The sequence below is a fragment of the Callithrix jacchus genome, chromosome 14 (assembly GCF_049354715.1).
Source record: "Callithrix jacchus isolate 240 chromosome 14, calJac240_pri, whole genome shotgun sequence".
Classification (NCBI taxonomy): Eukaryota; Metazoa; Chordata; class Mammalia; order Primates; family Cebidae; genus Callithrix; species Callithrix jacchus.
Genome location: NC_133515.1, coordinates 1,465,615 through 1,537,703, shown reverse-complemented (window position 1 = coordinate 1,537,703; position 72,089 = coordinate 1,465,615). Strand labels below are relative to the sequence as shown.

Sequence of the window (72,089 nt, the reverse complement as noted above, 5' to 3'; positions counted from 1 at the left end):
AAAACCAAAAAGTTTCTAGAACTTGTAGAACAGTGAATGAAACCAAAAAGTTATTGGTCTCATGAAACTTACAATATAAGAAAGAATTTTCTAGTATTTTAATGATAATTAATTTTACAAAGTATTATGTCTTCAATTTATTTAACCATTTCTTTGGAAATACGACTTGTTTTCAAGTTCTGTTATTATAAAGAGCTCTAAAATTGGAAGTCTTGAAAATAAATCTTTTCTTAATTTTAACTTTCTTAGTAAGATCTTGTTATTAAAACTAGAATTATAAGTTTAAAGAACTTAGGCATTTCAATAAGATAACCGGCAAATCAATATTCAAAACATTTTTATGCAGTTATATATCTATAATAGAAGCAGTGTATAAGGGTTAACATAAAGTCTATCTAGGACAAACATCTCATAAAAATAATGAGTTTTTTTAAAAAACTTATGATCTTATTGATATGACAAAAAGTTGTTTAGAATATCTGATGCTGCATTGTAATAAGACTTAAATAGACAGATGAGAGAGAGTGAGAGACAAAGAAATGGAAGGACGAAAGGAGATAAGGAAGCAAGGAGGGGAAAGGGAGGGAGGAAAGAGGGAGGGAAGGAGAGAAAGAAAGACAGAAAAAGAAAGAAAGGAAGGAAGGAAGAAAGAAAGAAAGAAAGAGGAAAGAGGAAAGAAAGAAACAAAAGAAAAAGAAGCAAAGGAAAGAAACATGTGCATGTTCTATAGTTGATCCAGAGATGGGCTTTGTTTATTGGGCCTTATAGTGCTACACTGCAGGCTGAGATTCATTAGTGCACTAACACACTGCACCAAACTCAGATTTATACACATCCAACTATTTTAAAAATAACCAAAAGGAGTACATGTTTAGCCATTTATGCTTTGCATAAAACATAGAACTGCACACCAAATCAGCTAGCTATCTATTTTTAGCTCTGAGGCCATTAAAACTCCAAGCCACAACTGTCCTTCAAAGCTCTTTGACTCAGAGACTCCTGCTATGCTGCTGAACTCTATCACTTTGACACGTAAGTCCCGTCTCTAATGCCTCTCTGCCCTGGACTTTATTTGCCCACCTCCCACCCTGAGCAGCCTCTTTACCGCCTTCTGCAGTGACTTCCCCAGCAAGCAACTCTCAAATTAGCCACGGATGAGGCCTGATTGTGATACTGCCACCTGGTGGTTACAGCTTTTCTCATACTCAGGACCCAGCTCCCTCAAAATTCCTATAGTATGTGTACATGATTATATGTATATGTAAATCGATCTATACAAATTTTGTATATAGCAGTTTGGATATGTATTCAAATGTACATTTGAATTATGTCTGTATGTATACACACACAGACACACACACACGAGAGAATGAAGGAAAGAGACACAGAGATTGTAAAGTACAGCTGAGACAACTCAGCATTCTCTTCACTAAGGAAATCATAATAATTTTAGTTTCTGTTATTTTCTCATATATATTCTTTCTTTGAATTCTGATGTTTTCTTTATTAAATAGAATATGAAAAAGAATGATTCATTTTCCAGAATTACTTTTACAAAAATATTATTGGAGAAATCTTCATCTTTGGTATGTTCTTGCTAAAGGCATTATTTAGCTAACATTGATTTCTAAAGGACATATTTTTTCTCCAATATCTTCTGGAAAAATATGTACTGAACAATTTATTAGATAACAGGACTGACCCTGGGCTACTGTAGCTTTCTATTTATTTCTCTAAACACTGGCATTTTTCTTAATTTTATGGCTATATTATTTTTGCCATTATCAATGTTCTTTGCTAGGCTTGCTTTCTGTGTGTGTGTGTTGGTAAATAGAGGAATATTTGATGCTGCTTCCTATGGCAGAATAAAGAACTTCTTTATAAAGATCCCAGAAAAAAAATAGATTCCTAGTTAAAGTTGTGATACTTCTTATAGAGAAATTATACCAGCAATATTTTCCATTGTTATCTAGAATAGTAAGTTCTTGATGAACTACATATAATAATTGCAACAAATATTATGAAATGTATTAGGCCATTTAAAAACAAATGGCAAACTCCATGCAAGGCATTTTTGTCTGTTTTCCTTCTATTAGTCCTCATATACTTAAGTATTTCTAATGATATATGTGCAGAACAAATCATACTAATTCAAAGAAAACTTAGTATTCTTTGCTATTAAGAAAGTAAAAATAATTCAAATACAATTTACTACTTAAATTACTATATAATTTACTTACATTAAATAGAAAAATCATCAAATAAAAGAGAATTACTGTCTAACCACATTCAAAACATGTAATGTGTATATATTAGTTTGTTTTCATGCTGATGATACAGATATATCTGAGACTGAGCAATTTATGAAAGAAAGAATTTTACTGGACTTACAGTTCCACATGGCTGGGGAGGCCTCAGAATCATGGAAGAAGGTGAAAGACATGTCTCATATGGCAGCAGACAAGAGAAGAGGGCTTGTGCAAGCAAACTCCCCTTTTTAAAACCATCATATCTCATAAGACTTATTCACTATCACGAGAACAACATGAGAAAGACTTGCTCCCATGATTCAATTACCTCCCATATAGTCCCTCCCACAGAACATGGTGATTCAAGATGAGATTTGAGTGGAGACAAAGCCAAAGCATATTATTCCACCCTGTTCTCTCCCAAATCTCAGGTACTCACATTTCAAAATTACTTAATGCCTTCTCAACAGTCCCCCAAAGTCTTAACTTATTTCAATATTAACTCAAAGGTTCACAGTCTAAAGTTTCATTTGAGACAAGGCAATTCCCTTCTGTCTAAGCACCTGTAAAATCAAAAGTAAGTCACTTATTTTCTAGATACAATAAGATACAGGCATTGGGTAAATACAACCATTCCAAATGAGAGATGCTGGCCAGAACAAAGGGGTTACAGGCCCCATACAATTCTAAAATCCAATGAGGCCACCAAATCTTAAGGCTTTAAAATGATCTCTTTTGGCCTCATCTAGTTTATGCTCTTACAAGAGATGAGTATTCATGGTATTGGGCAGATCCATCCCTGTGGCTCTGCAGGTCACAGCCTTTATCCTGGCTGCTTTCACAGGCTGGCATTGAGTGTTTGTGGCTTTTCCAGGTGAACTATGCAAGCAGTCAGTGGGTCTATCATACTGGGGTGTGGAGAATGGTGGCCCTCTTTTCATAACTTCACTAGACAGTGCTCCAGTAGGGATTCTATGTGGGGGCTTTGATTCTTCATTTCTGTTCTGCACTTCCCTAACAGAGGTTCTCCATGAGAGCCCCACCTCTGCAGAAACCTTCCGCCTGGATATTCAGACATTTCCATCCATCATTTAAAATCTAGGCAGAGGTTTCAAACCCCAATTGTTAACTTCTGTGCACTGGCAGGTTCAACCTCATGTGAAAGCTGGCGAGTCTTGAGGCTTGCACCCTCTGAAGCCATGGCCTGAGCCCTATTTTGGCTCCTTTCAGCCATTTGTGGAGTCGATGAGAAGCAGGACACCAAGTCCCTAGGCTGCACACAGCATGGGGACCCTGGGCCTGACCCGTGAAATAATTTTTTTCTTCCTAGGCCTTCTGGCCTGTGATTGGAAGGGCTGCTGTGAAGGCCATTGACATGCCCTTGAAATGTTTTTCCCATTGTCTTGGAGATTAACGTTCACCTCCTCATTATTTATGCAAATTTCTGCAGCTAACTTGAATTTCTCCTCAGAAAATGTGATTTTCTTTCCTATCACATTGTTAGGCTGCAAATTTTCTGAACTTTTATCTTTGCTTTTCCTATAAAACAGAATGCCTTTAACAGCACCCAAGTCACCTCTTTGATGCTTGGCTGCTTAGAAATTTCTTCTGCCAGATACCCTAAATTATCTCTCTCAACTTCAAAGTTTCACAAATCTCTAGGAAAGGATCAAAATGCCATGAGTCTGTTTGCTAAAACATAAGAAAGGTCACCTTTGCTCGTTTTCAACAGATTCCTCAACTCCATCTGAACCCACCTCTGCTTGGACTTTATTGTCCATATTGTTATCAGCATTTCGATCAAAATTATTCAACATGACTCTAAGAATCTCCAAACTTTCCCACATTTTTTTATCTTCTTCTGAGCCCTCTAAACTGTTCCATCCTCTGCCTGTTACCCAGTTCCAAAGTGGCTTCCATATTTTCAGGTATCTTTACAGCAGCACCTTACTCCCAGTACCAATTTACTGTATTATTCCATTTTCAAACTGCTAACGACATACAAGAAGCTTGTTAATTTACAAAAGAAAGAGGTTTATTGGACCTGAAGTTCCACATGGCTTGGAGGTCTCACAATCATGGCAGAAGGTGAGAGACAAATCTCACATAACAGCAGACAAGAGAAGAAGGCTTGTGGGGGGAAACTCCTCTTTTTAAAGCCATCAGATCTGGTGAGATTTATTCACAATTACAAGAACAGCACTGGAAAGACCTGGCTGCATGATTTAATTCACTCCCTTGAAGTCTCTCCCACAACACACTGTGATTCAAGATGAGATTTGGGTGGGGACACAGGCAAACCATATCAGCGTGTATACTAATATGGTTTGGCTGTGGTCTGAAACTGTTAAGCTAACAGTGGCAAATACAGAAGATTTGCTTCTTCTCTCATTAACCTGCAAAGTAAAATAAAGCTAAATAACCAGATAATTTCACTTAGTGGTGAAATTATAGAGAGATTCTTAGAATGGGTAGGAAAAAAAGAGGTCTCATTTAAGGGGAAATTTTATTAGAGAAGTAAATGATGAAAAGGAGAGTCATGCAACAATTTGGGGACATAGCATTCTAGGTAAAGAAATCCCTAGCACAAGATCAGGAGTGGTGACCACCTCTCTAATCCCAGCACTTTGGGAAGCCTAGGCAGGCAGATCACGAGGTCAGGAGATCAAGACCATCCTGCCTAAAATGGTAAAACAACGACTCTACTAAAAATACAAAAAAGTTATCCAGGTGTGTTGGCACATGCCTGTAGTCCCAGCTACTCAGCAGGCTGAGGCAGGAGAATTACTTGAACCCAGGAGGTGGAGCTTGCAGTGAGCTGAGATTGTACCACTGCACTGAAGCATGGCCAATAGATCAAAACTCCATCTCAAAAAAATAAAATAAATCTAGTGCATCAGCTTAAATAAGAAAGAAATTTGTTTTCGGCCCACCTCCAAGAATTGTAGTACAGATCTTGCTGTATGGCTCTGTCATTTTCAGGACCAGACCCCCAGCATTGCTCCAGTTTTCACCATTTCACAGCTAGGGAAAGGGGTAAAAAAGAGAGCTCAGAAGTGCAGTCTTTATGAAAATGACAGACACGAAAGTGATATACATTATCTCCGTTCACATGACACTGATCTGGATTTGATCAAAATTTATTAAAGAGGCAAGGAGTATAGTTTGCAGTTTCCAGGCATATTATCAGCAACAATTCAGTTGGTTATATTACAGAAAGGAAGAAGGAAAGGATGGATACTGAGATACTGTTATCAGTCTCTGCACAGGTTTCAAGTAGAATAAAAACTTACATTTTTATGGAATATAAACAATGCTGAAAAAGCTAAAATGTCAGTCTTAAAAGAGTCAAGATTGGTGAGTCTGACAGAGTATAAATAATATAGGGCCATGTAAGCCCTTATAAAATGTGGATTTTATTCAAAGGCAAGGAGAAAGTATTGAAGCGTTAAGCAGGAGAGTGACAGATAGCATTTATCAGTTAAAAATATCAAATTGGTTCTGTTGTAAGAAACAGATGCTTGGTGTAAATGACTGGATGAATGAAACACAGTTTGAATCTCAGCCCATGCTTCTGGAACAAGGATGATGGTGGGTATGAGAATTATTATGATTTCATTCCATTTTGGCATTAGAGCTAACAGTTCTTCCTAATGAATTGGGTATAGAGAACAAAGGAGAGAGGAGGAATCAAGGATGGCATACTTGACTTCGGAATGAGAAAGTGAAGACAGTTGATGCCATTTATTAAGATGGAGAATATTGTCCTTAAAACACTTTTACTAAAGCCTGACAGTGGTGAGAGAATCACATAGTATGTGTTGAGCATGTTGAGTTCAGAATACCTATCAGACATACAAATAGGATTGTCAGTAACAGTTGGATATAGGGGTCTAAGCTGAGAAAGGATGTTAGTATATGCAGTAATTAGAAATCATCAATACATACATTATCTATAAAGAAAGGGAACATAGAAGAGAGAAGAGAGGTAAGGATGGAATCCGAACAATATGTCAAAATTAGCATTTTGTCAAATACGGAAGTGTCAGTAAGACAGAAAAAGAGGAAGTACCAGTCAGGAGGAAGGAATCCCAGAACGTGTTGGTGTTATGGAAAGGGAAAAATGCCAAGACAGATAGTGTTAAATCAAGTATCAGAGCCACTGCTTATATATGATCTCTGACAAATCACATAAAATTTGAAATTTATAAGAAGACAAGTATATCCAGTCAGTCTCCCTGGAAACAGGCACTTAGACTCCACGATTTGTATGTAGGGTTTTTGGGTGGTGTTCTCTTAGGAGTCACATCTATGAGTAAATGGACAGAGGGAGCAGTTGGACTGTGATTCAGTGGCAACAGAGACCTCAGGCAACCTCACAGGGAAACATGGAACTGGAACAGATTCACAAAGTTATCTCAGTTGTGATTATGGGACCATCTTTTTCTTTCCTTGAGTAACATTGATCAGATATTTGTTACAGGCTGTCCTGAGGGGGAACCTAAACTTGAGAAAGGCAATTGTCTTTAGGGTAGAACAATTTTCTGAAGAGGGACTCATTTGTAGAATTGTCAGAAGCCAATATACCCAATATATAGTTGAAATACTTTCTTCATTATGAAGGGGAAGCAGGTGGGGAATTTAGACTCAAATTTTCCCTCGAGGAAGAAATTGTTGTTCCAGTTGCTTGGAATGCTTTCAGAAGAAAGCAGACAATCTAAGCTTTCAGTATCAGTAGGGAATAACTTAGCTTCAGGAAGTTTTACCACCTCAATTTATACCATTCCAGAGATACCCATAGCCAATCATTGAATGTGGTTGTGGTAGAGAGTCGGTATTTCTAGTAGAGTATGGGAAATCTCTGATGGGTTATTTTGGTTCCAGATCTGCCTGTGCAGTGTATGAGACTGTCAGGATTGCATTCCAACCTCACTTCTTCTATTACTCAGTCTAGCTTCTTTCTTCCTTCTGCTTCTTGAAAAACATTCTGCACTCATCTCTGAATCAAAAACCCTTTCACAAAGACCTGGAAGCAACCCAAATGCCCATCGGTGATAGAATGGTCTGGGAAAATGTGGCACATATACACTATGAAATATTATGCAGCAATCAAAAATGATGAGTTTGTGTCCTTTGCAGGGACATGGATGAATCTGGAGAACATCATTCTCAGCAAGCTGACACAAGAACAGAAAATGAAACACCGCATATTCTCACTCATAGGTGGGTGGTGAACAATGAGAACACATGGACACAGAAATGGGAGTACTACATACTGGGGTCTATTTGGGGAAATATGAGAGTGACAGCGGGGGGAAGGAGCTGGGGAGGGATAGCATGGGGAGAAATGCCAAATGTGGGTGAAGGGGCAGAAGGCAGCAAAACACACTGCTATGTGTGTACCTATGCAACTATCTTACATGTTCTGCACATGTACCCCAAAACCTAAAACGCAACAAAAAATATAAAATAAAAAAAACTTTTCTCTACACAGATTATAAATTTGTGCCAGGAATTGTCTAAGAGCACAGGCAATGAGACAAGCCTTTGCAATGGGATCGCTCACCATCTGGCTGGAATTAAAGACCCACTCACTGGTGTCAATGAAACACATAAAGTCCTTGAGATGAGGTAGAGGTACAATTGTTGAAATATTCACAGGTGTTGAATTAGAATATTTTACTGTACTGACAGAAAAGAATACGCTATCTGTTGCAATGTATCAAGTGTTTTAAAATTATTGATTAAAAGTAAACTATGGAAACTAAATGATTTTTGGAGGACTGCCATTATCCTCACATTTTATTGTTCACATCCTTGTGTTATCCCTTCCCTTTCAGTGCAGATGAGACCTGTCACTTGCTTCTAATTAATAGAATGTGGCAAAGGTGAGAGCATGCACATGATGACATGCATGTCATAATTTGGATATGTTTCATAAGATTGTTACTGTCAGATTGCTAGAGTCTTTCCCTTTCGTGATATGAGGAAGCAAGTGGCTATATTAGTAAACGTCATACAGCAAGGTCTGCATATGAGCTTTAGGAAATAAAGGCATCCTTCTTGCAGGAGACAGTAAACATATTTGAAGCTCTCAGTACCACATCTATAAGGAACTGAATGCTACTAACAACCATGCAAACAGAGAAATAGATCCTCACCAATTCAAACTTCCAGCTGAGATTGCAGTAAATATTATATCTTGACTTCTAGCCTTGGAATACCCTAAAAAAAGAAATAAGCTAAACCACGGCTGGATTCCTAACCCACAGCAGCTGTAATTTTAAAAAAATCGTTGTTTTAAACTACATGCTAAGCCTGAGTTAATATTGCCACACAGCAATAGAAAATTAATACAGACAAAGGGATCAGGGTGTTATTGCAAATCAAGATTAGATTGACACATTAGGGAAAGATAATACAAATCTCAGAGACATGAGTTGCTAATTGAAAGCCTACTGTGAAAGCCAGATTGTCTCATTGGTAACCCAGTGAGCCTGTTATATCTATCAAGAGCAGGGCAGGGAAAGTTAAGTATGAAAATAAATAGCCAGATCAGAAAAGCTAGTCTCCAAGAAAGGTTAATATCATAACCAAGGCAGATTACTATGTCGATAACAGAGTTGTGAATTGGAAAGAATGGGATTCTGATGCTTGAATGGAGAAATCTGGGTTTATGACCCTGAATTCTTAATTTTTTATATTTTAATAAAACCTCTGAATCTGCTGAAGAACACCATAACTCCCTGCTAAGAACTAGAATTGGCAGAGCAAAGTGCCTGTAAGCCAAGCACTTGGGAATGCCAAAGTGAGCCACTTGCTTGAGCTCAGAAGTTCAAGAACAGCCTGAAAAACATTGCAAAACCCCATCTGTACAAAAAGAATAGAAAACTTAGCGGGTCATGGTGGCCTGTGCCTGTAGTCTCAGCTACCAAGAAGGTTAAGGTGGAAGGATCTTCTGAACCCAGGAGTTTCAGGCTGCAGTGAGCTCTGATTGTTTCACTGAACTCATGCCTGGGTGTTAGACGAAGACCCTGTCTCAATTATAAAAAAAAGAACTATAATTACCACTTTACCTGAATGTGAGAGTAAATTATTTACAGCACTGTCCCATGATTGATAAATTAACACCTACCAATTATCCAGAGAGATGCAAATCAAAACCACATTGAGATACCATCTCACGCCAGTTAGAATGGCGATCATTAAGAAATCTGGAGACAACAGATGCTGGAGAGGACGTGAAGAAAAAGGAACACTTTTACACTGTTGGTGGGAGTGTAAATTAGTTCAACCATTGTGGAAGACAGTGTGGTGATTCCTCAAGGCCTTAGAAATAGAAATTCCATTTGACCCAGCAATCACATTACTGGGTATATATCCAAAGGACTATAAATCGTTCTACTATAAGGACACATGCACACGAATATTCACTGCAGCACTGTTTACAATAGCAAAGACCTGGAACCAACCAAAATGCCCATTGATGATAGACTGGATTGGGAAAATGTGGCACATATACACCATGGAATATTATGCAGCAATCAGAAATGATGAGCTTGTGTCGTTTGTAGGGACATGGATGAATCTGGAGAAAATCATTCTCAGCAAACTGACACAAGAACAGAAAATGAGGGGAGGACTCAAGATGGCGCTGTGAGAACAACCCAGGATTGAAGCTCTCGCTGGATGCACGGAGAGGGTGAGTCAGGGACGCATTTCCAGATGGATCTTAGTTGCCTACAGAACGGGGAAATTTCCAGGTATAAAAGAGACGCGGGATGACAGGCAGAGGTCTTGGCTGGTGTAGCCGGCAGCCAGTGCGGCTGCGGCCTGTGCCAGAGTGCAGAGGCGCTCCACAGTGCTCCATACAAAAGCGCACTGTTACAGGTGCCCTGTTGAACCAGCAAACTGAGACCAGAGAGGGCTGAACTTGAGACTGAAAGGGACTTGGACAGTGAGCCAGCCCAGGAAATCCCAGGGACACAGCGTTTGGGGTAGCACAGTGCGACAAACAAAATGGCGATTCCAAATGCTCTAGGTGAGGAGGTGTTCTTAAAGTGCAGCTCCATGGGGGAGGGGAGTCCACCATTACCGAGGCAATCAGCCCCTACTGAGGTACATGCCCATTGCTGACGCAGCCTGCTGTTGCCGAGGCAACCCAGTACAACAGAGAGACTCTGCCACAGGGCTTAGCCCGTGGCAACAGGGCTGAGACCACAGCAGAAGGGCAGAGCTTGCAGCAACAGGCCAAACCTCACACCAGCAGGGCGGAGCCTCGGCAGTCAAATAGTGACTAGACTGCCTCCTAGCTGGGCAGGACAGCAAGGCAGACACTCACAAGGAAAGCCTTAACCCCCCCTGACAGAGCATCTGAGAAAAAAGGTTTTTTTTTCAGCCTAACAGCCCTGAATGAACAACAGAGCTCACAGCTCAGCACTTGAGCTCCTACAAGGTACAGGCTGTCTCCTCAAGCACCTCCCTGACCCCTCTATATCCAAAAGACTGACATTTTGCAGGCATCATTCTGGGTCAAAGATAGCAGAAAAAGAAACTGGTAGAATCCCTCGCTGTTCCACAGCTGCTATAGGTGCAACCCAGACAAGCAGGGCCTGGAGTGGACCTCAGCAGTTGTACAGCGAAGGAGCTAGACTGGTAGTAGGGAAAACCAAGAAACCGAAATACTTCATCATCAACAATCTGAATGTCCACTCAGAGACCCAATCGAAAAGTCAGCAACTACACAGACGACAGGTACATAAATCCACAAAGATGGGAAGAAACCAGCGCAAAAAGGAGGAAAACACCCGAAACCAGAACACCTCGCCGCCTAGAAAGGACCAAAACTCCTCACCAGCAAGGGAACAAAGCTGGATGGAGAATGACTGTGATGAAATGACGGAATTAGACTTCAGAAGGTGGATAATGAGAAACTTTTGTGAGCTAAAAGAACATATTTTAAATCAATGCAAAGAAACTAGGAACCTTGAAAAAATATTTGAGGAAATGATAACAAGAATGGATACCTTAGAGAGAAATATGAATGAATTAAAGGTGCTGAAAAACAAAACACGAGAACTTCCCGAAGCATGCACATGTTTCAATAGCGGAATTGACCAAGCAGAAGAAAGAATATCAGAAGTCGAAGATCAACATAATGAAATAAAACGAGAAAAAAAGATCAGAGAAAAAAGCGCAAAAAAATGAACAAAGTCTCCAAGAAATATGGGACTATGTGAAGAGACCTAACCTACGTTTCATAGGCATACCAGGTTGTGAAGAAGAGAGTGAATCTAAGCTGGAAAATACTCTTCAGGACATTATCCAGGAAAATTTCCCTTACTTAGCAAGACAGGCCAACACTCAATTGCAGGAAATACAGAGAACATCACAAAGATATTTGGCAAGAAGAGCAACCCCAAGGCACATAATCGTCAGATTCAACAAGGTTGAAATAAAGGAGAAAATACTAAGGGCAGCCAGAGAGAAAGGTCGGGTAACCCACAAAAGGAAGCCCATCAGACTCACAGCAGATCTCTCGGCAGAAACTCTACAAGCCAGAAGAGAGTGGGGGCCGATATTCAACATCCTTAAAGAAAAGAACTTTCAACCCAGAATTTCATATCCAGCCAAACTGAGCTTCAGAAGTGAAGGAAAAATAAAATTCTTTGCGAACAAGCAAGTACTCAGAGATTTTGTCACCACCAGCCCTGCTTTACAAGAGCTCCTGAAAGAGGCACTACACATAAAAAGGAACTACCAGTACCAGCCATTTCAAAATCACACTAAATGCTAAAGAGCATCAACATAATAAAGAATCTACAACAACTAACGGGCAAAACAGCCAGCTAGCAACAAAATGTCAGTATCAAATTCACACATAACAATATTAACCATAAATGTAAATGGACTAAATGCACCAATCAAAAGACACAGGCTGGCAAATTGGATAAAAAGCCAAAACCCAGCAGTGTGCTGTATCCAGGAAACTCATCTCACATGCAAGGATACACAAAGGATCAAAATAAAGGGATGGAGGAAGATTTACCAAGAAAATGGAGAGCAAAAGAAAGCAGGAGTTGCAATTCTCATCTCTGATAAAATAGACTTTAAAGCAACAAAGATCAAAAGAGACAAAGAAGGCCATTATATAATGGTAAAAGGATCGATACAACAAGAAGAGCTAATGATCCTAAACATATATGGACCCAATATAGGAGCACCCAGACACATAAGGCAAGTTCTTAACGACTTACAAAGAGACTTAGACTCCCACACTAATAGTGGGAGACTTTAACACTCCACTGTCAGTATTAGACAGATAAACCAGACAGAAAATCAACAAGAATATCCAGGGCTTGAACTCAGACCTGGAGCAAGCAAACCGGAAAGACATTTACAGAACTCTCCACCCCAAATCCACAGAATATACATTCTTCTCAGCACCACATCACACCTACTCTAAAATTGACCACATAATTGGAAGTAAAGCACTGCTCAGCAAATGCAAAACAACTGAAATCATAACAAACAGCCTCTTGGACCATAGTGCAATCAAGTTAGAACTCAGAATTCAGAAACCAACCCAGAACCGCACAGCTTCATGGAAACTGAACAACTGGCACTTGAATGTTGACTCGATAAACAACGAAATGAAGGCAGAAATAGAGACGTTCTTCGAAACCAATGAGAACGAAGACACAACATGCCAGAATCTCTGGGACACATTTAAAGCAGTCTCTAGAGGAAAGTATATAGTAAAAAGTGCCCATATGAGAAGAATGGAGAGATCCAAAATTGACACCCTATCGTCAAAATTGAAAAAGCTAGAGGAGCAAAATCAAAAAAACTCAAAACCCAGCAGAAGACAAGAAATAACTAAGAACAGAGCTGAACTGAAGGAGATTGAGACACGAAAAACCCTTCAAAAAATCAATAAATCCAAGAGCTGGTTTTTTGAAAAGATCAACAAAATAGACAGACCACTAGCCAGATTGATTAAAAAGAAAAGAGAGAACAACAAAATAGATGCAATAAAAAATGATGAATGGGAAATCATCAAATATTCGACAGAAATTCAAACCATCATCAGAGAGTATTACAAACAACTCTATGCACATAAACTAGTAAACCTGGAAGAAATGAATAAATTCCTGGACTCCTGTGTCCTCTCAAGCCTAAAGCAGGAGGAAGCTGAGACTATGAATAGACCAATAACAAGGGCAGAAGTCGAGGTAGCAACTAAGAGCCTACCGCACAATGGAAGCCCAGGTCCAGATGGGTTCACAGCCGAATTCTACCAGACACACAAGGAGGAGCTGGTACCATTCCTTCTGAAACTATTCCAAAAAATCCAAAAAGAAGGAATCCTTCCCAAATCTTTCTATGAGACCAATATCATTCTTATACAAAAACCCAGCAGAGACCCAACAAGAAAAGAAAACTTCAGGCGAATATCCATGATGAACATAGATGCAAAAATCTTCAATAAAATATTGGCAAGCCGATTGCAACAGCAAATCAAAAAACTTATCCATCATGATCAAGTAGGATTCATCCCAGGGATGCAAGGCTGGTTCAACATACGCAAGTCTATCAACGTAATTCACCACATAAACAGAACCAAAAACAAAAACCACATGATTATCGCAATTGACACAGAGAAGGCATTTGACAAAATTCAACAGGCCTTTATGCCAAAAACCCTCAATAAACTCGGTATCGATGGAACGTATCTCAAAGTAATAAAAGCTATTTATGACAAACCAACAGCCAATATCATACTTAATGGGCAAAAACTGGAAGCATTCCCTTTGAAATCCGGCACTAGACAAGGATGCCCTGTGTCACCACTCCTATTTAATATAGTACTGAAAGTTCTAGCCAGAGCAATCAGGCAAGAAAAAGAAATAAAGGGTATTCAATAGGAAAGGTGGAAGCCAAATTGTCTCTATTTGCAGACGACATGATAGTATACCTAGAATACCCCATCACCTCAGCCCAAAAACTCCTGAAACTGATAAGCAACTTCAGCAAAGTCTCAGGATAGAAAATCAACGTGCAAGAATCACAAGCCTTCCTCTACACCAATAACAGACTTAAAGAGAGCCAAATCAAGAACGAACTGCCATTCACAATTGCTACAAAAAGAATAAAATACCTTGGAATACAACTCACAAGGAATGTAAGGGACGTCTTCAGGGAAAACTACAAACCACTGCTCAACGAAATCAGAGAGGACACAAACAGATGGAGAAACATTCCATGTTCATGTTTAGGAAGAATTAATACCATAAAAATGGCTATACTGCCCAAAGTTATATACAGAATCAATGCTATCCCCATCAAGCTACCATAGACTTTCTTCACAGAACTGGAAAAAACCACCATGAACTTCATATGGAACCGAAAGAGAGCCCGCATAGCCAAGTCAATCCTAAGCAAAAAGAACACAGCGGGGGGCATCACACTACCGAATTTCAAACTATACTACAAGGCTACAGTAATCAAAACAGCATGGTACTGGTACCAAAACAGAGATATAGACCAATGAAACAGAACAGAGGCGTCAGAGGAAACACAACTTAGCTACAACCATACAATATTTGATAAACCCGCCAAAACCAGCAATGGGGAAAGGATTCCCTGTTCAACAAATGGTGCTGGAAAAACTGACTAGCCATGTGCAGAAAGCAGAAACTGGACCCCTTCCTGACACCTTACATCAAAATTTACTCCAGATAAATTAAAGACTTAAACATCAGACCTGGCACCCTAAAATCCCTAGAAATAAATCTAGGCAAAACCATCCAGGACATAGGATTAGGCAAGGACTTCATGAACAAAACACCAAAAGCATTGGCAACAAAAGCCAAAATAGACAAATGGGACCTAATGAAACTCCACAGCTTCTGCACAGCAAAAGAAACAGTCTCTAGTGTGAATTGGCAACCAACAGAATGGGAAAAAATTTTTGCAGTCTACCCATCTGACAAAGGGCTGATATCCAGAATTTACAAAGAACTCAAACAGATTTACAGGAAAAAAACAAACAAGCCCATTCAAAAGAGGGCAAAGGATATGAACAGACACTTTACGAAAAAAGACATATATGAGGCCAACAATCATATGAAAAAATGCTTATCATCACTGGTCATCAGAGAGATGCAAATCAAAACCACATTGAGATACCATCTCATGCCAGTTAGAATGGCGATCATTAAAAAATCTGGAGACAACAGGTGCTGGAGAGGATGTGAAGAAAAAGGAACACTTTTACACTGTTGGTGGGAGTGTAAATTAGTCCAACCATTGTGGAAGACAGTGTGGCAATTCCTCAAGGCCTTAGAAATAGAAATTCCATTTGACCCAGCAATCCCATTACTGGGTATATATCCAAAGGACTATAAATCGTTCTACTATAAGGACACATGTGCACGAATGTTCATTGCAGCACTGTTTACAATAGCAAAGACCTGGAATCAACCCAAATGCCCATTGATGATAGACTGGATTGGGAAAATGTGGCACATATACACCATGGAATATTATGCAGCAATCAGAAATGATGAGTTTGTGTCGTTTGTATGGACATGGATGAATCTGGAGAACATCATCCTCAGCAAACTGACACAAGAACAGAAAATGAAACACCGCATATTCTCACTCATAGGTGGGTGATAAAAAATGAGAACACATGGACACAGAGAGGGAAGTACTAAACACTGGGGTCTATTGAGGGGAAAAGGGGAGGGCCAGTGGCAGGGGGAGTTGGGGAGGGATAGCCTGGGGAGAAATGCTAAATGTGGGTGAAGGGGAGAAAGCAAACAAAACACACTTTCATGTGTGTACCTATGGAACTGTATTGCATGCTCTGCGCATGTACCCCAAAACCTAAAATGCAATAAAAAATTTAAAAAAGAACAGAAACTGAAATACCGCATATTCTCACTCATAGGCAGGTGATGAAATACGAGAACACATGGACCCAGGGAGGGGAGTACTAAACACTGGAGTCTATTGGGGAAAAAAGGGGAGGGACAGTGGGGGGGAGTTGGGGAGGGATGGCCTGGGGAGAAATGCCAAATGTGGGTGAAGGGGAGAAAGGAAGCAAAACACACTGCCATGTGTGGACCTATGTAACTGTCTTGCATGTTCTGCACATGTAGCCCAAAATCTAAAATGCAATACAAATTTAAAAAAAAAAGAATGTAATCCAAACTTGCTGTCATTATGACTCCACGAAACATGGAGAAAATATTCATCTCTAAACTATGGAGGGTCTAAGTGTCAGAAATTCTCTGCTGGTAGATAATGATTGAAATAAAGGACACAGAAATTGGAAGAATCAGAATGGATATCATAATTAACACACAAAAACCCACCAGATGATTATGTTCCCAGTAAGGTCCAGACCATATACCATGTTAGAAAGCCATAAAAGAGGTCTGGTGAGAGAAGTACCGGCATCACTGATAAGTTCAGCAGTAGTTTTACTGTGCTAAAATTTGACACAACTGCCAAATTAAAGATTAAAGTAAATATGGGAATGACAGCCATATCCTTCCATTTCTCTAGAATTTAGTCACCCATCCTGACTAGCCTTATTGTCCTGTAATGACTTAAAATTTTGTTTGTTGCTGTCACTTGAGTTTATTCAGCACTTAGGATTTTTGGTGAGATGTTTAATATAATACAAAGCTACTCTAACAAGAGACAATTAAGTTCTTAATTTATTATTTAAATAGAGCATTTGTCTCATGATGTAAGAGTTTTATAAATTTACTTACTTAATTCAGAAAGTTGCATCTGGATCAATCTATCATTGGTTTTGTATATTGTTTATCTCACATGTTCTGTTTCTTTTTGTCCTACCTTTCCCCATTACTAACATAAAATTCAATTTTTATTGTTTTACAATGGAAATAAAAGTATAACTAATAATTTAACAAAGTGTAATGTTAATTATAAAATGCTGATACTAGTCATTATTTTTGAACTTGTGTTATTATTTGTGTTTATTTGTAATGCTGTAAATTACAACATCACTTATTATTTGTCTTAGACTTTTAATATTTATCAGCATTTCTGGACTTCCTTCTTGAATTATTTCCTTTCCTCTTGAATAGAGTATTTTTCTTTAATTGTTAGTTTACTCTTAATATATGCTTGTTGGAAAACATCAATTGTTGGAAAACATCATTAATTCTATTCTTTAAAAATAGTTTCACTAGGTATAGCAGTTTTTAATTATATTTTTTAACATTTTGAAGATATCGTTTCAAGGTCTTCTGTGTTATAATTTCTTTTGAGATGTCATTTGTGAGTCCATTTATTATCCCATGTTCAATCTTCTACTTTTTTTTGCTTGAACTTTGGTGTTTTTTTTTACCTTTTTCTATATATATTTAGATGTATCTCTTCCTGAGTCTGCCTGTCTCTGTCTCATTTTGTGTTTTCTAATTTAAATGATTAATATTGTTCATCAATCTTGCAATTGCAATATTTTTATGTCTTCAATGTCTAAATTTGTTCTTTAACCAGTTATCCTCTACTCCATTCTCTTCTGTTTCTGCAATTAGAACCTACTCAGTTGTTTATGTCTCTTAACATTTTTCATATATTCCATCTCCTTTTCCGAGTATCAATCTGCTTATTGTTATCTAATGTTAAATTCCAGTTCAGTTAATCTCTCTTTTCTTGTACTTAATATAGTGTGTATACAGTTTTTAATCTTTATTTTGAGCATTATTTAGGTTTTAATTTAAAATCTTACACTTAAATTACTAGAAATTACTTTAAACAGTACATTGAGTAATTTTTGATATATAAGTTATTTTATTCATTTAATGATATTATTTTTATATCTGAAGATTTCAATACATGCAGCCTTTGTGAAGCTATTTTTCAGTTTGTTTTTTTCTGCTAAATTTTGTTCATAAAAGTTTATTTCTGTATGGATTTTATAAATTTTAATTAGAAACTTATGTTCCTTAGAACTTTGGCTAGGAATATGCATTTGAGGTTGTCCTAGAATTCCATCTTTATTTTAAGGGTTCTTCATTTATGTGAATGTATTTCAACAAACTTCAACTTTTTCTTTTTTTTGTTCACCGGCCTAAACTCTTGCATTTTAATACGTATTAATTATAGGACTAACTTTTAGCAACCTGTGAAATAAGAAATTATAAAGGATAAGTACAGTGGCTCACATGTTTAATCCCAATACTTTGGGAAGCTGACGTGGAAGGATGTGTGAGGCTAGAAATTTGAGACCAGCCTGGACAACATGTGAAGATCCTGTCTTTACCAAAATAAGTTTTAAAAAAATTATAATAAATTATTTTAACTCCTTCATTTTGAGGCCCACGAGTACTGGCAGTTGACAGCAAACAATTAAGGGAGCCCAGCTGAAATCAATAAACAGTACACTGTATCAAACCCAAGATGCAATCCTACAGCATTGTGACTAAATAAATGCTTCTATTAAGTCCCTAAGTTTTGGATTATAAATTATGCAGCAAATGCTATAAGATGACAAAAAATTGTCGTGATTTAAGAAAAACCTCAAATATGTGATATTTTCTTTGGGCCTGGGCTTTGGACAGGTACTCAAAAAGTAGCAGAAAAACTGTCAGTAAAGCCTGGAAAAGGATTGGACAATCATTTAGGGGAGCCTGAGAACATGGTAAGAAAAGTGCTATAGCAGGTATAAAAAGTGCTGACCCTGACAGTTTTAACTGATGCTGGCAAATGAACAATGTGTATTCACTGCATTGGAAAATTAACACTTAGGTCTGCAAAATGGTGGAGTAGGAAACTAAACTTTTATTCTTCCAGTAACAACATTGACAACAGTAGACATAGTAATAACCAACTTTGTCAGAATTCTAGAAGCAGTTATGGGTTTTCAGGAAGAAGTTGAATCCCTGAATAAACCAATTACAAGTCCCTAAATTGAGACAGTAATAAATACTCTACCAAAAAAAATACCGTAGATCAGGTGCATTTATAGCTGAATTTTACCAGAAACACAAAAAGAAGCTGATACCATATCTTCTAAAACAATGCCAAAGAATTGAAAAAGAGAGACTCCTCCCTAACACATTCGGTAAGGCCAGTATCATCATAATACCAAAACCTGGCAGAAATACAACAAATAGGAAAACTTCAGGGCAATATTCCTGATGAACATCAATGCATAACATCTCAATTAAATATTGACGAGCTGAATCCGCAGCACATCAAGAAGCCAGCAAGATCAAGTTGATTTCATGATGCAAGGTTGGTTCAACATACAATCAATAAAAATAATCCATCACAGAAACAGATCTAAATACAGGAACTACATGATTATCTCAATAGATGCAGAAAAGGCCTTCGATAAAATTCAACATCGCTTCACGTTGAAAACTCTCAACAAACTTGATATTGAAGAAACATACCTCAAAATAATGAGCCATTGATGATAAATCCACAGCCAATATCATACTGAATGGGAAAATGTTGGAAGCATTTCCTCGAAAAGCAGCACAAGACAAGGATGCTCTCTCTCTCTTACCACTCCTAGTCAACATAATATTGGAAATTCTTCAATTTCCAATTAGGCAAGAGAAAAGAATGAAGGGTATTCAAATAGAAAGGGAGAAATAAAAATGTCTTTGTTTGCAGGTGACATTATCAAATATCTAGAAAGCCTCATCATCCCAGCCCAAAAGCTCTTAAGCCAATAAACAACTTCAGCAAAATCTCAGGATACAAATCTATGTGCAGAAGTGATAGGCATTCCTATATACCAATGACAGGCAGGCAGAGAGCCAAATCATGAATGAACTACCATTTATAATTGCTACAAAGAGAATAACATAACTATAAATATGGCTAACAAGGAAAGCAAAGGACCTCTTCAATCAGAATTACAAACCTCTGCTCCAGGAAACCAGAGAGGACAAAAACAAATGGAAAAACATTCTTTGTGCAAAGATAGGAAGAATCAATATGGTGAAGATGGCCATACTGCCCAAAGTATTTTATAGGTTGAATGCTATTCCCATTGACATTCTTCACACCATTAGAAAAATAAAACTATTTAAAAATTTGTATGGAATCACAAAAGAACTTGCATAGTCCAGACCATCTTAACCAAAAAGAAAAAAGGTGGAGGCATCACCATACTGGACTTAAAAACTATAAGGCTATAATAAATAAAACAGCATTGGAAACAACATACAGTTACCAGGAATGACATTTTATACTTAAGATAATTTTCAAACAGTGACATTTTCTGACAATGTTAGGCACATAGACACAGAAATTCTTCATGAATACCGGTACATATGCTATGCTTTGCTCATACTTTTTTCAAAGCTCAATAAGGGCTTGGAAAAAAACCTTTAAAAAATTATATTGTATTGTTAGCCATTTGTCCTTATCCACTGTAGTAGCTTTAGGGCATTCTATTAGTCTCTTTTCATTATTTGTAATGTAAAAAAACAACTGAGGTCTGAATATCAGCCCCATATTTTATGAAAACTTATTCAAAAAGTAAACGTTACAGTTTCACATTTAGTTGAATTGTTTATACAAATATATGTATTAAGATGACTCTAAATAGTGTATCTAAAAAATGCTCATCAAACAATAAATAATACTTTATTTTTTATTTATTTCTTGTAGAATAAGCCTACCCAATTTAGTTACCATACAGTGAAAATCCACATGTAAGAATTAAGTAGGTATTTATGCGAATAAACCTGCATGAGACACATGTAGGTTGTTAGTTTAGTCTTTTACAAACAAACACAAAACCTGAAGAAAAATCATGCTCAATAATTACTTAATTTCTCATTAAGTAAATACACTGAAAATATTAAAAAGTAAAACAGAAAAGTAAAGTCACACAGGTAATATACTTTCAACTATTTAAAATTAAAAATAGTTAAAATAGTTTCTTTTCTTCTGGTACTCTGCCTAAAAACGTTGTTTATACTATTGCAATAATATAGTTAAAGCTTATTTTTAACATTATATAAGAAAGCATACATTTTATCAGCCACATATTATGAAATTAATGTTTCATGTTTTAGATTGCATTTATTTATTAATAATATACATATGATGTAACTTAATTTTTAAGAGTAATATTATTATATCTGGGCTCTACTTAGCACTTACTTTTCTGTTGCATGCTACTTTCTCCATTTCCTCCAAAAGATTACATTAAAATAAGTGTCTGTGGACATCTGACCATTTTTACTTCTGATAATGTATTCCAGGGTGAAATTGTAAGAAACTCTTATGGCTATATGAAAAATAAAATCAGCATTATTTGTATTTAACTTCTAATCATTATGATGTTTTCTGAAGCAAGCAGTTTACATCTGGAACAAAAATGAATGGGTAGAAGAGGCACTTAAGTTAGAATTTGTGACTGTCGTTAGCTCTGACCCAAAAGAGAGGGTAACCAAGCTGGTTGATACTATCTTGTGAGATGGGTCCATTGCCCTCCAATAAATTAATGAAAATTATATTATAATAACTGAAGCTGGCTTTGCTTTGCTTCCACAGTCATCTAACTATTACTTAACCTAGCTTTAACTTTGAATATTATATTCAATTTAGTGCATATAGTTCCTTAACTAGTCAATAGAAGTATTCTGATCTACATTTTTAAATTAAATTATTGGACGACATTTCTCTATTATTCACTATGTCTCATGATCATGGTGGTCTGGATTATTTTCACACCTTGATCAATTTAAGGGTGATGAAAAAAGCAAACTTTTTGCTTGTAAAACATCGACTATGTTCTGCATTGCTAGGCAGAGACCAGGCTTATTTAGTGAACAATGAAATATTTTTTCTGAAGTAAAGTTATTTGCTTCAGATATAGACCGGGAGTAAAAAAAAAATAACTGAAAGTTTTTTAAACAGTGAGTCAAAAGCCAAAGCATTGCCTTTCTAAGTTTCTTAGCAATGTGAATTTGAGAATTTATCTCTAAAGTGTCTGACTGTATCTTCACTACATAACTTGGTCTTCTTTTTTTTTATAAATTTTTCATTGCATTTTAGGTTTTGGGGTACATGAGCAGAACATGCAAGACAGTTGCATAGGTACACACATGGCAGTGTGTTTTGCTTCCTTTCTCCCCTTCACCCACATTTGGCATTTCTCCCCAGGTTATCCCTCCCTCCCTCCCTCCCCCTCCCACTGGCCCTGCACTTTTCCCCCCAATAGACCCCAGTGTTTAGTACTCCCCCCGCTGTGTCCATGTGTTCTCATTTTTCATCACCCGCCTATGAGTGAGAATATGCGGTGTTTCATTTTTTGTTCTTGTGTCAGTTTGCTGAGGATGATGTTCTCCAAATTCATCCATGTCCCTACAAATGACACAAAGTCACCATTTCTGATTGCTGCATAATATTCCATGGTGTATATGTGCCACATTTTTCCAATCCAATCTATTATCAATGGGCATTTGGGTTGATTCCAGGTCTTTGCTATTGTAAACAGTGCTGCAATGAACATTCGTGTACATGTGTCCTTATAGTAGAACAATTTATAGTGTTTTGGATATATCCCCAGTAATGGGATTGCTGGGTCAAATGGAATTTCTATTTCTAAAACCTTGAGGAATCGCCACACTGTCTTCCACAATGGTTGAACTAATTTACACTCCCACCAACAGTGTAAAAGTGTTCCTTTTTCTCCACATCCTCTCCAGCATCTGTTGTCTCCAGATTTTTTAATGATCGCCATTCTAACTGGCGTGAGATGGTATCTCAATGTGGTTTTGATTTGCATCTCTCTGATGACCAGTGACGATGAGCACTTTTTCATATGATTGTTGGCCTCATATATGTCTTCTTTTGTAAAGTGTCTGTTCATATTCTTTGCCCACTTTTGAATGGGCTTGTTTGTTTTTTTTTTCTGTAAATCTGTTTGAGGTCTTTGTAAATTCTGGATATCAGCCCTTTGTCAGATGGGTAAACTGCAAAAATTTTTCCCATTCTGTTGGTTGCCGATTCACTCTAGTGACTGTTTCTTTTGCTGTGCAGAAGCTATGGAGTTTCATTAGGTCCCATTTGTCTATTTTGGCTTTTGTTGCCAATGCTTTTGGTGTTTTGATCATGAAGCCCTTGCCTACTCCTATGTCCTGAATGGTTTTGCCTAGATTTCCTTCTAAGGTTTTTATGGTGCCAGGTCTTATGTTTAAGTCTTTAATCCATCTGGAGTTAATTTTAGTGTAAGGTGTCAGGAAGGGGTCCAGTTTCTGCTTTCTGCACATGGCTAGCCAGTATTCCCAACACCATTTGTTAAACATGGAATCCTTTCTCCATTACTTGTTTTTGTCAGGTTTATCAAAGATTGTATGGTTGTAGATATTTTGTGTTGCCTCCGGTGCCTCTGTTTTGTTATTAGTCTATATCTCTGTTTTGGTACCAGTACCATGCTGTTTTGATTACTGTAGCCTTGTAGTATAGTTTGAAATCCGGTAGTGTGATGCCCCCCGCTGTGTTCTTTTTGCTTCGAATTGACTTGGCTATGCGGGCTCTCTTTTGGTTCCATATGAAGTTCATGGTGGTTGTTTCCAGTTCTGTGAAGAAAGTCAATGGTAGCTTGATGGGGATAGCATTGATTCTATAAATTACTTTGGGCAGTATAGCCATTTTTACGATATTAATTCTTCCTAACCATGAACATGGAATGTTTCTCCATCTGTTTGTGTCCTCTCTGATTTCGTTGAGCAGTGGTTTGTAGTTCTCCTTGAAGAGGTCCCTTACGTTCTTTGTGAGTTGTATTCCAAGGTATTTTATTTTTTTTGTAGCAATTGTGAATGGCAGTTCATTCTTGATTTGGCTCTCTTTAAGTCTGTTATTGGTGTAGACGAATGCTTGTGATTTTTGCACATTGATTTTATATCCTGAGACTTTGCTGAAGTTGCTTATCAGTTTCAGGAGTTTTTGGGCTGAGGCGATGGGGTCTTCTAGGTATACTATCATGTCGTCTGCAAATAGAGACAATTTGGCTTCCACCTTTCCTATTTGAATGCCCTTTATATCTTTTTCTTGCCTGATTGCTCTGGCTAGAAATTCCAGTACTATATTGAATAGGAGTGGTGAAAGGGGGCATCCTTGTGTAGTGCCAGATTTCAAAGGGAATGCTTCCAGTTTTTGCCCATTCAATATTATATTGGCTGTTGGTTTATCATAAATAGCTTTTATTACTTTGAGATACGTTCCATCGGTACCGAGTTTATTGAGGGTTTTTAGCATAAAGGGCTGTTGAATTTTGTCAAATGCCTTCTCTGCGTCAATTGAGATAATCATGTGGTTTTCGTTTTTGGTTCTGTTTATGTGGTGAATTACGTTGATAGACTTGCGTATGTTGAACCAGCCTTGCATCCCCGGGATGAATCCTACTTGATCATGATGGATAAGTTTTTTGATTTGCTGTTGCAATCGGCTTGCCAATATTTTATTGAAGATTTTTGCATCTATGTTCATCATGGATATTGGCCTGAAGTTTTCTTTTCTTGTTGGTTCTCTGCCGGGTTTTGGTATCAGGACGATGTTGGTCTCATAAAATGATTTGGGAAGGATTTCCTCTTTTTGGATTATTTGGAATAGTTTTAGAAGGAATGGTATCAGCTCTTCTTTGTGTGTCTGGTAGAATTCGGCTGTGAACCCATCTGGACCTGGGCTTTTTTTGTGTGGTAGGCTTTTAATTGCTGCCTCGACTTCTGCCCTTGTTATTGGTCTATTCATAGTTTCAGCTTCCTCCTGGTTTAGGCTGGGGAGGACACAGGGTCTTCTTATTCTTAACTTACTCCTTCCAGTTCTAAATGGATTAATGAATGTGGATTCTATAACACAACCTTGCTTGTATTAAGCAGACTTTGTTTATGATGCTAATAAGATCAAATCTCTTACTATCCACCAAATTACTCCTTCGATAACCAGAAGTTCAGTAGGTAAGAAGTTTACTACTTGTTAGAATTTTGCCAAGTCACTTTCAGTCTGATAGGATTCAAAACTGGCCACATTATGTAAAATGTTTTAACTTCACAATTTCTTTTGATAATTGTACCCAGTCACAAATATTGAACATAACATTTACTGATAATATATGTCACTTACAGGGGAGCATTTAAGAAAAGAAAAACTCTGCTTCATTTAATGTACATTTTTTCCAGAAACACATTTTTTTCTCTATAAACATAAGAGGCTGCCAAGCATGATTTACATTAGAATTCCACAAATCTCATAATTATAGCTGTTTTAGAACATACTGTTAAATCTTGTCTTCATAATTTAGCAAAGCATACCTTTTAATGTCAAACTTTTGCTAAAATTACTGCAAGCTATTTATATGCCCTCGGGCACTGCTGCTTTTGGATAAAACTAGCATTGAAACAAGCCAATGTAGACAGTAGTATCTGAATTTACTCTATATCTGTGGTGTTGAAAATAAGTTAAATAAGTTTAAGTTTTCCAAAAGTGACCTTTAGGATTCAGGGGAAATTAGTTATTTTTGCTGCATTCTGCCAGTTGGTAATATTTGTGTACAGGAGACTAGGTGCCACTTAAGGCTTCGGAAGCATACCTTAATATGCATAACTTTCTTTGTTTTAATATGCATAACTGTCTTAAGGCCACAGATGTAGGACCAGCTGATCATCAAGTGATTCTTATTCAGAAATTCTCTTTGTTCCATTCTTACCTACTAGAATTATTTGTGAACCTTGACCTATATCAACAAAGCAGAATTGCAGCTTAGCTCTTCATAAAATAAAACATTTACAAATAAGTCTCCAGTGTGGGCAACATAAATATAGAGAAAATATTTTACCCTCCTGTCAATGTTTCTCCAAATGTTGAAAATCTTCATTTAATCTGATGAATACATTGAAAAGGTCTTTTCCAGTTAAGAAGTCAAAATAACTCAATGTGAATTCAATAATTCATTTATATTTTCTGAACACGATTTTCTTTTGTGTGTTTAGGAATATAAGAGCTTAGATGCTGCATTGTTGCTTTGAGATGAGCAGTGATTACATAGAATACTTAAGTTTATTTTTCTCTATCTAAACAAAAAGAACACATTTATGATGCACAACTAACTATATATGGTAGAAATATGTATCTTCTCAAATTTCCTTATGGGATATCCGTATTTTCTAATGAGAAAATTTCCAGCCACACATAAAAAATAACTCAAGGGAAGATGTAAAAATTGGACCTGAAATTGCAATATCATGTATCTTCTTTGTTGAAGGAAGGAAGGTAAAAAAGAAGGATTATTTCATTCTAATTTTATTTTACTCTTCTTAGCTGTTATTTGTACTAATATTCTGTAAAATGGGAAATATGCTAAGAAAAAATGATTATTTTTTCTATTACATGATTCTAGTGCATGGCTTCATTGACAATGTCACATTACTGTGGTAGAATAACAGCCGACCTTATGAAACAAAACCAACATAATATCTGTGATTAGAATCTGGACATTTATAAATGTAGGTCTTGATTTCAAACATCTTTATCCATGATAGATTATATACCTCCTAATTTTTGATTAGAGAAAGATGATCTTGTGAGTACATTAGAATTTAAAGTCCTAAATTTATATTCAGCATTACTACAACAAATATATACACTTTGTGCATACCTTTATAAATTCTGTGGAAAGAAAATATAACTTTTTTCTCAGTAGACATCACTGAAGTTAACTGGCGGTCACAATTTTTACACTGTATGCAGCAAACACCCTTGCAAGTCTGTCTGCAACCTGATCACTCAAGAAAAAATGCATCACACAGTCTCCAGAGGAGAAGGGAAGAAATTAACAGGCTTGTTTCTGGGGGTAGTAGAGAGAAATAAAATAAAACCTAATTGATGAGTGTCCCATGGGCAAGAGTTGAACTGGAGATGTGTACAACTAGCAGCAAGAGTGTGGGAAAAGTACAAGGCAAATAGCTTTCTCCATTCATTTTGTTCTGTAGGTTAATTTTTTTTTAATATTCAAAACATTTATTATGGTTTTAATTTTTTAAAACTATATACTTTAAAGGGGTGGGAAAATGTTAAATACTTTACGTTAGATAGGCCTGGTTATTACTATGGTAACTTTTTCCGGTTCATACATTCATGTGTGCAGGGAACATATATAAATATCCACACGCATACATCCACATACACTGCCTCGAGGGCTAGAAAGGAATTACACTTATTGGCCACACACAGCAGTTTTGGGTGTTGGAAAAATACTTGTTTCTGCTGTAAGATTCTAGGATGTCAGCTACTTCACAGTTCATAGATAAATGAACACATCAATATTAAAATTTCAAATTTGTATATGACTGAGACAGACTGAAATATACTAAACCCTCTGTCTGGTACAGAGCTACAAATGCAAGTTAGCTTTTTTTGTTTTCTTTTTTTCAGATGGAATCTTGCTCTGTCTTCTGGGCTGGAGTAGAGTGGAGTGCAGTGGTGCTATCTTGGCTCACTGCAACGTCCACTGCCCTGGTTCAATTAATTCTCTGCCTTAGCTTCCCTAGTAGCTGGACTTACAAGGACCCATCACCACACCTGGCTATATTTTTTAATATTCTTCTAGTAGAGACAGGGTTTCACCATCTTGGCCAGGCTGGTCTTGAACTCCTGACCTTGTGATCCACCTGTCTCCTCCTCCTAAAGTGCTGGGATTACAGCTGTGAATCACTGTACCTGGCCATGTTAGCTCTTTTAATGTTCTCATGTGATTGGGAAAATGGACAAATATTAAAGTTAGCCTCCATACACGATTTACTCATTTCCTTCAGCCTCTCTGTGAGTGACATAACAATTACATCTTGCTATTTTTTAGTATTTTGATGTATTATCAATATTCCAAAGACTGAAAAACTATATGTTTAGCAAATGCTGTAGAGAGACTAAAGATAATATAAGATAATAAGGATCAATAATGTAAATACTGAATTCTACTAAGTATTTAAATAAACCATAAAGCTGCACTAAATAATTGCAACTTACCACCTTTCTTTTTTATATACTCCCATCGAACTCACTACTTCAACTCAGATATTTTTTACAGACTTTATTCCAGTTAATCCTCCTCCTCTCTAAATTTTCATATGTCTAGAACAAATTTTAGGCTAGAATTTACAAGTTTTAAAATTATTCAGTGAAATATTGAGGAGCTGCTTCTTATCTCATAGATACTTCGGCAAGTCATTTGAACTTTCTCAGATGATAAAACTTGGGCTTAGGGTAGGAATCTCACTAATTTGTTCTGGTTTCAAAATTTTTTGCTTAATATGAAGGCATTGTGTTAAAACATTTAAAGAATGTGATCGTAATTCCAAGACAAATCTTGACCACCAATGACACTGGCTGGAAGGGTCTAAAATATATTCTGACATTATGTTTATCAGGTATCAGTAGGTAAAAACTATATTTTTTCCCTATGAATAATAAAATTTATGTCCAATATTCTTAATATGAGTCTGAAAAGTATTACTTAAATGTTTTTCTTTATTTTAAATGAATGGAGATTAAAATACCACCTAATATATCACTAATTGAAATACTTTCAAATAATAATGATAATAAAACTACAACTTTATTTTACTCATCCTGTGTGGTGAATTATACATGGTGGTTTACATATGTTATTTTATTTAATCCCATGGGCCACATTGATTGCTACCATTTTTGGAGGGTTAAAAATAAAGCAACCATAGAGAAAGCTCTTTATATAATTTATTTCTGGATGTTACCCAAGAGACAGCCACTGTGTACCCATTACTAGACATATTATTTCTTGCCCTGATGAGCAAGGACAATGCAGCATATATTTCATGTGAAATTTTGAAATTGAGGAAATAAACACATCGAAATAAGAAACTTGTTAAAGATTACAAATCAGATAATTTTGAATATATTAAAAATTTTATTGGGAAATTTTAAATATTTAGTGATTAATAAATATTTAAGGTGGAGGTGGAGCGAGATGGCTATATAGAACCCTCCAGTGATCCCAGCAACATAAAATTGAACAACTATCCACACAAAAATTTACCTTTTTAAGAACAAAAACAAAGTGAGAGATCACAGTACCTGGTTTTAACATGGTATCAGGGAAAGAAGCGCTCCAGAGGGTGGGAAAGCCAGTTTTCAATTGTCTGTGCCACTCCTCCCTTATCTCCCAGAAGCACAGCCTGGCATAAAGAAAGAATCTGTGTGGTTGGTAAAGAGACAGTAAGGTGATTTGGGACTTAACATTGGAACTCTGTGGTGCTCTGTCACACTGGAAAACAACACAAAGCAGAATTCGGCTGGCAATCTCAGAGTATTTAGAGCAGCATTAGCAAAAGGGTAATCATCCATCCCTCCCAATGGTTGGAATCTGAGTTCTGGCTAGTCCAAAAATGCTTAAGTACTTAGTATGCTAAAGTACTTAGTGTGATAAAGTTCTCTGGAGTACTAAGTTAATTTGAAAGGCAGTCTAGGCCACAATGACTGCAATTCCTGGGCACGTTGTATTCCCATGCTGGGCTCAGAGACAGTGGACTTGGGGTGGATGTGACCAGTGAGATGCCAGACAGGACAGCCAAGGGAGTACTTACTTTACCCCTCCCTGACCTCTAAGCAGCATAATTTGCAGCTTCAAAAGAAACTCTTCTGCTAGAGGAAAATAGAAGGAAGAGTAAGAACTTGCTCTTACAATCTTCATACCAGCTCAGCCACAGAAGTGCTAAGCAGAGGCTTGAAGTCCCCATTCCATGCCCCAGCTTCTGTATGACATTTTTAGACCTTCTTTAGACCAAAAGAAAACTCTCTTCCCTGAAGGGAGACCCAGTCCTTGCAGGATTCATTACCAGCTGACTAAGGAGCCCTTCAGCCTTAAATAAAGATCAGCAGTAGCCAGGCAGTAATGGCATTGGGTGAGGCCCAGTACTGTGCTTGCTTCAGGTATGACCCAGCACATTTCCAGCTGTGGTGGCTATGGGGAGAGACGTCTGCTTGAGGAAAGGAGAGAGGGGAATTAAAACAACTTTGTCTTGCAACCTGAAAACTAGCTCAGTCACCATAAAATAAGGCACCAAGCACAGTCTTAGAGTCCTCAATCTCAGGCCTTAGTTCCTAAATGGTATTTGTAGACCCGCCCTGGGCCAGAAGGGAAACTGCTACCCTGAAGGGAGAGTCCCAGGCCTGGCAGGCTTCATTACCTGCTTACTAATGGATTCTTGGGCACTGGATAAACATCAGCTGCAACCAAGCAGTAGAAACTATGGGCTTGGGGTGGTGGTGACAACAGGCAGCGACACCAGTTTGAGGTAACAAAGAAGAAAAAGTCCAGAGGACTTTGTCTTGCAACTTGGGCACCAACTCAGCCACAGTAAAATAAGGCACCAGCCAGACACCCATAGTTCCTAATTCCAGGCCCTAGCTCCTGAATAGCGTTTGTAGACCCACCCTGAACTGAAAGAAAACCATAATTAAAAAGGAATCATTTGTAGGTCCACTATCAAAGTCCCCCAAAATAGCTCAGAAAGATCATGCATAGCTTTACTCATATGATATTCAATTTTAAAACAGGTTTTATTAGGTAAACATGAAAATATAATGTATAAAATTTTACCTATTAATATATGTTTGAGTACCTACTGAGGCCAGACACTGTTGCATTTATGAACATTAATTCATTTAATTATCAAAACCTCAAGCGGTGTATATTTTTGTTTTGTCCATAAATTACTTCACATTCTGTACTAATTGCATTTGCTTATCTATCGACATCTCCACCTTCTCTCTTTTCTCCCATTTTATTGTCACTCATTTAATTTTTCTGGGAAATAAAGCTGTCTGGGTCTTCCTCGCTTCTCTTTCTAATTCATTGTTACTGCACAGATGCTGCATCTCTTTCAATGCCTTACTGTTCATTTTTCAATTTTCTCCCACCTCAATTGCTAGCATGACTCTAGAAATTTCAGCCCTTGCATAACAAAAATTTAGAATTTAAAAGTCTTTTTGTTCTTTAGCAGCAGGAAAATTTTACTGTGGAGGCCAAAGACAACATAGACTGGTTTTCTCCTTGGGATTTCTTTTGTAAATTACTCCAATTACACTTGAGTAATAGAAATGACTTCAACTCTCATTCAGAAATAAAACACAATAGAGTCAGGAAAAACATCACAAAGATTAATATTTAAGGATATCTTATATAGGTATTCCATGTACCAATGAAAATGTAATAAAAATATTTGTAACTATATTAGTCATGTGCCTATCATATTTACCAAGATTATTTTATTTACAGTCTCCTGTAACTTCCTTTTTTCTTAGTTTTTTATTTTTTAATGCAGCTTTTTCCTTGTGCTATGTCAGCTATTATGTTATCCTTGACCTTATAGCCTGACCCTGTTTCGATTCATATAAACTTTGACTTGAAAATTAAACCAAGTATTTCACATGTGTCATTATACTAGAAAACAGTCCTTTGAAAATTTTTGGAGGACCCACATGAGGAGCACATCATAGTTTGGATTGCATTTACCAATTCTCCAATAAATATGAATTTACTCAGAGTAAGTACTTTTCACAGGTCATAGCTAAGGAAAAGTTCTTTGGTTCTTAACTTAACCTCGCTTCTCATCCATTGCTCTCATTTGTGAAAATATATTATTCTTTCTTCTTCATATGTTATTCAGAAGTCAATAATGTTCACTGCATATCACATTCTAAAAACAGAAGTTACATTGAAGTACATTTATCCTAGAATAAAGAACAAAAGTGGAAATTCCAACAAATTATTTTTTTTCTTGTTTCTTAAATTTGAGCTACAAGCAAATTACTAATTTTAAATAAATGGTATAATTAGGCCCATCTGTCAAACAGAAGCATTATTATTTTCTAGGCTATATTATAATAAAATATCATAATAAAAATAAAAATAAGCCCAGTCGTGGTGGCTCATGACTATAATCCCAGCTATTTGGGAGGCCGAGGTGGGTGAATCACAAGGCCAAGAGATCGAGACCATCCTGGCCAACATGGTGAAACCCTGTCTCTACTAAAAAATACAAAAATTAGCTGGGCATGGTGGCGAATGCCTGTAGTCCCAGCTACTTGGAAGGCTGAGGCAGGAGCATTGCTTGAACCCAGGAGGTGGAGGTTGCAGTGAGGTGAGCTTGAGCTAGTGCACTCCAGCCTGGAGCCTGGCACCTGGTTACAGAGCGAGACTCTATCTCAAAAAAAATAAATAAATAATAAAATAACAAAAATATCAAGATACATTATTCTGCCTGGGGCTATTGTTCACCAATACTTTTTAGATAAACAGGTATTTTCTTTCCTGAAACATACATGTTTATGTTGGCTCCCTTTACTACTTAAGGATCATCTCTGAACAAACATAATTTCTTGTGACAAGCATTCAGATGATGATAAAAGAGAAAGAATGTCATTTTTGGCAGCATCTTGTTTCATTTTTTTATGTTACTTTTAAAAAATACTTAGGTTATATTCAAATCTACATCTCCCTTATCCAAAAACATGGATGGCCCTAGTTCTATAGTGCGTGCTTCCCTTCGCATTTAAAGTAGCTTGTTTCCTCATATTTGTTTTGTTATTGAGTTTACACTGTGCATACTTCATCTGGGTCTTCACCTGGGTTGAGCATATACCTTTCAAAGAGATTTGTACTTGCTTCTGCCAGGTACCCTGGACAACTTAGTTTCTTAGTAGTATTTTCAATGGTTAAGATGTCCTGTAATTAATAGAGAATGTAAATTTGAAGCCCAAATTAGTGAAATAAAGAGGGGGTTATTTATTGGCTCACATTATGGGGGATTTTAAGCAATTGACTTGCTTCAGGTAAGGAATTCTACGTCTCCATCAGTCTGCTTTGCTTCCTATAAATTGGGTTTATTCTTAATGAGAGTTTTACTGGGATACTGAAGATGTTTCGGTGGACTAGGCATAGCATTATAGTCTAAAGGAGTCACCACCCTTGAACAATGATTGTCTAGGAGAATGGGGTACCATGACTCAATTGTGTGTCATGTGTGTCATAAATGAAGGCAAGGCCACCGACAACCTCATGAGCTCCATTGATAAAATAAACACATGTATGTGTAGTAAATGATGGCAGTGTTTACAGGTAAGGGGACAGTGTAAGGTAGGTGATGTTATCATGTAGCCCATGAGAACAAAGACTGTCTAAACCTCTGCATCCTAATACTGACTCCACCTTCCAAAGTCATTTGAGATCAAACTTAACTGGTAAGAGATCTTTTAAGAGGGATGAAAATGTTCTAAAACTGGATGATGTGGTTAACTCTTTACACTTACTAAAATTGTTAAATTTGTCCTAACAACAGATAAATTTATTGTATATAAATTAAAGTTTATTAAATCTGTTTAAAAAACAAAGAACAATTGTAAAGAAAAGCATCTCTTTACCATAGCTTTCTTCGTTGTCTCATTTTTCCATTTACACTGATCCTCAGTGATTTTTAATTAGATGTTAGTTTAATTTCCTGGGATGTTCGTTTCCATTCTTATCCATCCAGATATTTCTATTAGTGAAAAATATTAGATTAGTTGGCCTTTCCAGTAATTTCTCCTTCTTTAATTATATATCAAATAATTTTCTTAATATTGCTAGACCATCTCTGGTGAACTTTTTATGTTCCAGAATAAATATATAATTTTTTTTTGAGATGGAGTTTCACTCTTGTTACCCAGGCTGGAGTGCAATGGCACGATCTTGGCTCACCGCAACCCCCACCTCCTGGGTTCAGGAAATTCTCCTGCCTCAGTCCCCTTAGTAGCTGATCATGCCTAGCTAATTTTTTGTGTTTTTAGTAGAGACAGGTTTTCACCATGTTGACCAGGATAGTCTCAATCTCTTGACCTCATAATCCACCTGCCTCAGCCTCCCAAAGTGCTGGGATTACAGACTTGAGCCACTGTATAATTTCTTTTATAATTATTATTATTGATTATTTTAATTAAGTTTGTCCAAAAGAACACAATTGAATGCATAGATTCACACTTGTGTTTTGAGTTATAACTCCATTATTGATAACTCTATGCATTTGCTAGGGCTACCATAAAAAGTATCAGAAATTGGTTGGTTAGACAACAGATATATATTTTTTTCACTTCTGGAGACTTGAAGTCCTAGATAAAAGTGCAGTCAAAATTTTGTTTTCTGAGGATCATTAAGGATGGACCATCCCTAGGCTTCTCTCCTTGGCCATTTTCATCTTATATCTTCATGTCATCTTATTTTCAAGATGTTTTGTGTACAAATTCTTTTCCTCTATAAATACTAGTTACATACATTCTGAATTATATGGGGCTGAGACTTCAACATATAAATTTTGGAAGGAGCACATTTTGCCCATGACAATACTTTTCTCTTTTTGAAACAAAATTTAATCAGTGATATTGTTTCAATAACGCATAGGCTGGAATAGACATGTGACAAAAGGTAGTGAAGAATCTTACTTAAGGGGAAAGCTCTACTTCTGAAGAAAATCAATATTTTGATTATCTGCAGAAGTTTCAATACCAATACTATACTTTGCTTTTATGTGTCTGTTTGCCTTCTTTCTTATATTATTTCTTACAAAAAATAGTAAATTAAAAGCAATTATATATATATTTTTTGCATCAAATTACTTTTAATTAATTTTCTAGCCAGGATCACACTAAATAAGACCTCACTAGAGTCCCATATGCAGCCATTTCTACTAAAGAATGGCACAGAATGCTCTGCTATGAGCCACAAGTAGCACAGTCATCATGTCTCCCAAGCACAGGTTGCTGCAGTGAGCCACCCTTTTTTTTTCCTTTCGTGTTTATATTCTTCTCAACTACATTTCAGTTTCCTAAAGGTCCCTGCCACACAGAGTTCTTTTAGGGATTAATCTAGAAGGAAAAAAAAGTAGAAGCCAACATCCATCCTCGAAGAAAAAAAGTAAATCCATTTCATGGTGAACTTCAGCTTCCTGACAAATTTGAGATCAGTTTTCTGCAGTCTAAACATAGTCTTCCATGACATGAGAGAGTGTGATCAGATACTGCCAGCTCAGGGAAGCCAAGAGCATGACAAAGTACAGGTAGATGGGCGAGTAGTGGCTTCGGGAGATCAGCTGACAGTTGGGAAGATTCTGCGTCAGAATGGATGCCTCCCAAGTAACTGGGGTTGAACATGTAAACACCACCAGGTCCAACTAATTTCCTGTTTATTTTTGTGAACCTAAAATCTATCTGTATTTGATTTGTACAAAACAGCCACAACGGCAAAACTAAATGAATAAATAATAAATGGAACGCTGCACAGCTTAGCGTGTCATCCTTGCACTGAGGCCAGTCGGGCCTTCTATGTAGCGTCCCAATTTTAGTGTATGTGCTGCCGAAGCGAGCACATGCCATGCCCGGCTCAGCTTTTTTATTACTTTCGGTTTTTATGTTGTTTATAGCAAGCGGGTAGTGCTGAGTGGTTCGAGGCCAGTCTCGAATTTGTGATCTCACTGTCGGCCCAGCTCGACATTCCACTGTGATGGGATTACAGGTGTGAGGCGCCGAGCCTAACCCAAGTTTTGTTTTTGTTCTAAAGACGGAATTTTCCCATGTTGGTCGGGCGGGTCTCAAACCTGCATCCTCAAAATCTCCTTCCGCGTTGTTCTTTGAAGCTCCTAAATGACAGGTTTCTGTGGGCCACCGTACTCGGCAGGCCGAGTTTTCTGTTAAAAAAAGAGAAAATAGAGACTGTGCCTGGCACTGTGACTAAAGCCAGCAATCCTAGCCATTTGGGAGGTCGAGATGGGCAGTTCACCTGAAGTCACGAGTTCCGGGTCAGCCTGGGCATCTCAGTGAAAAACAATTTCTCTTAAAAAAATAAGTAAAACTGGAAAAAAATAGAAATCAGACAAATAAGTGTCCAAAATTGAAACAAAATGCGGTGCCGGTTGGCTCAACCCCATGCCCTGCCTTTCTTTATGACGTATTGTTTCCCTCTTGTCACCCAGGCTGGAGTGCAACAGTGCGATCTTGACTTATTGCAACAACTTCCTCCTGGGTTAAAATGATCGTCCTGCTGATGCCTCCAAAGTAAATGGAGTTGCAGGTGTCACCTTCACCACATCCAGCTAACAACCAATTTTTTTTTTTTTTTGGTATCTCAAATCTATCTGTATTTGATTTCTACTAAATAGCAGCATGGGCAAAAAAAAATACAAAACGCTGCACACAATTGCTTGTCAATTTTGCCCTGTGGCCACGCCGGCCTTCTGTGTTGCATCCCAATTTTAGTGTAGGTGCTGCCGAAATGAGCACATGCAATGCCTGTCTCAGCTTTTTTATTGTTATATGTGTTTTATAGAGAGAGGGTTGCACTGTGTCGTTCGAGGCGAGTCTCCATATGGTGGCCTAATGATCCGCCCGCCTCAACATTCCAATGTTCTCGGATTACAGGCGTGAGTCGCTGAGCCCAGCCCAAGTTTTGTTTTGGTCTTGAAGACGGAGTTTCAACATGTTGGTCGGGCTGGTCTTGAACCCACATCCTCGTGAGATCCACACCCCTTGGTCTTCGAAGCGACTGGATGAGAGGCTCCCATGATGCACCGTTTTTGGCCGCCGGATTTTATTGTTAAAAAAGAAATGAGGGAGACTGTGCCGGGCACTTTGGCTCACGCCAGCAATCCCAGCCCTTAATAGGCCGAGATGGGCTGGTCACCTGCCATCTCCAATTCTGGGTCAGCCTGGTGATCCAGGTGAAAACCCACCCCACTTAAAAAAGAAAACAAGAAATAGTAAACAAGAGAAATCAGACAGATTCGTGTGCACAATTGGAACAAAACCAAGTGCTGGGTGACTCCCCCCACCCCACCTTTTGTTATGACATACTGCTTTCCTCTTGTCACCCAGAATGGACTGCAACACAGCGATCTTGGCTTATTGCGACAACTGCCTAGTGGGTTCAAGCGATCGTCCTGCCGATGCCTCCCAAGTAACCGAGGTTGAATGTGTCAACACCCCCAGGTCCAGCTAACTTTCTGTTTACGTTTGTGAACCTATAATCTATCTGTATTTGATTTGTTCAAAACAGCCACAATGGCAAAACTAAATGAATTAATAAAAAATGGAACACTGCACGGCCTAGCATGTCATCCTTGCGCTGAGGCCAGGCCCGCATTCTTTTTAGCGTCATAATTTTAGTGTACGTGCTGCCGAAGCGAGCACGTGCCATGCCCGGATCAGCTTTTTTATTTCTTTCAGTTTTTATGTTGTTTATAGCAAGCGGGTAGCGCTGTGTCATTCAAGGCCAGTCTTGAATTGGTGATCTCACTGTCTGTACGCCTCAATATTCCACTGTGATGAGATTACAGGTGTGAGGCGCCGAGCCTAACCCAAGTTTGGTTTTCGTTCTAAAGACGGAATTTTTCCATGTTGGCCGTATGCGTCTTTAACCCACATCCTCGAAATTTCTTTCCGAGTTGGTCTTTGAAGCACCTAAATGACAGGCTCCTGTGGACCACTGTACCTGGCAGGCCGAATTTCTTGTTACAAGAAAAGAACAGAGAGACTGTGCCCGGCGCTGTGACTAACGCCAGCTATCTTAGCCATTAGGGAGGTCGAGGTGGGCGGTTCACCCGAGGTCACGAGTTCCGGGTCAGCCTGGGCATCTCCGTGAAAACCATTTCACTTAGAAAACAAGAAGTAGAAATAGAAAATAAGACAGATTAGTGTGCCCAATTGGAACGAAATGAGGTGCAGAGTGGCTTCATCCCATGCCCTGCCTTTCTTTATGACTTATTGTTTCTCCCTTGTCACCCAGGCTGGAGTACAACAGTGCGATCTTGACTTATTGCAACAACTACCTCCTGGGATTCAGCGATCGTTCTGCCAATGCCTCCCAAGTAACTGGGGTTGAAGGTGTTCACATCACCACATTCAGCTAAATTTCAATTTTTCTTTTTTGGTACCTCAAATCTATCTGTATTGGATTTCTAAAATACAGCCGCATGAACTAAAAAAAAAAAAAAAAATACAAACCGCTGCACACATTTGCGTGTCAGTCTTGCGCTGCGGCCACGCCAGCCTTCTGTGTTGCATCCCAATTTTAGTGTAGGTGCTGCCGAATCGAGCACATGCAATGCCTGTCTCAGTGTTTTTATTGTTATATCATTATATGTATTTTATAGAGAGAGGGTGGCACTGTGTCGTTCGAGGCGAGTCTCGATATTGTGGCATAACGATCCGGCCACCTCAGCATTCCAAATTTTTGGGATTACAGGCATGATTCGCCGAGCCCAGCCCAAGTTTTGTTTTCATCTTATAGACGGGGTTTCGCCATGTTGGTTGGGCCTGTCTGGAACCCGCAACCTCGCAAGATCCACACCCCTTGGTTTTTGAAGCGCCTGGATGACAGGCTCCCATGATGCACCATACTTGGCCGCCGGATTTTATTGTTAAAAAAAAGTGAGGAAGACTGTGCTGGGCGCTTTGACTCACGACAGGTATCTCAGCCCTTTAATAGGCTGAGATGGGCATGTACCCTGCGGTCACAAGTACTGGGTCAGCGTGGGCATCCAGGTGAAAATCCACCCCACTTAATAAAGGAGAAGAAGAAATAGTAAACAAGAGAAATCAGACAGATTAGTGTGCACAATTGGAACAAAACCAGGTGCCAGGAGACTCCACCACCCGCCTTGTATTTCTTTATGACGTACTGCCTTCCTCTTGTCACCCCGGCTGGAGTGCAACACTGTGATCTCAGCTTATTGTAAAAACTGCCTTGTGGGTTCCAGCGATCGTCCTGTGGATGCCTACCAAGTAACTGAGTTTGAATGTGTCACACGACCAGGTCCAGCTAACTTTCTGTTTATTTCTGTAAACCTAAAATCTATCTGTATTTGATTTGTACAAAACAGCCACAATGGCAAAACTAAATGAATTAATAAAAAAATGGAACACTGCACAGCTTAGCATGTCATCGTTGCGCTGAGGCAAGGCCGGCCTTCTATGTAGCGTCCCAATTGTAGTGTACTTGCTGCCAAAACGAGCACATGTTGTGCCTGGCTCAGCTTTTTTATTTCTTTCGGTTTTGATGTTGTTTATAGCAAGTGAATAGTGCTGTGTCGTTCGAGGCCAATATCGAATTTGTTATCTCACTGTCCACCTGGCTCGAAATTCCACTGTGATGGGATTACAGGTGTGAGGCACCGAGCCTAACCCAAGTTTTGTTTTTGTTCTGAAGACGGAAATTTCCCATGTTGGTTGGGCGGGTCTCTAACCCGCATCCTTGAAATTTCTTTTTGCGTTGGTCTTCGAAGAGCCTAAATGAAAGGTTCCTGTGGGCCACCGTACCTGGCAGGCCGAGATTCATGTTAAAAAAAGAGAACAGACAGACTTTGCCCAGCACTGTGTCTAGCACCAGCTATCCTAGCCATTTGGGAGGTCGAGGTGGGGGGTTCACCTGAGGTCACGAGTTCTGGGTCAGCCTGGGCATCTCGGTGAAAACCCATTTCACTTATAAAAAAAGAAGTAGAAAAAGAAAATAACAGAAATCAGACAGATTCCTGTGCACAATTAGAACCAAACGAGGTGCCAGGTGGCTCCACCCCATGCCCTGCCTTTTATTATAACATATTGTTTTCCTCTTGTCACCCAGGCTGGAGTGCAACAGTGCGATCTTGACTTATTGCAACAACTGCCTCCTGGGTTCCAGTGATCGTCCTGCCAATTCCTCCCAAGAAACTGCGATTGCAGTTGTCCACATCACCGCATCCAGCTAACTTTCAATTTTATTTTATTTTTTGGTAACTCAAATCTATCTGTATTTGATTTCTAAACAAGAGCCGCACAGGCAAAAAAAAAAAAATACAAAATGCTGCAGACATCTGCGTGTCAGTCTTGCACTGCAGCCATGCTGGCCTTCTGTGTTGTGTCCCAATTTTAGTGTAGGTGCTGCCAAATCGAGCACATGAAATGCCTGTCTCAGCGTTTATATTGTTATTTGGTTATGTTTTTTATAGGGAGAGGGTTGCACTGTCGTTCGAGGCAAGTCTCGATATTGTGGCCTAAAAACCGGCCGCCTTGGCATTCCAAAGTTCTCTGATTACAGGCGTGAGTCGCCGAGCCCATCCCAAGTTTTGTTTTCATCTTAAAGACGGGGTTTTGCCATGTTGGTTGGGCCAGTCTCGAACCCGCATCCTCGAGAGATCCACAACCCTTGGTTTTTGAAGCGCCTGGATGAGAGGCTTTCATGATGCAACGTTTTTGGCCACCGGATTTTATTGTTAAAAAAGAAACGAGGAAGATGGTGCTGGGCACTTTGACTCACCCAAGCAATCTTAGCCGTTTAGTAGGCCGAGATGGGTGGGTCAAATGTGGTCAATATTTCTGGGTCAGCCTAAGCATCCAGGTGAAACCCCACACCACTTAAAAAAAGAGAAGAAGACATAGTAAACAAGAGAAATCAGACAGATTAGTGTGCACAATTGAAACAAAACCAGGTGCGCGGTGACTCCACCCCCAGGTCACCTTTCTTGATGGCGTACTGCTTTCCTCTTGTCACCCAGTGCAACACTGCAATCTTGGCTTCTTGCAACAAGTTTCTAGTGGGTTCCAGCGGTCGTTCTGCCAAATCCTTCCAAGAAACTGGGGTTGAATGTGTCAACACCACCAGGTCCAGCTAACTTTCTGTTTACTTTTGGGGACCTAAAATCTATCTGTATTTGATTTGTACAAAATAGCCACAATGACAAAACTAAATGAATAAATAAAAAATGAAACACTGCAAAGCTTAGCGTGTCATCTCTGCACTGAGGGCAGGCCAGCCTTCCATGTAGCATCCTAATTTTAGTGTACGTGCTGCCAAAGCGAGCACATGCTGTGCCCGGCTCAGCTTTTTTATTTCTTTTGGTTTTTATGTTGTTTATAGCAAGCGAATAGCACTGTGTTGTTCGAGGCCAGTCTCGAATTTGTGATCTCACTGTCCGCCCAGCTTGACATTCCATGGTCATGGGATTATAGGTGTGATGCACTGAGCCTAACCCAAGTTTTGTTTCCGTTCTGAAGACAAAAATTTGCCATGTTGGTCAGGCGTGTCTCAAACACACATCCTCGAAATTTATTGGCGTTGGTCTTCGAAGCACCTAACTGACAGGACACAATCAGGTCCAGCTAACGTTCGATTTTCTTTTGTGAACCTATCATCTATCTGTATCTGATTTGTACAAAACAGTTACAATGGCAAAACTGAAAGAATAAATAAAAAATGGAATGCTACTTAGCGTTTATTTTTGTGCTGAGGCCTTTTTGGGCTTCCATGTAGAGTCCCAATTTTAGTGTATGTGCTGCCTAAGTGAGCACATGCCATGCCCGGCTCAGCTTTTTTTATTTCTTTCAGTTTTTATGTGGTTTATAGCAAGCGGGTAGCACTGTGTCAGTCGAGGCCCGTCTCGAATCTGTGATCTCACTGTCCGCCCAGCTCGACATTCCACTGTCATGGGATTACAGGTTTGATGCACCGAGCCTAGCCCAAGTTTTGTTTCCGTTCTGAAGACGGAAATTTCCCATGGTGGTCGGGTGGGTCTCGAACTCGCATCCTCGAAATTTTTTTGCATTGGTCTACGAAGGGCCTAAATGACAGGTTCATGTGAGCCGCCATACCTGGCAGGCCGAGTTTCATGATAACAAAAGAGAACAGACAAACTTTGCCCAGCACTGTAACTAACAACAGCTATTCTAGCCATTTGGAAGGTCGAGGTGGGTGGTTCACCTGAGGTCACGAGTTCCGGGTCAGCCTAAGCATCTCGGTGAAAACCCACTTGACGTAAAAAAAAGTAGAAATAAAAATAACAGAAATCAGACAAATTAGTGTGCACAATCTGAACAAAACGAGGTGCCAACTGGCTCCACTTCACACCCCGCTTTTCTGTATGACATACTGCTTTTCTCCTGTCACACAGGCTGGAGTGAAACACTACGATCTCAGCTTATTGCCAAAACTGCACAGTGGGTTCCATCGGTCATTCTGCCGATGCCTCCCCAGTAAATGTGGTTGAATATGTCAATACCACCTGGAACGGACAACTTTCTGTTTATTTTTGTGAACCTAAAATTTATCTGTATTTGATTTGTACAAAACAGTTACAACAGCAAAACTAAATGAGTAAATAAAAACCGGAACACTGAGTAGCATTTTATCCTTGCCCTGAGGCCTTTTTGGGCTTCTATGTAGAGTCCCAATTTTAGTGTACGTGCTGCCAAAGTGAGCACATGCCATGCCCGGCTCACCTTTTTTTATTTCCTTCGGTTTTTATGTTGTTTATAGCAAGCGGGTAGCGCTGTGTCGTTCGAGGCCACTCTCGAATTTGGAATCTCACTGTCCACGCAGCTCGACATTCCACTCTCACGGGATTACAGGTGTGATGCGCCAAGCATAACCCAAGTTTTTTTTCCGTTCTGAAGACAGAAATTCCCCATGTTGGTTGGGTGGGTCTCGAACAGGCATCCTCGAAATTTTTTTGCGTTGGTCTTCAAAGCTCCTAAATGACAGGTTTCTGTGAGCCACGGTACCTGGCAGGCCGAGTTTCATGTTAACAAAAAAGAACAGAGAGACATTGCCCAGCACTGTGACTAACAACAGCTATCCTAGCAATTTGAAAGGTCGAGTTGGGGGGTTCACCTGAGGTCACGAGTTCTGGGTCAGCCTGGGCATCTCGGTGAAAACACACTTCACTTAAGGAAAAAAAGTAGAAAAAGAAAATAACAGAAATCAGACAAATTAGTGTACACAATCTGAACAAAACGATGTGCCAGGTGGATCAACCACCCACCCTGCCTTTCTGTATGATGTACTGCTGTCTTCCTGTTACCCAGGCTGGAGTGAAACACTGTGATCTCAGCTTACTGCCACAACCGCATTGTGGGTTCCAGCAGTCGTTCTGCCGATGCCTCCCAAGTAACTGTGGTTGAATGTGTCAACACCACCTGGAACAGACAACTTTCTGTTTATTTTTGTGAACCTAAAATCTATCTGTATTTGATTTGTACAAAACAGTTACAATGGCAAAACTAAATGAATAAAGAAAAAACGGAACGCTGCATAGTGTTTCTTCCTTGCGCTGAGGCCTTTTCCGGCTTCCATGTAGAGTCCCAATTTTAGTGTAGGTGGTGCTGAAGCGAGCACATACCAGGCCCGGCTCAGCTTTTTATATTTCTTTCAGTTTTTATGTTGTTTATAGCGAGCAAGTAACGCTGTGTCATTCGAGTCCAGCCTCGAATTTGTGATCTCACTTTCCGCCCGGATTGACATTCCACTGTCCTGGGATTACAGGTGTGATGCGCCGAGCCTAACCCAAGTTTTGTTTCCATTCTGAAGACGGAAATTTCCCATGTTGGTCTGGCGGTTCTCGAACACTCATACTCGAAATTTTTTTGCGTTGGTCTTCGAAGCGCCGAAATGACAGGTTTCTATGAGCCACTGTACCTGGCAGGCCGAGTTTCATGTTAACAAAAGAAAACAGAGAGACTTTGCGCAGCACTGTGACTAACACCAGCTCTCCTACCCATTTGGGAGGTCAAGGTGGACGTTTCACCAGAGGTCATGAGTTCCGGGTCAGCCTGGGCATCTCGATGAAAATTCACATCACATAAAGAAAAGAAGTAGAAAAAAAATAACAGAAATCAGACAACTTAGTGTGCACAATCTGAACAAAACGAGGTGCCAGGTGGCTCAACCCCCACCCCGCCTTTCTGTATGAGGTACTGCTTTCCTCCTGTCACCCGGGCTGGAGTGAAACACTGCGATCTCGGCTTATTGCCACAACTGCATAGTGGGTTCCAGTGGTTGTTCTGCCGATGCCTCCCAAGTAACTGTGGTTGAATGTTTCAACACCACCTGGAACGGACAACTTTCTGTTTATTTTTGTGAACCTAAAATCTATCTGTATTTGATTTGTACAAAACAGTTACAACGGCAAAATGAAATGAATAAATAAAAAATGGAACGCTCTGTAGCGTTTCTTCCTTGCTCTGAGGCCTTTTCTGGCTTCTACGTAGAGTCCTAATTTTAGTGTACGTGCTTCCGAAGCGGGCACATATAGTGCCTGGCTAAGCTCTTTGATTTCTTTTGGTTTTTATGTGGTTTATAGCAAGTGGGTAGTGCTGTGATGGTCGAGGCCCATCTCTAATTTGTGATCTCACTTTCCGCCTGGCTGGACATTCCACAGTCATAAAATTACAGGTGTGATGTGCCAAGCCTAACCCAAGTTTTGATTCCTTTCTGAACACGGAGATTTCCCATGTTGGTCGGGCGGGTCTCGAACACGCATCCTCGAAATTTTTCTTGTGTTGGTCTTCAAAGCGCCTAAAAGACAGGTTCCTGTGAGCCATTGTACCTGGCAGGTTGAGTTTCATGTTAACAAAAGAGAACAAAGAGACTTTGCCCAGCACTGTGACTGACACCAGCTATTCTAGCCATTTGGGAGGTCGAGGTGGGCAGTTCACCTGAGGTCATGAGTTCCGGGTCAGCCTGGGCATCTCGATGAAAACCCACGTCACTTAAAAAAAAAAGTAGATAAAGAAAATCACAGAAATTAGACAAATTAGTGTGCACAACCTGAACAAAACGTGGTGCCAGGTGGCTCCACGCCCCACCCCGCCTTTCTGTATGACGTACTGCTTTCCTCCTGTCACCCGGGCTGGAGTAAAACACTGTGATATTGGCTTATTGCCACAACTGTATAGTGGGTTCCTGTGGTCTTTCGGTCGATGCCTCCCAAGTAACGGTGTTTGAATATGTCAACACCACCTGAAAAGGACAACTTTCTGTTTATTTTTGTAAACCTAAAATCTATCTGTATTTGATTTGTACAAAACAGTTACAATGGCAAAACTAAATGAATGAATAAGAAACAGAAGGCTGGGCCGGGCGCGGTGGCTCAAGCCTGTAATCCCAGCACTTTGGGAGGCCGAGGCGGGTGGATCACGAGGTCAACAGATCGAGACCATCCTGGTCAACATGGTGAAACCCCGTCTCTACTAAAAATTACAAAAAAAATTAGCTGGGCACGGTGGCGCGTGCCTGTAATCCCAGCTACTCAGGAGGCTGAGGCGGGAGAATTGCCTGAACCCAGGGGGCGGAGGTTGCGGTGAGCTGAGATTGCGCCATTGCACTCCAGCCTGGGTAACAAGAGGGAAACTCCGTCTCAAAAAAAAAAAAAAAAAAAAAAAAAAAGAAACAGAAGGCTGCGTAGGGCTTCATTTTTGTGATGAGGTCTCTTTGGGCTTGTACGTAGAGTCCCAATTTTAGTGTACGCGCTGCCGAAGCGAGCACATGCCGTGTCCGGCTCAGCTTTTTTATTTTTTTCTGTTTATATGTGGTTTATATCAAGCTGGTAGTGCTGTGTCGGTCGAGGCCTGTCTCGAATTTGTGATCTCACTGTCCGCCCAGCTCGACATTCCACTGTCATGGGATTACAGGTGTGATGCGCTGAGCCTAACCCAAGTTTTGTTTCCATTCTGAAGATGGAGATTTCCCATGTCGGTCGAAAGGGTCTTAAAAAGGCATCCTTGAAATTTTTTTGCGTTGGTCTTCGAAGCACCTAAATGACAGGTTCCTGTGAGCCAGTGTACCTGGCAGGCCGAGTTTCATGTTAACAAGAGAGAACAGAGAGACTTTGCCCAGCACTGTGACTAACACCAGCTCTCCTAGCCATTTGGGAGGTCGAGGTGGGCGGTTCACCTGAGGTCAGGAGTTCCGGGTCAGCCTGGGCATCTCGGTGAAAACCCACTTCACTTAAAAAAAAGAAGTAGAAAAAGAAAATAACAGAAATCAGACAAATTAGTGTACACAATCTGAACAAAACGAGCTGCCAGGTGGCTCCACCCACACCCCGCCTTTTTGTATGACGTATGGCTTTCCGCCGGTCACCCGGGCTGGAGTGAAACACTGCGATCTCGCCTTATTGCCACAACTGCATAGTGGGTTCCAGCGGCCGTTCTGCCGATGCCTCCCAAGTAACTGTGGTTAAATATGTCAACACCACCTGGAACAGACAACTTTCTGTTTATTTTTGTGAACCTAAAATATATCTGTATTTGATTTGTAGAAAACAGTTACAATGGCAAAAGTAAATGAATATATAAAAAACGGAATGCTGCGTAGAATTTCATCCCTGCGCTGAGGCATTTTCGGGCTTCTATGTAGAGTCCCAATTTTAGTGTAGGTGCTGCGGAAGCGATCTCATGCCGTGCTCGGCTCAGCTCTTATATTTCTTTCGGTTTTTATGTGGTTTATAGCAAGCGGTTAGTGCTGTGTCGATCGAGGCCCGTCTCGAATCTGTAATCTCACTTTCCTTTTGGCTCGACATTTTAGTGTCATGGGATTCCATGTGTGATGCACCAAGCCTAACCCAAGTTTTGTTTCCGTTCTGAAGATGGAGATTTCCCATGTTGGTCGGGCGGGTCTCCAACACGCATCCTCAAAATTTTTTTTGCATTGGTCTTCTAATCGCATAGATGACAGGTTCCTGTGTGCCACCGTACCTGGCAGGCCGAGTTTAATATTAACAGAAGAGAACAGAGAGACTTTGCCTAGCACTATGAGTACCACCACCTATCCTAGCCATTTGGGAGGTCGAGGTGGGCAGTTCACCTGAGGTCACGAGTTCTAGGTCAGCCAGGGCATCACGGTGAAAACCCACTTCACTTAAAGTAAAAAAGAAGTAGAAAAAAAATCACAGAAATCAAAAATATTAGTGTGCACAATCTGAACAAAACGAGGTGCCAGGTAGCTCCACCCTGCACCGCACATCCTGCTTTTCTCTATGACTTACTGCTTTCCTCCTGTCACCCAGGCTGGAGTGAAACACTGCGATTTTGGCTTATTGCCACAACTGCATATTGGGTTCCAGCGGTCGTTCTGCCGATGCCTCCCAAGTAACGGTGGTTGAATATGTCAACACCACCTGGTAAAGACAACTTTCTGTTTATTTTTTGAACCTAAAATCTATCTGTATTTTAATTGTACAAAACAGTTACAATGGCAGAACTAAATGAATAAATAAAAAGCGGAATGCTGCGTAGCATTTCATTATAGGGCTGAGGCCTTTTCGAGCTTCTATGTAAGGTCCAAATTTTAGTGTAGGTGCTGCCGAAGCGAGCACATGCCGTGCCCGGCTCAGCTCTTTTATTTCTTTTGGTTTTTATGCGGTTCATAGCAAGCGGATAGCACTGTGTCGGTCGAGGCCTGTCTCGAATTTGTGATCTCACTGTCCGCCCGGCTTGACATTCTACTGTCATGGGATTGCAGGTATGATGCGCTGAGACTTACCCAAGATTTGTTTCCGTTCTTAAGACGAAGATTTCCCATGTTGGTTGTGCGGGTCTTGAACACGCATCCTGGAAATTTTCTTTGAGTTGGTCTTCAAAGCGCCTAAATGACAGGTACCTGTGAGCCACGGTACCTGGCAGGCCGAGTTTCATGTTCACAGGAGACAACGGAGAGACATTGCCCAGCACTGTGACTAACACCAGCTATCCTAGCCATTTGGCAGGTCGAGGTGGGCAGTTCACCTGAGGTCACGAGTTCCAGGTCAGCCTGGCCATCTCAGTGAAAACCAATGTCACTTAAAAAAAAGTAGAATAAGAGAATCACAGAAATCAAACAAATTAGTGGGCACAGTCTGAACAAAACGAGGTGCCAGGTGGCTGCACCACTCTCCCCGCCTTTCTGTATGACGTACTGCTTTTCTCCTGTCAACCAGGCTGGAGTGAAACACTGCGATCTCGGCTTATTGCCACAACTGCATAGTGGGTTCCAGTGGTCGTTCTGCCAATGCAACCCAAGTAACAGTCGTTCAATATGTCAACACCATCTGGAACAGACAACTTTCTGTTTATTTTTGTGAACCTAAAATCTATCTGTATATGATTAGTACAAAACAGTTACAATGGCAAAACAAAAGGAATAAATAAGAAACGGAACGCTGCGTAGCATTTCATCCTTGTGCTGAGGCCTTTTCAGGCTTCTATGTAGAGTCCCAATTTTAGTGTAAATGCTGTGGAAGCGAGCACATTCCCTGCCCAGCTCAGCTTTTTTATTTCTTTCGGTTTTTATGTGGTTTATAGCAAGCGGGTAGCGCTGTCTCGGTCGAGGCCCATCTCGAAACTGTGATCTCACTGTCCACCCGGCTCGACATTCCACTGTCATGGGATTACAGGTGTGATGTGCCGAGCCTAACCCAAGTTTTGTTTCCGTTCTGAAGACGGAGATTTCCCATATTGGTCGGGCGGGTCTTGAACATGCATCCTCGAAATTTTTTAGTGTTGGTCTTCGAGGCGCCTAAATGAAAGGTTACTGTAAGCCATCGTACCTGGCAGTCAGAGTTTCATGTCAACAAGAGAGAACAGAGAGACATTCCCCACCGCTGCGACAAACAAAAGCTATGCTAGCCATTTGGAAGTTCGAGGTGGGCGGTTCACCTGAGGTCACGAGTTCCAGGTCAGCCTGGGCATCTCGGCGAAAACCAACGTCACTTAAAGAAAAAAGAAGTAGAAAAAGAAAATCGCAGAAATCAGACAAATTAGTGTGCACAATCTGAACAAAACGAGGTGCCAGGTGGCTCCACCCCCCACCCCGCCTTTCTGTATGACCTATTGCTTTCCTCCTGTCTCCCGGGCTGGAGTGAAACACTGCAATCTCAGTTTATTGCCACAACTGCATAGTGGGTTCCAGCGGTCTTTCTGCCGATGCCTCCCAAGTAACTGTGGTTGAATATGTCAACACCACCTGAAAAGGACAACTTTCTGTTTATTTTTGTAAACCTAAAATCTATCTGTATTTGATTTGTACAAAACAGTTACAATGGCAAAACTAAATGAATGAATAAGAAACAGAAGGCTGCGTAGGGCTTCATTTTTGTAATGAGGCCTCTTTGGGCTTGTACGTAGAGTCCCAATTTTAGTGTATGCGCTGCCGAAGCGAGCACATGCCGTGTCCGGCTCAGCTTTTTTATTTTTTTCTGTTTATATGTGGTTTATATCAAGCTGGTAGTGCTGTATCGGTCGAGGCCTGTCTCGAATTTGTGATCTCACTGTCCGCCCGGCTCGACATTCCACTGTCATGGGATTACAGGTGTGAGGCGCCGAGCCTAACGTAAGTTTTGTTTCCATTCTGAAGACGAAGATTTCCCATGTTGGTCGGGCGGGTCTCGAACACACATCCTTGAACGTTTTTTGCATTGGTCTTCGAAGTGCCTAAATGACAGGTTCCTGTGAGCCACCGTACGTGGTGGGCCGAGTTTCACGTTAACAAAAGAGAACTGAGAGACTTTGCCCTGCACTGTGACTAACACCAGCTCTCCTAGTCATTTGGGAGGTCCAGGTGGGCGGTTCACCTGAGGTCATGAGTTCCGGGTAAGCCTGGGCATCTCGGTGGAAACACACTTCACTTAAGAAAAAAAAAGAAGTAGAAAAAGAAAATCACAAAAATTAGACAAATTAGTGTGCCAAATCTGAACAAAACCAGGTGCCAGGTGACTCCACCCCCACCCCACCTTTCTGTATATCGTACTGCTTTTTTTCTGTCACCCAGGCTGGAGTGAAACACTGCGATCTCGGGTTATTGCCACAACTGCATAGTAAGTTCCAGCTGTCGTTCTGCCGATGCCTCCCAAGTAACTGTGGTTGAATATGTCAACACCACCAGAAAAAGACAACTGTTTATTTTTGTGAACCTATAATCTATCTGTATTTGATTTGTACAAAACCGTTACAATGGCAAAACTAAATGAAAAAATAAAAAATGGAATACTGCATAGCATTTCATCCTTGCGCTGAGGCCTTTTCGATCTTCTATGAATAGTCCCAATTTTAGTATACGTGCTGCAGAAGAAAGCACATGCCGTGCCCAACTCAGCTTTTTTATTTTTATTTTTGGCTTTTATGTGGTTCATAGCAAGCGGGTAGCGCTGTGTTTGTCGAGGCCCGTCTCGAATCTGTGATCTAACTGTCTGCCCGGCACAACATTCCAATTTCATGGGATTACAGCTGTGATGCGCCGAGCCTAACCCAAGTTTTGTTTCCGTTCTGAAGACAAAGATTTCTCATGTTGGTCGGGCGGGTCTTGAACACGCATTCTCGAAATTTTTTTTGCGTTGGTCTTCGAAGCGCCTAAATGACAGGTTTCTGTGAGCCATGGTACCTGGCGGCCCGAGTTTCATGTTAACAAAGAGAAAGGAGAGACTTTGTTTAGCACTGTGACTAACACCAGCTATCCTAGCCATTTGGGACGTCGAGGTGGGCAGTTCAATTTAAGTCACGAGTTCCGAATCAGCCTGGGGATCTCCGTGAAAACCCACTTCACTTAAGAAAAAAAGGAGTAAAAAAACAAAATCACAGAAATCAGACAAATTAGTGTGCACAATCTGAACAAAATGAGGTGCCAGGTGGCTCTTCCCCCCACCGCGCTTTTCTGTATGACGTACTGCTTTCCTCCTGTCACCCGAGCTGGAGTGAAACACTGCAATATCAGCTTATTGCCACAACTGCATATTGGGTTTCATTGGTCATTCTGCTGATGTCTCCCATGTAACTGTGGTTGAATATGTCAACACCTCCTGGAACAGACAACTTTCTGTTTATTTTTGTGAACGTAAAATCTATCTGTATTTGATTTGCACAAAACAGTTCCCACGGCAAAACTAAATAAATAAATCAAAAACTGAATGCTGCGTAGTGTTTCTTCCTTGTGCTGACGCCTTTTTGGGCTTCTGTGTAGAGTCCCAATTTTAGTGTACGTACTGCCGAAGTGAGCACATGCCGTGCCCGGCTCAGCTTTTTTATTTGTTTCTTTCTTTATGTTGTTTTTAGCAAGCAAAAAGCGCTGTGTCTGTTGAGGCCAGTTTCTAATTTGTGATCTCACTGTCCGGCCGGCTCAACGTTCCACTGTCATGGGATTACAGGTGTGGTGAGCCGAGCCTAACGCAAGTTTTGTTTCTGTCCTGAAGACAGAAATTTCCCATGTTGGTCGGGCGGGTCTTGAACACGTATCCTCGAAGTTTTCTTGGCATTTGTCTTCGAAGTGCCTAAATGACAGGTGTCTTTGAGCCACCGTACCTGGCAGGCCGAGTTTCATGCTAGCACTAAGGCCTTTTCGGGCTTCTACGTAGAGTCCAAATTTCAGTGTACATGTTGCCGAAGCGAGCACGTGCCATGCCCGGCTCAGATTTTTATTTGTTTCGGTCTTCATGTTGTTTCTAGCGAGCGGGTAGCGCTGTGTCGGTCAGGGCGAGTCTCAAATTTGTGATCTCACTGTCCGCCTGGTTCGATATTCCACTGTCACGGAACTACAGGTGTGATGCACTGAGCCTAACTCAAGTTTTGTTTCCGTTCTGAAGACGGAAATGTCCCATGTTGTTCCGGTGGGTCTCGAACACCCATCCTCGTAATTTTCTTTGCATTGGTCTTCGAAGCGCCTAAATGACAGGTTTTTGTGAGCCACCCTACCTGGCAGGCCCAGATTCATGCTAGCACTGAGGCCTCTTTGGGCTTCTATTTAGAGTCCCAGTTTCAGTGTACATGCTGCCGAAGCGAGAACATACCATGCTCGGCTCAGCTTTTTTATTTCCTCCGGTTTTTTTGTTGCTTATAGCAAGCGGGTAGCACTTTGTCGGTTGAGGCCAGTCTCAAATTTGTAATCTCACTATCTGCCCGGCTCGACATTCCACTGTCACAGGATTACAGGTGTGATGCACCGAGCCTAACCCAAGTTTTGTTTCCCTTCTGAAGACGGAAATTTCCCATGTTGGTCAGGCAGGTCTCAGACATGCATTCTCGAAATTTTCTTTGCATTGGTCTTCGAAGAGCCTAAATGACAGTTTTTTTTAGAACCGGTACATGGCAGGCCGAGTTTCATGCTAGCGCTGAGGCCTATTCAGGCCTCTATATAGAGTCCCAATTTCAGTGTATGTGCTGGCAAAGCCAGCACATGCCGTGCCCTGCTCTGCTTCTTTTTTTCTTTCGGTTTTTATGTTGTTTATAGCAAGTGAGTAGCACTGTGTCTTGAATTTGTGATCTCACTGTCCTCCCGGGTCTACATTCCACTGTCAAGGTATTACAGGTGTGATACACCAAGCCAAGTTTCATTTCCGTTCTGAAAATAGAAATTTCCCATGTTGGTTGGGCGGGTCTCGAAAACGCATCCTCGAAATTATTTTTGCGTTGGTCTTCCAAACGCCTAAATGACAGGATTCTGTGAGCCACCATACCTGGCAGGCCGAGGTTCATGCTAGCGATGAGGCCTTTTTGGGCTTCTATGTAGAGTCCCAATTTCAGTGTACGTGCTGCCAAAAAGAGCACAGGCTGTGCCCAGCTCAGCTTCTGTATTTTCTTAGGTTTTTATGTTGTTTATAGCAAGTGGGTAGCACTGTTTCATTCGAGGCCAGTCTCGAATTTGTGATCTCACTTTTGCCCGGCTCGACATTCCCCTGTCATGGGATTACATGTGTGATGCGTTGAGCCTAATTCAAGTTTCGTTTCCATTCTGAAGATGGAAATTTCCCATGTTGGTCGGGCGGGTCTCGGAGATGCATAGTCATAATTTTTTATGCGTTGGTCTTTGAAGCGCCTAAATGACAGGTTCCTGAGAGCCACCGTACCTGGCAGGCTGAGTTTCATGAAAGCGCTGAGGCCTTATCGAGCTTCTATGTAGAGTTTCAATTTCAATGTACATACTGCCGAAGTGAGCACATGCCGTGCCTGGCTCAGCTTTTTTATGTCTTTCGGTTTTTATGTTGTTTATAGCAAGCGGGTAGCGCTGTTTGTGTCAAGGCCAGTCTCGATTTTGTGATCTCACTGTCCACCCGGCTGGATATTCCACTGTCACCAAATTAGAGGTGTGGTGCGCTGAGCCTAACCCAAGTTTCGTTTTTGTTCTGAAGATGGAAATTTCCCATGTTTGTCGGGCGAGTTCGAACACGCATCCTCGAAATATTTTTTGCGTTGGTCTTCGAAGTGCCTAAATGAAAGGTCCCTATGAGCCATGGTACCTGGCAGGCCGGGTTTCATGCTGGTGCTGAGGCCTTTTTGGGCTTCTATGTAGAGTACCAATTTCAGTGTATGTGCTATTGAAGCTAGCACATGCCGTGCCCGCCTCTGATTTTTTATTTCTTACGGTTTTTATGTTGTTTACAGCAAACAGGTGGCGCTGTGTCAGTCAAGGCTGGTTCCAAGTTGTGATCTCACTTTCCGCCCTGCATGACATTCCACTGTCACGGAATTGCAGGTGGAGTGCGCCGAGCCTAACTAGAGTTTTGTTTCCATCCTGAAGACGGAAATTTCCCATGTTCGTCGGGCGTGTCTGGAACACGCATCCTCGAAATATTCTTTGCGTGGGTCTTCGAAGTGCCTAAATGACAGGTTCCTTTGAGACACCGTACCTGGCAGGCCGAGTTGCATGCTATTGCTGAGGCCTTTTCGGGATTCTATGTAGAGTCCCAATTTTAGTGTACCTGCTGCCAAAGCGAGCTCATGCCATGCCCTGTTCAGCTCTTTTTATTTGTTTCGGTTTTTATGTTGTTTATAGCAAGCGGGTAGTGCTGTGTCTGTCGAGGCCAATCTCGAATTTGTGATCTCACTGTCCGCCTGGCTCGACATTCCACTGTGACGGGATTACAGGTAAGATGCTCTGAGCCTAACCCAAGTTTTGTTTCCGTTCTGAAGACGGAAATTTCCCATTATGGTCAGGCGGGTCTCGAACACGCATCCTCGAAATTTTTTTTTTGTTGGTCTTCGAAGGGCCTAAATGACAAGTTCCTGTGAGCCACCGTACCTGGCAGGCCAAGTTTCATGCAAGCACTGAGGCCTTTTCAGGCTTCTATGTAGAGTTTCAAGTTCAGTGTACGTGCTGCCAAAGTGAGCACATGCCGTGTCTTGCTCAGCTTTCTTTATTTCCTTCAGTTTTTATGTTGTTTATAGCAAGCGGGTAGCGCTGTGTGGATCAAGACCTTCCTCGAATTTGTGATCTCACTGTCCACTTGGCTCGACATTCCACTGTCACGGGATTACTAATGTGATGCGCCGGGCCTAACCCAAGTTTTGTTTCCGTTCTGAGGACAAAAGTTTCCATGTGGTTGTGCGGGTCTCGAACACACATCCTCGAACTATTTTTTGCGTTGGTCCTCGAAGCACCTAAATGACAGGTTCCTGTGAGCCACTGTACCTGGCAGGCCGAGTTTCATGCAGGCACTGATTTCTGTTTGGGCTTCTATATAAAGTCCCAATTTCAGTGTACGTGCTGCCGAAACAAGCACATGCCATGCCCGGCTCAGTTTTTTTTTTCTTTCTATTTTTATGTTGTTTATAGCAAGCAGGTAGCTCTGTGGTGGTCGAGGCACGTCTCGAATTTGTGATCTCACTGTTTGCTTGGCTCGACATTCCACTGTCACGAGATTACAGGTGTGATGAGCCGAGCCTAACCCAAGTTCTGTTTCTGTTCTGAAGGCGGAAATTTTCCATGTTGGTCTGGCGGGTCTCGAACACGCATCCTCGAAATTTTGTTTTGTTTTTCTTCGAAGCGCCTCAATGACAGATTTCTGGGAGCCACCGAACCTGGCAGGATGAGTTTCATGCTAGGGCTGAGGCCTTTTCAAGCTTCTATGTAGAGTTTCAATTTCAGTGTACGTGTTGCCAAAGCGAGCACAGGCCGTGTCCAGCTCAGCTTTTTTATTTCTCTCAGTTTTTAAGTTATTTATAAAAAGCAGGTAGCGCTGTGTCAGTCGAGGCCAGTCTCGAGTTTGTGATCTCCCTGTTTGCCCATCTCGGCATTCCACTGTCACGGGATTACAGCTGTGATACACCGAGCCAAACCCAAGTTTTGTTTTCTTTCTGAAGACGGAAATTTCCCATGTTTGTCAAGCAGGACTTGAACACGCATCCTCGAAATTATCTTTGCATTGGCTTTCGAAGCACCTAAATGGCAGGTTCCTGTGAGCCACCCTAAATGGCAGGCCGAGATACATGCTAGCACTGAAGCTTTTTTGGGCTTCTATATAGAGTCACAATTTCAGTGTACGTGTTGCCGAAGCAAGCACAAGCCATGCCCGGCTCAGCTTTTTTATTTCTTTCGGGTATTATGTTGCTTATAGCAAGAGAGTAGCGCTTTGTCGGTCGTGGCCAGTCTCGAATTTGTGATCTCATGATCCGCCCGTCTTGACATTCCACTCTCACTGGATTACAGGTGTGTTGCGAGGAGCATAACCAAGTTGTGTTTCCATTCTGAAGACAAAAATTCCTGATGTTTGTCGGGTAGGTCTCGAACATGCATCCTCGATATTTATTCTGCGTTTGTCTTTGAAGCACCTAAATGACAGGTTCCTGTGAGCCACCGTACCTGGCCGGGCAAGTTTCATGTTAGTGCTGAGGCCTTTTTGGGTTTCTATGTAGAGTCCCAATTTCAGTGTACGTGCTGCCGAAGCGAGCACATGTTCTGCTTATCTCAGCTTTTTTATTAGTTTCGGTTTTTATGTTGTTTATTGCAAGCAGGTAGTGCTGTGACAGTCGAGGCCAGTCTCTAGTTTGTAATTTTACTGTCTGCCTGGCTCGACATTCCACTGTTACGTGATTACAGGTGTGATGTACCGAGCCTAACACAAGTTTTGTTTTTGTTCTGAAGACGGAAATTTCCCATGTTTGTCAGGCGGGTCTCAAACACGCATCCTCAAAATTTTCTTTTTGTTGGCCTTTGAAGCGCCTAAATGACAGGTTCCTGTGAGCCACGGAACCTGGCAGGCCGAGATTTTTGCTAGCGCTGAGGCCTTTTCAAGCTTCAATGTAGAGTCCCAATTTCAGTGTACTTGCTGCTGAAGCAATCACATGCCATGCTTGGCTCAGCTTCATTTATTTCTTTTGGTTCTTATGTTGTTTATAGCAAGCGGGTAGCACTGTGTCAGTCGAGACCAGTCTCGAATTTGTGATCTCACTGTCCGCCTGGCTCGACATTCCACTGTCACGGGATTACAGGTGTGATGCGCCGAGCTTAACCCAAGTTTTGTTTCTGTCCTGAAGGCGGAAATTTTCCATGATTTTCAAGGGGGTCTCCAACACGCATCCTCGAAATTTTCTTTTGTTGGTCTTCGAAGAGCCTAAATGACAGATTCCTGTGAGCCACCATACCTAATAGGCCGAGTTTCATGCTAACGCTGAGGCCTCTTTGGGCTTCTATATAGAGACCCAATTTCAGTGTACATGCTGAGGAAGCGAGCACATGCCGTGCCTGGCTCAGCTTTTTTAGTTTTTCGGTTTTTATATTGTTTATTACAAGCGGGTAGCCCTGTGTCAGTAGAGGTCAGTCTCGAATTTGTGATCTCACTGTCCACCCGGTTCGAACTTTCACTGTCACGGGATTAGAGATGTGATGCTCTGAGCCTAACCCAAGTTTTGTTTCCTTTCTGAAGACGAAAATTTCTCATGTTCGTCAGGCGGGTCTCGAACGCACATCCTCTAAATTTTTTTGCGTTGGTCTTTGAAGCGTTTAAATGACAGGTTCCTGTGAGCCACCATATTTGGCAGGTCAAGTTTCATGCTAGCACTGAGGCCTTTTCGGGCTTTCATGTAGAGTCCCAATTTCAGTGTACGTGCTGCTGAAGAGAGCACATGTTTTGCCTGGCTCAGCTTTTTCTATTTCTTTCGGTTTTTATGTTGTTTATAGCAAGCGGGTAGCACTGTGTCGGTTGAGATGAGTCTTAAATTTGTGATCTCACTTTCCGCCCGGCTTGACATTCCACTGTCACAGGATTACAGGTGGGATGCACTCAGCCTAACCCAAGTTTTGTTTCCGTTCTGAAGATGGAATTTCCCATGTTGGTCAGGCGGGTTTCAAACACGCAACCTCGAAATATTTTAGCATTGGTCTTCGAAGCACTTAAATGACAGGTTCCTGTGGGCCACCGTAACTGGCATGCCGAGTTTCATGCTATCGCTAAGGCCTTTTTGGTCTTCTGTGTAGAGTCCCAATTTGAGTGTATGTGCTGCCAAAGTGAACACATGCCATGCCCGGCTCAGCTTTTTTTCTTGTTTTCGGTTTTTATGTTGTTTATAGCAAGTGGGAAGCACTGTGTTGGTCGAGGCCTGTCTCGAATTTGTGATCTCACTTTCTGCCCAGCTTGGCATTCTATTTTCACAAGATTACAGGTGTGATGCGGTGAGCCTAACCAAAGTTTTGTTTTCGTTCTGAAGACTGAAATTATTCACGTTGGTCTGACGGATCTCAAACACACAGCCTCGAAATTTCTTTTGCAGCGTCGAAATTTCTTCTGCATTGGTATTCGAAGCGCCTAAATGACAGGTTCCTCTGAGTCAATGAACCTGACCGGCCAAGTTTCATGCTAGCGCTGAGGCCTTTTTGGGCTTCTAGGTAGAGTCCCAATTTCAGTGCACATGCTGCCGAAGCGAGCACATGCCAGGCCAGGCTCAGCTTTATTATTTCTTTTGGTATTTATGTTGTTAATAGAAAGCAGGTAGCACTGTGTCACTCGAGGCCAGCCTCGAATTTGTGAAGTCACTCTCTTCCCGGCGTGACATTAAACTGTCACGCAATTACAGGTGTGATGCGCCGAGCCTAACCCAAGTTTCGTTTCCGTTCTGAAGACGGAAATTATTCACATTGATCAGGTGGGTCTCGAACACACATCCTCGAAATATATTTTGCGTTGGTCTTCGAAGCACCTAAATAACAGGTTCCTGTGAGCCACCATACCTGGCAGGCTGAGTTTCATGCTAGTGCTGAGGCCTCCTCAAGCTTCTATGTAGAGTCTCAATTTCAGTGTACGTGCTGCCGAAGGGAGCACATGCCGTGTTCAGCTCAATTTTTTTTGATTTCTTTCAGTTTTTATGTTGTTTATAGCAAGCGGGTAGTGATGTGTCGGTCAAGGCCAGTCTCGAATTTGTGATCTCACTGTCTGCCCGGCTCAACATTCCACTGTCACGGTATTACAGGTGTGATGCCCCGAGCCAAACCCAAGTTTTGTTTCCATTCTTAAGACTGAAATTTCCCATGTGGGTCGGGCAAGTCTGTAACATGCATCTTCATAATTTTCTTTGCGTTGGTCTTCAAAGTGCCTAAATGACAGTTTCCTCTGAGCCACCGTACCTGGCAGGCTGATTTTATGCTAGCACTGAGGCCTTTTTGGGCTTCTACGTAGAGTCCCAATTTCAGTGTACGTGCTGCCGAAGCGAGCACATGCCGTGTTCGGCTCAGCTTTTTTTATTTCTTTCGGTTATTATGTTGTTAATAGCAAGCAGGTAGTGCTGTGTCAGTCGACGCCAGTCTCGAATTTGTGATCTCACTGTCTGCCCGGCTCGACATTCCACTGTCACGGGATTACAGTTGTAATGCGCCAAGCCTAACATTCCACTGACTGGTACGGTGGCTCACAGGGACCTGTCATATAGGTGCTTCGAAGACCAACGCAAAGAAAATCTCGAGGATGGGTGTTCGAGACCCACGAGACCAACATGGGAAATTTCCGTCTTCATAACAGAAACTAAACTTCGGTTAGACTCGGTGCATTTCACCTGTAATCTTGTGAAAGTGGAATCTCGAGCCGGGCGAACAGTGAGATCACAAATTCGAGACTATCCTCGCCTGACACAGTGCTACCCGCTTGCTATAAATAACATAAAAACTGAAAGAAATAAAAAAGCTGAGCCAGGCATGGCATGTGCTCGCTTCAACAGCATGTACATTGAAATTGGGACTTTACATAAATGCCAGAAAAGGACTCAGAACTAGCATGAAACTCGGCGTCCCAGGTTCGGTGGATCACAGGAATCTGTCATTTAGGCGCTTGGAAGACCAACGCAAAGAAAATTTCGAGGATGCGTGTTCGAGACCCGCCAAACAAACATGAAAAATTTCCGTCTTCAGAACGAAAACAAAATTTTGGTTAGGCATGGCAGATCGCACCTCTAATCCCGTGACAGTGGAATGTCGAGCCAGTCAAACAGTGAGATCACAAGTTCGAGACTGGCCTCGACTGAAATAGCACTACCCGCTTGCTACAACCAGCATATAAACCGAAAGCAATAAAAAAGCTGAGCCAAGCATGGCATGTTCACGCTTTGGCAGCACGTACACTGAAATTGGGACTCTACATAGAAGCCCAAAAAGGCCTCAGTACTAGCATAAAATCAGCCTGCCAGGTACAGTGGCTCACAGGATCTTGTCATTTAGGTGCTTCGAAGACCAACTAAAGAAAATTTCGAGGATGCGTTTTCATGACCCACCCAACCAACATGAAAAATTTCCGGCTTATGAACCAAAAAAAGACTTGGGTTAGGCTTGGCGCATTGCACCTGTAATCCCATGACAGTGGAATGTCGAGCCAATCAAACAGTGAGATCACAAATTCGAGACTGGCCTTGATCGACACAGCACTACCCACTTGCTATAACAACATACAAACCGAAAGAAATAAAAAAGCTTAGCTGGGCACGGCATGTGCTCACTTCGACTGCACCTACGCTGAAATTGGGACTCTACATAGAAGCCCGAAAAGGCCTCAGTGCTAGCATGAAACTAGGCCTGCCAGGTACGGTGGCTCACAGGAACCTGTCATTTAGGCGTTTCGAATACCAATGCAAAGAATATTTCGAGGATGCGTGTTTGAGACCTGCCCGACCCACATGGGAAATTTCCGTCTTCAGAAAAAAAACAAAACTGGGGTTAGGCTCGGCTCATCACACCTGTAACTTTGTGACAGTGGAATGTCGAGCCAGGCAGACAGTGAGATCACAAATTCGAGACTGGCCTCGACTGACAAAGCGCTTCCCGCTTGCTATAAACAACATAAAACCAGAAAGAAATATAACAGCTGAGCCAGGCACGGCACGTTGTCGCTTCGGCAGCACGTACACTGAAATTGATACTCTACATAGAAGCCCAAAAAGGCCTCAGCGCTAGCATGAAACTTGGCCTGCCATGTACGGTGGCTCACAGGAACCTGTCATTTAGGCGCTTCGAAGACCAACGCAAAAAATTTTTAAGGATGCGTGTTCGAGACCCACCAAAAAAATTGGAAATTTCTGTCTTCAGAACGGAAACAAAACTTGGGTTAGGCTTGGTGCATGACACCTGTAATCCCGTGACAGTGGAATGTCAAGCCGGGTGGACAGTGAGATAACCAATTGGAGACTGGCCTTGACCGACACAGCACTGCCCGCTTGCTATAAACAACATAAAAACAGAAAGAAATAAAGTACCTGAGCTGGGCACGGCATGTGCTCGCTTCGGCAGCACGTACACTGAAATTGGGACTCTACATAGAAGCTTGAAAACTCTTCAGTGCAGGCATGAAACTCGGCCTGCAGTGTACGCTGGCTCACAGGAACCTGTCATTTAGGCGCTTCAAAGACCAACGCAAAGAAAATTTCGAGAATGCGTGGTCAAGACCCGTTCGACCAACATGGGAAATTTCTGTCTTCAGAACGGAAACAAAACTTGGGTTAGGCTTGGTGCATCACACCAGTAATATTGTGACAGTGGAATGTCGAGCCATGCGGACAGTGAGATTGCAAATTCGAGACTGGCCTCGAGTGACACAGCACTACCCGATTGCTCTAAACAACAAAAAACTGAAAAATAAAAAAACTGAGACGGGCACGGCATGTGCTCGCTTTGGCCACTCATACACTTAAATTGGGACTCTATATAGAAGCCCAAAAAGGCCTCAGCACTAGCATGAACCTCAGCCTCCGAAGTATGGTGGCATACAGGAACCTGTCATCTAGGCGCTTCAAAGACCAACACAAAAAACATTTCGACGATGCGTGTTCGAGACCCGCCCAACACACATGAAAAATTTTCATCTTCAGAACGGACACAAAACTTGGGTTAGGCTCCACAAATCACACCTGTAATCTCGTGACAGTGGAATGTTGAGCTGGGCAGAAACTGAGATCACAAATTCGAGACTGGCCTCGACCGATACAGCACTACCTGTGTGCTATAAACAACATAAAAACCGAAAGAAATGAAAAAGCTTAGCCAGGCACGGCACGTGCTCACTTTGGCAGCACGTACACTGAAATTGGGACTCTGCATAGAAGCATGAACAGGCCTCAGCACTAGCATGAATCTCGTCCTGCCAGGTACGGTGCCTCACAGGAATCTGTTATTTAGGCGCTTCAAAAACCAATGCAAAAAATATTACGAGGATGTATGTTCGAGACCCGATCAACCAACATGTAAAATTTCCATCTTCAGAACGTTAACACAACTTGGGTTAGGCTCAACTCATCACACCAGTAATCCCATGAGAGTGGAATGTCATGTCGGGCAAACAGTGAGATCACAAATTCGAGGCTGGCCTCGACCGACAAAGCGCTACCCGCTTGCTATAAACAACATAAAGACGGAAAGAAATAAAAAAGCTGAGCCGGGCAAGGCATGTGCTTGTTTTTGCAGCACATACACTGAAATTGGGACTCTACATAAAAGCTCAAAAAGGCCTCAGCGGTAGCATGAATCTCGGCCTGTTAGGTACGGTGGCTCACAGGAACCTGTCATTTAGGTGCTTCGAAGACCAACGCAAAGAAAATTTCGAGGATGCGTGTTCGATAACCCCCCGACCAACATGGGAAATATCCGTCTTCAGAACAGAAACAAAACTTTCGTTAGGCTCAGCGCATCACACCTGTAATCCCGTGACAGAGGAATGTCAAGCCACGTGGACAGTGACATCACAAATTCGAGACTGGACTCGACCGAAACAGTGCTACCCACTTGCTATATACAACATAAAAACTGAAAAAAATAAAAAAGCTGAGCCGGGAAAGGCATGTGCTTGTTTCGGCAGCATGTACACTGAAATTGCGACTCCACATAGAAACCTGAAAAGGCCTCAGCGGTAGCATGAAACTCAGCCTGCCAGGTACAGTGGCTCACAGGAACCTGTCAGTTAGGTGCTTCGCAACCAACGCAAAGAAAATTTCGAGGATGAGTGTTCTGGACCCGCTTGACCAACTTGGGGAATTTACGTCTTCAGAACGGAAACAAAATTTGGATTAGGCTCGGTGCATCACACCTGTAATCCTGTGACAGTGGAATGTTGAGCTGGGCGGACAGTGAGATTACAAATTCGAGACTGGTTTCGACCGACAATGCGCTACCCACTTGCTGTAAACAACATAAAAACCAAAAGAAATAAAAAAGCTGAGCCAGGCACTGCAAGGGTTCGCTTCGGCAGCACGTACACTGAAATTGGGACTCTACATAGAAGCTCAAAAAGGCCTCAGAGCTAGCATGAAACTCGGCCTGCCATGTATGGTGGCTCACTGGAACCTGTCATTTAGGCACTTCAAAGACCAATGCAAAGAATATTTTGAAGATGTTTGTTCCAGACCTGCCCGAGCAACATGGGAAATTTCCGGCTTCAGAACAGAAACAAAACGTGGGTTAGGCTCAGCACATCTAATTTGTAATCCCGTGACAGTGGAACGTCGAGCCAAGTGGACAGTGAGATCACCAATTCCAGACTGGCCTCGACCAACACAGTGCTACCCGCTTGCTATAAACAACATAGAAACCGAAATAAATAAACAAGCTGAGTAGGGCATGGCATGTGCTCGCTTGGGCAACACGTACACTGAAATTGGGGCTCTACATAGAAGCCAAAAAAGCCTCAGTGCTAGCATGAAACTCGGCTTGCCATGTACGGTGGCTCAGTGAAACCTGTCATTTAGTCGCTTTGAAAACCAACACCAAGAAAATGTCGATGATGCGTGTTCAAGACCTGCCCGAGAAACATAGAAAATTTACGTCTTCAGAACAAAAAAAAAACTTGGTTTGGCTCGGCGCATCACACCTGTAATCCCGTGACAGTGAAATGTCAAGCCGACCGACAGTGAGATCACCAATTCGAGACTGGCCTCGACTGACACAGTGCTACCCACTTGCTATAAACAACATAAAAACCAAAAGAAAAAAAAAAAGCTGAGCCAGGCACGATATATGCTTGGTTTGGCAGTACGTACACTGAAATTGGGACTCTACATAAAAGCCCAAAAAGGAATCAGCACTAGCATGATACTCGGCCTACCAGGTACGGTGGCTCACAGAAACCTGTCATTTTGGTGCTTCGAAGACCAACACAAAGAAAATTTCTAGGATGCGTGTTCAAAACCCGCCCGACTAACATGGGAAATTTCCGTCTTCAGAACGGAAAGAAAACTTGGGTTAGGCTCGGAGCATCACACCTGTAATCCCATGAGAGTGGAATGGCGAGCTGCCCGACAATGAGATCACAAATTCAAGACGGGCCTCGACTGACATAGGGCTACCCGCTTGCTATAAATAATATAAAAACCGAAAGAAATAAAAAAGCTGAGCCGGGCACGGCATGTACTCGCTTCGGCCACATGTACGCCTAAAATGGGACTCGACATAGAAGCCCAAAATGGCCTCAGCGCTAGCATAAATCTCAGTCTGTGGGGTACAATGGCTTACAGGAACCTATCATTTAGGCCCTTCGAAGACCAAAGCAAAGAATATTTCGAGGATGCGTGTTCCAGACCTGCCCGACAAACTTGGGAAATATCCGTCTTCATAATGGAAACAAAACCTGAACTAGGCTCAGCGCATCACACCTGTAATCCCGTGAGAGTAGAATGTCGAGCCTGGTGGACAGTGAGATGACCAATTGGAGACTGGCCTCGACCAACACATTGCTATCCGCTCCCTTTAAACAACATAAAAACCGAAAAAAATAAAAAAGCTTAGCCGGGCATGGCACGTGCTCGCTTCAGCAGCATGTACACTGAAATTGGGACTTAACATAGAAGCCCGAAAAAATTTCAATGATAGCATGAAACTCGGCCTGCCAGGTACGGTGTCTCACAGGAACCTGTCATTTAGGCGCTTCGAAAACCAACAAAAGAAAATTTCGAGGATGCGTGTTCAAGACCCGCCCGACCAACATAAAAAATTTCCGTCTTCAGAACGGAAAAAAAACTTGGGTTAGGCTTGGCGCATCACACCTGTTATTTCGCGACAATGGAATGTTGAGCCAGGCGGACAGTGAGATCACCAAATCCAAACTGGCCTTTACAGACACAGCGCTTCCCACTGGCTATAAACAACATAAAAACCGAAAGAAATAATAAAACTGAGCCGGGCACGACAAGTACTGGCTTCACCAGCACGTACACTGAAATTGGAATTCTACATAGAAGCCCGAAAAGGCCTCAGCACTAGCATGAAACTCGGCCTGCCAGGTACGGTGGATCACAGGAACCTGTCATTTAGGCGCTTCGAAGACCAACACAAAGAATATTTCGAGGATGCGTGTTCGAGACCTGCTTGACCAACATGGGAAATTTCCATCTTCAGAACAGAAACAAAACTTGGGTTAGGCTTGGCGCATCACACCTGTCATCCTGTGACAGTGAAATGTGGAGCTGGGCGATCAGTGGTATCACGACTTCAAGACTGGCCTCGACTGACACAGTGCTACCCGCTTGCTATAAACAACAGAAAAACCAGAAGAAATAGAAAAGCTGAGCCAGTCACGGCATGTGCTTGCTTCGGTCGCACTTATGATTAAATTGGGACTCTACATAGAACCCCGAAATGCCTCAGCGCTAGCATGAAACTCGGCCTGCGGGGCACAATGGCTCACAGAAACCTGTCATTTAGACGCTCCAAAGACCAATGCAAAAAAAGGTTGGAGGACGCATGTTTGAGACGCGCCCAACCAACATGGGAAATTTTCGCCTTCAGAACGGAAAGAAAACTTGGGTTAGGCTCGGCACATCACACCTGTAATCCCGTGACAGTGGAATGTTGAGCTGGGCAAACAGCGAGATCACAAATTCGAGACTGGTCTCGATTGTCACAGTGCTACCCGCATGCTATAAACAACATAAAAACCGAAAGAAATAAAAAAGGTGAGCCGGGCAAGGAATGTGCTCTTTATGGCAGCACATACAATGAAATAGGGACTCTATATAGAAGCCCACAGATGCCTCAGCACTAGCATGAAACACAGCCTGCCAGGAATGGTGGCTCACAGGAACCTGTCATTTAGGCGCTTCAAAGACCACCGCAAAGAAAATTTCGAAGATGTATGTTCGAGACTCGCCCAACCAACATGGAAAATTTCCGTCTTCAGAACGGAAACAAAACTTGGGTTAGGCTCGGCGCATCACATTTGTAATCCCGTGACAGCGGAACGTCGAAACGGGCGGACAGTGAGATCACCAATTAGGGAAAGGCCTCGACCGACACAGCGCTACCCACTTGCTATAAACAACATAAAAACTGAAAGAAATAAGAAAGCTGAGCAAGACAAGGCATGTGCTCGCTTCGGCAGCACGTACACTGAAATTGGGACTCTACATAGAAGTGCAAATAGGCCTCAGCGCTAGCAAAAAGTCGGCCTACCAGGTACAGTGGCTCACAGGAACCTGTCATTTAGGCATTTTGAAGACCAACGCAAAAAAAATTTTCGAGGATGCGTGTTTGAGACACGCCCGACCAACATAAGAAATTTCAGTCTTCAGAGCAAAAACAAAACTTGGATTAGGCTCGGCACATCACACCTGTAATCCCGTGACAGTGGAATGTTGAGCCGGGTGGACAGTGGAATCAGAAAATCGAGACTGGCCTCGAGCAACACAGCGCTACCCGCTTGCTATAAACAACATAAAAACCGAAAGAAATATAAAAGCTGAGAAGAACACGACATGTGCTCGTTTCGGTTGCACGTAGCTGAAATTCAGACTCTACATAGAAGCTTGAAAAGGCCTCAGCGCTAACATAAACCTCGGCCTTCCAGGTATGGTGGCTCACAGGAACCTGTTATTCAGGCACTTCAAAGACCAACGCAAGGAAAATTTCGAGGATGCGTGTTAGAGACCCACCCGACCAACATGGGAAATCTCTGTCTTCAGAATGGAAAGAAAACTTGGGTTGCGCTTGGCGCATCACACCTGTACTCCCGTGACTGGAATGTCGAGCCTGGCAGACAGTGAGATCACAAAATCGAGAAAGACCTCGACCGACACAGTGCTACACACTTGCTATAAACAACATAAAAACCAAAATAAATAAAAAAGCTGAGTTGGGCACGGCATGTGCTTGCTTCAGCAGCACGTACACTGAAATTGGGACTCTATATAGAAGCCTGACAAGGCCTCAGCACTAGCATGAACCTGGGCCTGCCAGGTATGGTGGCTCACAGTAACCTGTCATTTAGGAGCTTCAAAGACCAATGCAAAGAATATTTCGAGGATGCGTGTTCTAAAATCACCCAACCAACATGGGAAATTTTCGTCTTCAGAACGGAAACAAAACTTGGGTTAGGCTCGGCGCATCACACTTGTAATCCCGTGACAGTGGAATGTCGAGCTGGGCAAACCGTGAGATCACAAATTTGAGACTGGCCTTGACCGACACAGCACTGCCCGCTTGCTATAAACAACATAAAAACAAAAAGAAATAAAGAAGCTGATCCAGTCATGACATGTGCTCACTTCGGCAGCACGTACACTGAAGTTGGGATGCTACATTGAGGCCCAAAAAGGCCCCAGGACTAGCATGAAATCAGCCTGCCAAGTATGGTGGCTCACAGGAACCTGTCATTTAGGCGCTTTGAAGACCAACGCCAAAAATTTCGAGGATGCGTGTTTGAAACACGCTGGAAGAACATGGGAAATTTTTGTTTTCAGGACAGAAACAAAACTTGGATTAGGCTCGGCAAATCACACCTGTAATCCTGTGACAGTGGAATGTTGAGCCAGGAGGAGAGTGAAATCACTTTGTGATTTCACTGGCCTCGACTGACACAGCACTACCTGATTGCTATAAACAACATAAAAACCGAAAGAAATAAAAAAGCTAAGCCAAGCCGGTCACGGCATGTGCTCGCTTCGGCAGCACGGACATTGAAATCGGGACTCTACATAAAAGCTCGAAAAGGCCTCAGCGCTAGCATGAAACTCGGCCTGTCAGGTACCATGGCTCACAGGAACCTGTCATTTAGGTGCTTTGAAGACCAATGCAAAAAAATTTTGAGGATGTGTGTTCAAGACCCGCCCGACCAATATGGAAATTTTCATCTTCAGAACAGAAACAAAACATGGGGTAGCCTCGGCGCAAGACACCTGTAATCCCATGACAGTGGAATGTCAAGCCGGGTGCAGAGTAAGATCACAATTTCGAGACTGGCCTCGACTGAGAGAGCGCTACCCACTTGCTATAATCAACATCAAAATCAAAAGAAATAAAAATGCTCAGCCAAGCACGGCATGTGCTCTCTATGGCAGCATGTTTACTGAAATTGGGACTCTAAATAGAAGCCTGAAAAGGCCACAACGCTAGCATGAAACACGGCCTGCCAGGTATGGTGGCTCACAGGAACCTGTCATTTAGGCGCTTTGAAGACCAACGCAAAGAAAATTTCGAGGATACCTGTTTGAGACCCGCCCTACCAACATGGGAAATTTTTCACTTCAGAACGGAAACAAAACTTGGGTTAGGCTCAGCGCATCACCCTGTAATCCCTTGACAGTGGAATGTCGAGTCGGTCTGAAAGTGAGATCACAAATTCGAGACTGGCTTCGACTGACACAGTGCTACCCGCTTGGTATAAACAACATAAAAACCGAAAAAAATAAAAAAGCTGAGCCTGGCATGGCATGTGCTCGCTTCTGCAGCACTTACACTGAAATTGGGATTCTACATAGAAGCCCAAAAAGGCTTCAGCGCTAGCATAAAACTCGGCCTGTCAGGTACGGTGGCTCACAGGAACCTGTCATTTAGGCGCTTCGAAGACCAACGCAAAGAAAATTTCGAAGATGCGTGTTTGAGACCCGCTCGACAAACATAATTAATTTCCGTCATAAGAACGGAAACAAAACTTGCGTTAGGCTCGGCGCATCACACCTGTAATCCCATGACACGAGAATGTCAACCTGAGCGGAGAGTGAGATGACCAATTCGAGACTGGCCTCGACTGACACAGCGCTACCCACTTGCTATAAACAACATAATAACAAAAAGAAATAAAAAAGGTGAGCCAAGCACAGCATGTGCTCGCTTCAGCGGCACATACACTAATATTGGGACTCCACATAGGAGCCCGAAAAGGCCTCGGCGCTAGCATGAAACTCGGCCTGCCATGTACGGTGGCTCACAGGAACCTGTCATTTAGATGCTTCGAAGGCCAACGCATAGAAAATTTCGAGGATGTGTGTTGGAGACCCACCCGACCAACATGGGAAATTTCTGTCTTCAGAACGGAAACCAAACATGGGTTAGGCTCAGTGCATCACACCTGTAATCCCGTGACAGTGGAATGTTGAGCAGGGCGGGAAATTAGATCGCAAATTCGAGACTGGCCTCGACCGACACAGCGCTAAACGCTTGCTATAAACAACATAAAAACTGAAAGAAATAAAAAAGCTGAGCCAGGCATGGCATGTGCTCGCTTCGACAGCACGTACACTGAAATTGGGACTCTACGTAGAAGCCTGAAAAGGCCTCAGCACTAGCATGAAGCTCAGCCCACCAGGTACGGTGGCTCACAGGAACCTGTCATTTAGGCGTGTCAAAGTCCAACGCAAAGAAAATTTCGAGGAGGCATGTTCGAGACTTGCCCGAACAAGTTGTTAAATTTTTGTCTTCAGAACTTAAAATAAACTTGGGTGAGGCTCGGTGCATTACACCTGTAATACCGTGATAGTGGAATGTTGAGCCGGACGGACAGTGAGATCACAAATTCGAGACTGGCCTTGACCGACACAGCACTGCCCGCTTGCTATAAACAACAAAAACCGAAAGAAATAAAAAAGCTGAGCAGGTCACAACATGTGCTCGCTTAGGCAGCACATACACTGAAATTGGGACTCTACATAGAAACCCGAAAAGGCCTCAGCGCTAGCATGAAACTCGACCTGTCAGGTACGGTGGCCCACTGGAACCTGTCATTTAGGTGCTTTGAAGAGCAACACAAAGAATAATTCGAAGACGCATGTTCGAAACCCGCTCGAAAAACATGGAAAATTTTCGTCTTAAAATGGGAACAAAACTTCCGATAGGCTTGGCTCATCACACCTGTAATTCCGTGACATTGGAATGTCGAGCAGGGCGGACCATGAAATCACAAATTCGAGACTGGCCTCGACAGACACAGTGCTACCCGCTTGGTATAAACAACATAAACACCGAAAAAAAATATGAAAGCTGAGCCGGTCAAGGCCTGGGCTCACTTCGGCAGCACGTACATTGAAATTGGGACTCTACATAAAAGCCTGAAAAAACCTCAGCGCTGGCATGAAACTCGGCCTGCCTTATATGGTGGCTCACAGAAACCTGTCATTTAGGCGCTTCAAAGACCAACGCAAAAAAATTTCGAGGATAAGTTTTAGAGACCCGCCCTACCAACATGAAAAATTTCCGTCTTCAGAACAGAAACAAAACTTGGGTAAGGTTCAGCGCATCACATCTGTAATCCCGTGATAGTGGAATGTCGAGCCAGGCAAACAATGAGATCACAAATTCGAGACTGGCCTCGACACACAAAGCACTACCCACTTGCTATAAACAACATCAAAACCAAAATAAATAAAAAAATAAGCTGGGCACTGAAATTGAAACTCTACATAAAAGCTCGAAAAAACTTTAGCACTAGCATGAAACTCGGCCTGCCAGGCACAGTGGCTCAAAAAAACCTGCCATTTAGGTGCTTCGAAGACCAATGCAAAAAAAATTTCGAGGATGCGTACTCGAGATCCGCCCGACCAACATGGGAAATTTCCATCTTCGGAACGGAAATAAAACTTAACTTAGACTCGGTGCATCACAGCTGTAATCCCGTGACAGTGGAAAGTCGAGTCAAGCAAACAGTGAGATCACAAATTCAAGACTGGCCTCGACTGACACATCGCTACCCGCTTGGTATAAACAACATAAAAACCGAAAGAAATAAAGAAACTGAGCCGAGCAGGGCACGTTCTTGCTTCAAAAGCACGTACACTGAAATTGGGACTCTACATAGAAGCCCGAGAAGGCCTCAGTGCTGGCATGATACTCGGCCTGCCAGGTACGGTGGCTCACAAAAAACTGTCATTTAGGTGCTACAAAGACCAATGGAGAGAAAATATCGAGGATGCCTGTTGAAGACCCAAAGACCAACTTTGGAAATTTTCATCTTCAGAATGGAAACAAAACTTGAATTAGGCTCGGCACATCACACGTGTAATCCGGTGACAGTGGAATATCAAGCCGGGCAGACAGTGAGATCACAAATTCGAGACTGGCCTCTGCCGACACAGTGCTACCCGCTTGCTATAAACAACATAAAAACCGAAAGAAATAAAAAAGCTGAGCCAGGCATGGCATGTGCTCGCTTCAACATCACGTACACTGAAATTGGTACTCTATATAGAAGCCCGAACAGGCCTCAGCACTAGCATGAAACTCAGCCTGCCAGGTACGGTGGCTCACAGGAACCTGTCATTTCGGCACTTCGGAGACCAACACAAAGAAAATTTCGAGGATGCGTGTTGGAGACCCGCCCGATCAACATGGGAAATTTTTGTCATCAGAATGGAAACAAAACTTGGGTTAGGCTTGGCGCATGACACTTATAATCCCGTGACAGTAAAATGTCGAGCCAGGCGGACAATGAGATTACAAATTCGAGAGTGGCCTCGACAGACAGCGCTACCCGCTTGCTATAAACAACATAAAAACTGGAAGAAACATAAAAGCTGGGCCGTGCACGGCATTTGCTCAATTCAGCAGCACGTACACTGAAATTAGGACTCTACTTAGAAGCCCGAAAAGGCCTCAGTGCTAGCATGAAACTCGGCCTGCCATGTAAGGTGGCTCACAGGGACCTGTCATTTACGTGCTTCAAAGACCAACGCAAAAAAAAATTTCAAGGATGCATGTTCGAGACTTGCAGGACCGACTTGGAAAATTTCTGTCTTCAGAACAAAAACAAAACTTGGGTTAAGCTCCACGCATCACACCTTTAATTCCGTGACACTAAAATGTCAAGCCGGGTGGATAGTGAGATCACAAATTTGAGACTGGCCTCGACTGACACAGCACTACCTGCTTGCTATAAACAACATAGAAACCGAAAGAAAGAAAAAGCTGAGCCTGGCACGGCATGTGCTTGCTTTGGCAGCACGTACACTGAAATTGGGACTCTACATAGAAGCCTGAAAGGCCTCAGCGCTAGCATGAAACTCTGCATGCCAGATACGATAGCTCACAGAAACCTGTCCTTTAGGCACCTCGAAGACCAGTGCAAAGAAAATTTTGATGATGCGTGTTCGAAACCCGCCAGACCAACATGGGAAATTTCTGTCTTCAGAACAGAAACAAAACTTGGGTCAGGATTGGCGCATCACACCAGTAATCCCGTGACAGTGGAATGTTGCACTGGGTGGACAGTGAGATCACAAATTTGAGACGGGCCTTGATTGACACAGTGCTACCCGCTTGGTATAAACAACATAAATCGAAAGAAATAGAAAATCTGGGCCTGGCAAGGCATGTTCTAGCTTCGGCAGCATGTACACTTAAATTGGGACTCTACATAGAAGCCAAAAAGGCCTCAGTGTTAGCATGAAACTTGGCCTGCCAGTTCCGTTGGCTCACAGGAATTAGTCATTTAGGCGCTTCAAAGACCAACACAAAGAGAATTTCAAGGATGCGTGTTCAAGACCTGCCGGAACAACATGGGAAATTTCCGTCTTCAGAATGGAAACAAAACTTTGGTTAAGCTAGGCGCATCACAC

At 41.7% G+C, this 72,089-nt stretch overlaps 4 non-coding genes across 4 annotated transcripts; all 4 read right to left on the bottom strand.

The window, feature by feature from the left end:
- Nucleotides 1–35,588: 35,588 nt before the first annotated feature.
- LOC118151258 (U6 spliceosomal RNA) lies at nucleotides 35,589–35,695 on the bottom strand. The gene has a single exon (XR_004739408.1). It is a non-coding gene; the product is annotated as a U6 spliceosomal RNA (small nuclear RNA).
- Nucleotides 35,696–38,312: 2,617 nt separating this feature from the next.
- Nucleotides 38,313–38,419, bottom strand: LOC118151259 (U6 spliceosomal RNA). Its single transcript, XR_004739409.1, has one exon. It is a non-coding gene; the product is annotated as a U6 spliceosomal RNA (small nuclear RNA).
- A 1,728-nt stretch (nucleotides 38,420–40,147) lies between these two features.
- On the bottom strand, nucleotides 40,148–40,254 carry LOC144579400 (U6 spliceosomal RNA). The gene has a single exon (XR_013526834.1). It is a non-coding gene; the product is annotated as a U6 spliceosomal RNA (small nuclear RNA).
- Nucleotides 40,255–50,074: 9,820 nt separating this feature from the next.
- Nucleotides 50,075–50,181, bottom strand: LOC118151256 (U6 spliceosomal RNA). Its single transcript, XR_004739406.3, has one exon. It is a non-coding gene; the product is annotated as a U6 spliceosomal RNA (small nuclear RNA).
- Nucleotides 50,182–72,089: the final 21,908 nt, after the last annotated feature.